Source organism: Oxyura jamaicensis, chromosome 2, assembly GCF_011077185.1.
Source record: "Oxyura jamaicensis isolate SHBP4307 breed ruddy duck chromosome 2, BPBGC_Ojam_1.0, whole genome shotgun sequence".
Lineage (NCBI taxonomy): Eukaryota > Metazoa > Chordata > Aves > Anseriformes > Anatidae > Oxyura > Oxyura jamaicensis.
This window is the reverse complement of record NC_048894.1, coordinates 32,424,556-32,496,644: the sequence shown is the minus strand read 5'-3', so window position 1 is coordinate 32,496,644 and position 72,089 is coordinate 32,424,556. Positions and strand designations below refer to the sequence as shown.

Below are 72,089 nucleotides of genomic sequence, written 5' to 3'. Positions count from 1 at the left end.
CTTTTTTTTTCCCCTGTAAGAAATAATGAAATCTGACCAAAATGTAGACTTGTTTTCTTTATCTGTGTAAAACACTGAGAAAACAAACATAAAAATGAGAAGTTCCCTATAAGTCCAAAATAATTAATAAGAGCATAATGTAGTTAGACAATGAGGAATCTGGAGTAACAGAACCAGATTACTGTTACCCATATGTCTGATTCTATTGCAGGTCTAGATGATGCCGTGGTGTTTAATGCAGAAGAAATATAACAAATTGTTCTACCTAAAGATCTGGTACCGCCTCTCTGTAGCTATTTGTCCCCATCAAGATGGATTGACAAATGGAAGTTGTGATGACAAAGGACAGTAGATTTTGATTTTAGAACATTTTATATTTGCTTTGAATAGGAAGCACCCAAGTTTGCTGGTAATTCAGTGAAGCTGTTCTTAAGATGTCTGTGCCAAGATCAGAAAAGGATGTGGACAATTATTCTTGATTTTCTCGAGATTTTATTTATGACTTTCCTTAGTAAAGGCTGGGGAAATCCATTGGACTAGATTTTCTTTCTGCTTTAGGAGTGAACATGAAAGGATGACTCAACTTTTGCCTTAAAATGATTCTCAGCTCTCCTGAGAAGAAGCCAAAATGATCAGACTCTTTTGAATTGCTTGTCATATTGACTTAATTATCACTTCCTGGGCCACACTGTGGGCTGAATAATGGAGCTACACAGCTTTGATTTTCAGCAGCTCAGCTGGCTCAATGTTTTCGGTGATTTTAGCACTGTGATGAACAAGTTCCCTAGTAAATTGAAGTGTTGTTCTAGCTCTCCTAGGAATGTTCTTCTGCCCAGAACTATTACAGTATGTTGTGCAAAAGCTTTTTCGTTTCTTTTGCCATCTGGGGATTCCCAAATGCTGACTAAATTGGCAGCTGCCTACATACAGCAGGTGTAAAATCTTTCTATACCAATCTAACAGGAAAAAGAAGTTTAAGTAGAACCAAGAATGTTATGGCTTTCCATTTGTTTGTTCTTGTAAATATTGACTGGAGGGTTCAGCTCAGGCTCTGCTTTGGAAAAACAGACCAAATTTTGTGGGTTATACCCAGGCCACATATATGCTTCAGATATTGGTGTTTTCAGGTATTGGTGTTTTTCTGCCCCTTTCATGAGATGATCTGACCACTTTCCAACAAAACAGACAGTTTGGACTGTCCTTGTTAATATGATTTGCTCAGAAGGGGATGTTTTTTTCTTTGTCTCGGTACAACTGGCTAAACTATATTTATGTGTGATAAAGAGGGGAAGCAGAAGGGATCTTTAATACCTTAAGTTACAAGTATGCATTCCACTTCAAGGGCTGAAGAAATAATTTTAAATTAGAGGAGCCTTAGGGCTGCCCTAGGTTATGTTGCTGTGAGCAGCAAACTAAACTACAGCCAGTAGATACAATTATAGATAATTGTATCTAGTAGATACAAGTATAGATACAATTCACTTCAATTCACTTTCAGTGATCATGTACTTCGTCTGCAACAAGTGGATTTAGGTCGAAGATAGAATCTGACTCAGTGTATTGTATATTATAGGGCAGCTGTGGGTAACTGCAGCACTTCCAGCCTTTTTCTGTTGAGTCTTTAATGTCTAACTTTCATACTCTTTCATACTGAATTACCACAGTGTCTGTAGATTAGATTTCCTCACTCTGATGCATCTGATTCTACAGTCAAATAATTTGCCTTCATTTCATTAGTTTTAAAAATTAGAAACTCTATTGCTCTTAATTTCTGGACAATTATTAACCTTTAAACAGACCTACCATACCATAAAAATCTACTAAGGAATTGACTTCTGGGTTGTGTTAATAAAGATGCAGAATTTAGCAGATGAAGACTTTGCCAATGACCATGCTGACCTGTCCCTGACCAGCTTGTTCATCTGATCCTTACCTGTGTTTTTTTATATACTTAGTAAATTCATTATGTTTTCACTTTTGGCGTTATAATTCTCTCTTTGTCTTCTCCTCCCTCCTTTCTTTTAAAGTTGAAAGATCTGTTTTCATGTTTCTTGTCTTTTCAAATTGTCATCTGTAGCTTGAGTGTAATGGCAAACAGGTTACTGCCAAGAGGAAACCCCCCAAACTGGAATTTACACAGCTGTGCACTGCATTTATGAACGAATGACTTTAATGTTTGTAGTTTAGGCTAACTAAAGCTTTATAAATGGTATGTGAATCTTTTATAACTACAGCCTTACATTTCCACTTTGGAAATGAAATATTCATTGAAATGGATTACTTTGCTCCATATTAAATTCTCTGGAGTAACCATTCATGTTTTCAAGTTGTACTTAAATTATACTACTTTGAAATTAGTAATACTTTTATTTCCCGGTGGTAACTATTTCTAGATATTCAATAACCTTTAGAGGAAATGATTATAGGAAAATTACATAAGCACATACCCCTGAGAGCTTAGAACAATTGGGATGATTAAAATGGGAAGAAAGGCTATATAGGAAACATGAAAAGAATAGCTAGTACTGATAAGGGTTTTCCACATAGATTACTTTAATTTAATCTTATCCATAGATTTTTTAACACCTATGATAATTAAGGGACTAAGCCTTTCATCATGAGTTTTGTGATCATTTTTCTTCTGGTGAATTGTATGCAAGTGATGATAAAACAAATAAAAGCTGACTACTACTATATTTGTCTTCATAGTTCCGCCCCTTGTATATATCACAATTTTCTAAGCTAGATGAACAATGAGCTTTGATTCTCCTGCCACTTACATGTGTACATGTTAACAGTAACTGAATAACAGTTAAAATTGTTGAAACTAGAAAATTTCACCTTTAAAATAAAATTAAAGAAACAAACAAACAAACAAACAAAACCTTTAATTTGTAGTGTTTGTCTTATATTTCTGCTAATGTTCTGATAAATGAATCCAGTTTCCATTAAATTTACTGGAACAGTGACTTGTAAGGGATGATTACATAGCATGTACTAAAAGGGAAGTTTATCCTTCATAACTATAAATATTCATTCCTGAACATGGTTAATAAACTCATCCAGGAATGGGGCAGAATCATACCATGTTATCTATGTGCTGAGTCATCTCAGATTTGATTATTCCATGGATCTGAAGGGACCTTTGGTATTTGAGCTTCTTGAATTTTATGTTGGCCTATTCTTCCAGCATGTCTAGGTCCCTTTGGATGGCAACCTTTTCTCCAGCATGTCAGCTGCTCTACGCAACTTGGTGTCATCTGCAAACTTGATCAGCAAGCAGCACTCTGTCACTTCCTTCACATTATTTATAAGGGTGTTGTTAAACAGGGTGATAGAATCATAGAACCACAGAACCATCTACAACTTCTCTGGACAATCCTATGCATTTAAATTAGAAATAAATCTGTTGAAATGTTGAAATGCAGGACCTCATTTGGTGCAAATTGACACATGCAAGCTGAAGCATAAATTTAAAATATTTGTCAGACAATTGTCAGACAAATGTTAGACATTAACAGGATATTGGTTGCATTTTTCTCTCTTTATTAATCTGCTTTAATTAGACACATACAGGTTTAACATATATGCACATTGAGCTCAAGCCCTCAGCTAATTAGACAATGGGTTATATTAATCTCTGCTCTAACTGAATTGAGATACACATCACAGAGCAGCGTGACACTAATGAATTTATATTAACTGGAAATTTGATGCATGTTTTTTCCCTCACCTCATTTTACTATGATTGATATAATTTCTTGTAAGTGTTTTTAAGGATGCTACATATGAAAGACTTACTGTGCACAAAATATGTTTATGTGCAAACATATGTATGTAATGATGTCACTTCAGATTTAAAAGGAACTCCACTCTGGAGTCAAGGTATATTAGAAAGCTCACTTCAGCTGTAGTTCAATTTTATCTCAGATGAAGCTACTATGTATACAAGACTGAACAAAAATGTATGTGATGGTTTGGGTTGTGACCTTTGGAGAGATAATACCATCGATGCTTTCTGAAGTGCACTCTACTGTAACTCAAGATTGATGAATTTAGATAGTATTTTATTAGATGGTATCTTATTCAGAGACTTGTTCCCCTGCTCAGGCTTTTGCATTCATCAATAAATCATGCTACTAGGAATTCTTCTGCTGGAGACTATAACTTCATTCTTTTCTTCTCCCCTCTTAAAGTTATGAGTCTTCCATTGTTTTATTTTCATTCCCTGAAGTGTAAAATTCTGTGTTTTGTAGTTTTGTTGACAGGTTTACTGAGTAGAGGGATGCCCTTGCTGATCAAAGTAATACTGCAAGTTTTTGCACTATAACAATTATTTTGCAGTTTTGGAAAGAATAGCACAACTTCTGCTGTAGGTCCTGCATCAAATGTTTAGGTTACCTATTGATAGTTTTGTGGTACCAAGTAAAATAAAAATGAAGTTGGAGCTGACTTCTGTGGGCTGAATTTATTTATTTATTTATTGGTTCTCTCACCACTTGTGATTTTTTTTCTTCTTGGTTATATTCTTGATTCTCTTTCGGAGACTATATTGCCAACAAATGTTCCTTCCCACTTTTTAACCATGGGTAAAACTTCCCAAGAAAAGGACTCTGAAAACAGGCTGGTGTTGTGTTGCACAACCTGGTCAGTATGGCTTTGTTCACACCATGTACAAAATATTCCTAGCCAGGGTGGTGCTTGAAAAAGAGGATTTGAGGAAAGTCCAGTCAGTCACCATTTTTTCTGTCTTCCTCAGCAACAAAACATATTGTCTTTAAAGATCATTCAAAACCTACTGTTTTGCAAGTCTATTGTGGTGTGGAATTGCCCAGCTAGATTGATGTGGCAAGATATTTGGAAAGCAAGTTCAAACATTTACTTGAGAATTGGATTGTGGGAGGAATTTCAAACTTGTTTTTAGTTTTATTTTTTTTCTGTACTGCAGTACTACTTGAATCTGTAATATATGATCATTATTTGGCCTCCAATTTATTTTGAACCCATTGAGGATTTGTGGGAGACCTCCCAGTAATTTCTTACTGTGTTTTGCATAAGCCGTACCTCTGCTTTACATAGGATAATCAGGATAACAATTAGTGCTCTTACAGTCCACAGAGTGAGAAGGAACTAGTGAGGAAGTTCTAAAAAGTAGCTTTATTTCCCCGGCATTCAAGAGAGCTAACTGCTTCAGAATAAGCAAAGACTTACAGAATATATTTTATTAGCTTGCTGTGAACCATCACAGAGAACTGATTATTTCTCAGGCCAGTCTACAATAACCATTCCTTCTGGCTTGTCTCCAGTATTATCTAGAAAATTTCTTCCTAAGGCAAGATGTCCCAGTGTGATTTACAGCCCAATCTGGCTATCCAGATAGATATTTGGTCTCCTGAGTAATACAGAAAAACACTTCTCTCCTTTATTCAACTAAATTTCTTTTTGCAGAGGGAACTTTTTTAGGAGCACAATCAGACTCTGTCCAAAACTCTTTATGGCTTCCTCAGCTGGGGTTGCCAAAACACTCAGCATTGATCAAGCAGTCCTCCCACTAAGGCCAATGGGATCAAAGTGAGCCCCTGAAAGAGGAGTTTGTAAAAACATACATATCCTATTAGACATCTAAGTGCTCAGGGCTATAAAAGCTGCTATTGTAGGCAGCTATAAATGTTTAGTATTTGCATTCTAACAGCATCCAAAATGTGCCCTGCTGTGTCCACACCTTCATGAAATCAGGGTTAAAGGAATTCTTTCCCATTTTGAAATCATCTGAGTATTATCAGAATTTCCCATTGATTCCTTGATTCAAAGAACTTACTTTTGCTACAACAGTAGAATATTTACTTATGTATAAATAGGCTGTCTTGGGTTGACATTTTGTATTATGAATTTTAATTATCTAATTTGTTGTTGGTCTAGTTTAATTATTTTATATTTTGACAATGCAGTTAAAGCTCTATTGTTTGTGGATTGTAAAGAAGGAAGAACTGGAAATAAATTCCTTCATTATTAGGTTGAAGAGAAACCATCTACCCCCACAATCATGTGGGACTAATATTGTGAATGTTTTTCTTCTTGCATTAAAGTAAACAGATGAAAGGTCTACAAAAGTTTGTGGCCAGACAAACAAAGAAGTGATTTACTATGTTAATTCATTCTAATTTCATTAATTTTTAATGTGCATTTTGTAGAACAATGTTCTATGCAAAATTCCAAACTAAAAACCTGCTGTATGAGAAGGATGTTAATAAATTTGCTTATTTAAGTAAGCTTGTTTTTAAATTAAAAATTGACCATGAAGAAATACTGGTTACTTCTCATTCTGTCACCTGGTAGAAAAATGAATTGTGCCATTAGTATGGCTCTAGAAAAAATAGTATGGTATATCTAGAAAAAATAAGAAGGTATTGGGAGGTAAGTGGTTGGAAATTTCACCAAAATAAACAGTGAGAAGATAGTTAAGATGATTTGAAGGCCAATCAAATATCCAGAGAACAGAGTATGAGCTTGAGTGAAAATGAGAGCATGAAGGTGCTTTTGCCTGAGAACAACACTATGCTATCTCTTTACAATTTGACCAGAACAAGAACAAGCATATTGGACCCTATCAGAAGCAGCAGCAAATATCCCAGCTTCTCTTCCTGTGCACACTTTGATGTGAACCACCATTAAGACACTGAGGAGAAAATAATCGCTGAGTACTCTTTCTTGGTGTGCTTAACTTGTTTTCAGCTTTATAAAGTGTATATAGCTTCTAATTTACTTGGGATTTATTTAAGGGTTTCCAAAAATAACATTGTGAAATATCAGTGTAGGATATTTAATTATATATATATGTATATTATTAAAGGCAAAACACTTTTTCATTATCATTATTAGGTGCCTGAAGCTCATGTATATTGAGACATTAAACTATAGAATGGGAGAACAAGTTACTGACAAAAACAAACAAACAAATAAATAAAAATTTACTCTCTTTCTTCATATACTTTTATCTTTTTAACAAAGGTAACCCGGAATCTATTCTTGCTATCTCTGAACCTCTCTTTTTCTCATGTACTCTGCAGCTTTACTATTATTTTCAGAAGAGATTTTCATAGTGGGATGCATCTTCCCTCTTTCTTTAGATTTGTCACCCAACAGATAATCTGTATGGGTTCTTGCTCATGTGGAGCATTATCTGAAATATATATAGGGCTTTACTTTTTAAGATACTTCTTTGTACTTCAGAAGTATCTGCACAGCAACCTCTCCAGCTGGACAATTGCTCATTAAAGACTCACATTCTAGAGCTCACTCCAAAGAAAAAACAAACCAAACCAAGCCAAACCAAGCCAAGCCAAGCCAAACCAAACTAAACCAAGCCAAACCAAACCAAGCCAAGCCAAACCAAACCAAACCAAACCAAACTGAAACAAAACAAAACAAAACAACGACAAAAAAAAACAACAACAACAACAAAAAACACTAAACTGAAAATTGAAAACTGAAGTACTGAAGTGAGTCTTCTCAAACAAATTGCACTGCACATGAAATTTACAATGTCCAATAGTAAGTTCTAGTATTTTTGCTCAACACTCCTCTGATTAGTCTTTATTTTTAATGAGGTCAGTAACTGTTATATTTGTAATCAGCCAAATGTTATATTCTCTATTGAATAATAAAATATTATCATAATTATCTTCAGATATCACAAACAAGCAATCTTCAGAATAAGCAACGTGCATTTAAAGAGTGAAATAACTGGGAAGTGAAGATTGGTAGAGGTACACTAAAGAGAAGAGAAAAAATATTTCTCATAATTTGAAATGAGTTGAAGAGGTAGATAAATATAAAAAGCTATTCTGGATAATTGTAACAGATGAGCTGTGCCACTTTTGCCTATGTTGAATTTTGTCTGAGCTAAAATGGAAGGAAACTACCTGCATATAAACACACAGAGTGCCGCTGCCGCTACCCCCCCCCCCAATAATAATAATAATAATAAATCTCACAGCTGCTGGTTGGAGGAATTTAACTGTTGTTTTTTGTATAGAGAAAAGGCCAGATGGATACAAATATGGTTTTTTGACCCTGACATTGATAGCTTGCTTCCTGAAAGTACATGTCTAGTAATGCAGTTTCCTTCAAATAATTCATTTCTGTGTACTTTGAATAAACTAACCCCAACAGCTAACTTGAAATTGAAATTATATTTAACCTGTAAAATCTTAAACATATGGAAACAAAAAAGAAACATATGAACATTGCTACTGGGGACTTGTACTTCTGTCAGTAAATCTTATCCAAATGGGTGCAGTTTTGAGTGATTCACAGACTCTACCGATGGGCTCAACTATGTCCTTAAGATGGTCAGTTGCAGAGCTGGCTGGAACCAGCTATGTCCTGCACAGGGCAGGCCCTGACCCCTTCATGCAGAGATCAGTCAGGGAGCTCTCCCTGCCACCACTACCAAAAAACTTTCAATTTATCCTCTAACACACATTAGCAACACTATTACAGAGCATGAATTCAGTTGCTATAAAATTGCACTTTTGGAAACCAATTTAACTGCCTGTATCTTTGGTATCTAACAAGACACTATGCAGAGTACTAATCTTCGGCATTGGCCCTATAGTATGTGAGGACCTCAACTCAAGTAGAAGAATTGGGTCTTAATGAAGCTGGAGACACAAGAAGCTCTGTGGAGCTAAAGGGTTGGCTCAGTAGGTACCTCCAGCGGATGCCTTTTGTCCCCCTCTAGTATTAAGATGTCTAGCAATATTAAATCTGGTACTGATCCAAAGGTTGTAAAGTTCTATGCCTAAGTTATTGGTGGAACCTGAAGAGCGTTACTGACAGGTGAAACTGGTGAAATCAATCTCATTAGAATGTGCATATACATATTTCTGCAAATGATCTGCATTTTTTTGCAACAGTTATGCTGTCAAAGCTACACTGATACTGACTCATGAGCAGGCATTCATTAGTGCCCTCCAGACACAAAACGCTTCCCATTGGCCAAAACAAGTCACAGTGCAAAAAAATGAGTACAAGGCCAAGAAGTGGAGAGACAGTGTCTCTACAGGAATAATTAACAGCTGAAATACTTAGCAGGGTTAGATCTTTTAGACCACAGTGATTCACTCCAAGCCTCGAGGATCCTGAGTCAATGTAGCTAAGTCAAAGCAGACTGAGTAATGAGAAGAACCACACAGGGTGTTGGCTCAGCCACCTCTTACTCCTGAGCTCAAAAGGATGAAGTGATGATGTGGAGTGATAGTAAGCAGCCTTTTGGTATGGGTTCAGACTAGTGTGTGCCACAGAGAGACACCTTTGCTGCTCTGTCCCATGGGTTAATGAAGAAAAGACTAAGACATAGCTCTCTGAACAATTATCTTCAGAGTAGCTAAATATAAGGAATTTAATTAATTTCTTATAAATTATCAAAAGGAAACAGATTGTTTCTCCCTCCCTCTTCCTCTTTTTTTATTATTTTTTATTATTATTATTTTTTAACTTGAGTTTCATTCACAAGTCCCAGCCACTCAGTTCTCTGGAGGAGCTGAGGTCTCATCCTAGCAGCCAGTGCATGGAGCAGCAAAGTGCTGATGAAATGAGGTTTCCATGAGCTGAGGGAGAAGGGACTGACTTGTCTGCATGGCCGTGATGGAGAGCAGAACTGATCTCTGCATGGTCTTCCCTTTTCCCAAAGATGTTTTATATTCTAACAGATAAAAAGAAACTGCAGCCAGATAGAGACCTCCCTTTATCAAGCATTCCTGTGGTAGCACCAACAAAACAATGTTGATGTGAAATTAAAGGATCAGTGTCTCTGAAAGATTATTCCTTACAAACACTTAGTAAAAACAAGGAGTAAAGAGTTGAATTCCAACAAAATTAATTAGCTGATATTGGATCTCTGTTTCAGAGTTTCATTGTTCTTCTGTGAAGCTTTAGATCAAGGAATTATCTATCTTAAAGAACAAAAGCAAAACCAGAAAATCTGCCTATACTTTGAAGAATCAATATATAATGCTAATAAGTAGATAAAGGTGTCCTGGTGATAAATGGGGAGAGGAGGAGGAAGTGCTGATCTCTTCTCTCTGTTGACAGTGACAAGACCCGAGGGAATGGAACAGAATGGAGCTGTGACAAGAGAGATTCAGGCTGGATTTTAGGAAAAGGTTCTTCACCCAGAGGGTGGCCGGGCACTGGGACAGACTTCCCAGGGAAGTGGTCACATCACCAAGCCTGCCAGAATTTGAGAAGTGTTTGGACAATGCTCTCAGACATAGGGTCTGATTTTGGGGTGGTCTTGTGTGGAGGCAGAAGTTGGACTTGATGATCCTCAGGATATTCTAGTCTGGTCTGTATGTAAGTCAAATTCTGCACAGACTTAATCAAAGCTTTTCATTGAAACCAGTTTTCAACATAATGGAAAAAACTTTGGACAAAAATTAATCAGGAAGACCACGGAAGAAAAATTAAGGATATTGGTCTAAACCATTTATAATAGTGAGGGATAATCTGTCTTGAGATTGAACTCTAGGAAGAACCTAATTCCTGCTTTGGAACAGTGTTTTGGTGTCACAAGAATGCTGAAGGGCTCCTCTTACACAGGGTATGGCTGGTGAGGAGCTTTCATGACGTGGATGTTTCCTTGCTTCAGCTACAAAAGAGTGCCTTCTTGTTGTACCTGGTAGTTTGGGATCTAGAGTGGAGAATTACCAGCATAACTGAAGGTATAAAAGCATCTTAAATCAACCTTTGCAGTTTCTTTCCCAGCTATTCAGTACTGAATTATACATAAGGAAAAAAAATATTTCACAATTTTACTGGAATAAATACTAAATTTATTCTGTGTGTTTTTTCCCCTGTTTCAATGACTATTTCTAGTCATTCTGTTAGTAAATGAATCTACAGATAGGAACAGAGGAATTTTTATAAAATCTGTATTTTAAGGAAATGTTTCTACAAGTTAAATTGAACAGAAATGTATCACCAGGAACAAGATTTTAGGAGGCATTCTGATCCCATCTGGGATGGCAAATACAGCACTGGAGTTATGTGACTAGAATTATAAGTACTGAATACTTACCATGAAGAGTTTGCAGATGATTTACATGTGAACAATTAGTTTCAGGAGCCACCCAGGTGATAAACTTGAACAGCAAACAAATCAAAAAAAAACAGTCTGGGCACACCACGTACTATTTATGAAGAGAATATAGTGTCCATTTTGTAAGTTGCTTGCTCTAAGGTATTTGCTGTAATATGATGTTGAATCATTTAATATGTACATGGCAAAAGTAATGGCAGCTTTCAGGGACTGGAGACACAGACATCAAAAAGACACCCGTGAAAACAGATTTTAACCTATACCTTTACTTTGCCACAGAAAAGAACAGATAGAAAATAAAAATAAGAATAAAAATGTGATGCATTAGAAAGCAGAATTTGGTACAGTTTCCCTTCCTGGTAGCTTGTTTTGCCTATGACATGTATTCTTGGGATGAGATGACTATTCCAATTTAGTGATGCTTTATAGTCACTTAATGCTTTTTCTGAGCATGAGCTTGATGGGTGCAAAGGAGTAAAGAATGAGATTCAAGACCTCTTCTCTGCTGCCAGGCATCAGACTTTACAAGAGGCACCAGACTCAGGAATGTCAGATGCCTGTCTAAATAATTGACAACTACAATGTGGTGAGGGCAAAAGTCATTCCCATCTAGACTATATTTTAAAATGCTACCTTGAGCAGACTTCACATTCTAGGAAACTTGTCTGAGATTCACTTTAAAAACCCTGCTATGTATTTCCAAGTTCAGTCATCAGCTCCAGTACATTTCTAAATGAGAAATTTACTGAGCCAGTTACTGCAAAAATCTATCTATAACAAGAGTTGCATTGTACTGATGAAAAAAAAAAAAAATAATAATAATAATAATCCCATGTAATATTACAGCAAAGCTCACTTAGAGACCATCCTCTGTCAGCTGGAAGTTTTAATTAGTTTCTTTCATGATCTGAGGTTGCACTTTGCTCTGAGACATATCAAGACCTAGATTAATTGTGGACCTAATGTTAAATTCCAATCAATGCATAGTCAGAAGGAAGGAGACTACTATCCAAAGGGTCTTATGGTTGCATGCCAAAACACTAAGTGGGCACCAAGCTCAAGAGTGAAATTCTTTGCTGCATGAGTATGCCTTGTTTCTGCCAAAGTCAGTGGGAACTGCATACCGACATTGCAAGGCAGAGAGTTTAACAAAGAAACAAAGATGTATCTCTGCAGTGAAATCTTTGTAGGACTGTGTTCTTTATGAGTATTTTTTGTTTTTATTATAAGCCTGCAAAGCTGCAGGATATTGAGAAAATGATGTGAAACTATATATTGGATGAAGTCCTGGTTCCACTAAAGTCATTGGGAAAATTCCAGTTGACTTCCCCAGGGTCAGCTTCCGTCTACAGAATGGTACCTCATGTATCCTTTCTTGGTGACACCCAAATAAAATGTGCTTTGATAACAAACCAAAACATGTTGTGTTTTTGTTTGTTTGTTTGTTTTTCTTTAAGCTACCAGCTCTTTCAACTCAGTGTGGTAGCTGAAATACAAGCTGTGCTCTTCTCTGCATCTTCTATTATTACCTGTCATAAAGAATCCACAATTAGGGTTTAGCTGGCAATTTCATTGCTAATACACAAGGCAGATGAAAATCCAGATTGTTCTTCCTAAACTGTTTTAGCTGTATGTTGCCAATATAATAGCTTTATTGTGTTGGTGTTGGAATATTAGACAAATAGGTAACTCCATTCACACTGGCAGATTAGGAGACCAATGAAATCAGTGGGATGGGCTCCCACCTTGTAGAAAATTAATATACTCCACAATGTTGCTATCATTTAATTTCTACAATCTTGTAGAAAGTTTTACTGCAGCAGCTATTCTAGTATACATGATCTCTGTGGAGTTTTTCAAGTGACTTCAGTTATAGTAAAACCAAACCTGTAATACTTGAGGCCAGCACCTGCAGACACATACAAGAAGAAGCTGGTATTTTTAAATATTTATTTCAAACAAGTGGTACTTTGAAGAACCCAAAGTAGGAGAAAAATATTTATAGATATTAAAATTTCTACAGTATCACAGTTAGCTGTTGAGAGACTTCTCTTTCATCTGCTGAAGAGTGACAAATTGTTAATGAGAGATGTCGAGTAGGGACAACTAGGGAACAACATTTTGAGCATAAAGAGAAGCTATTTTTCTTTTATAGGTTGACTAGCACAGCAGGAAATGACCTGCACTTCACTTCTGAGGAGTTTAATCTAGGCAATTTCTTTATACAAGGAAAACATTTGTTGTCAAGTTCCACAGAGGGTGGACACTATATGACCTACACCTTCACCCCTGTTGGTGGTGAAGAAGAGTGGTATAACTCATGGAGGGTGTCAGAAATTTGAATGTTCTTGTGAGAAATACTTCCAACTTGATTTCTATCCTGTTGGAAGAAAGTCAAATTCAAATACTTCAATTTGCTACAGATTATCAACATCAAGTTAATAGGTATACATACATATTTAACATCAATCCACAAAAAATAGAAAGCAAAATTAATAAGAGGGAATAATGCAAATATTGCACTTTTAAAATTTAAAATATTTTTAAAATCAAGTCATTTTCATGTGTTCTCTTAGAATTGTTTGACCCAATCTATTTATAGATATTGTTTGTTTGATATTGCTTTTTTATTTTTATTTTTTTTTAATTACTGCTCAAATAATTGCAAATTGTGATTCATGTTTATATGGCAACACAAAGGATTGAAGCCACAGACATCTATTAAAATAGCCTGTGTCAGAGATTATGCTGTTTTTACTTCATCCTGAGGCATTTTCCTGAGATCTCTTTGAATCTGTTTAATTTGAAGACATGTTCTGAAGTTAAAATACACTGAATAATAGTTGGTTGTTTTGGAAACTGAATAACAAGCGATAATGTAAATATTTTTTGTCAAGTTACTAATTGTTTTGTTTATTTACATTAAGAAAACAGTATGCCTACAGACATGTTATGAATTCTAAAGATTATACAGCATTTGCTCTGCCCAGCAGCAAAGATTTAAATAAAATAAAATAAAATAAGTGTAGTTAATATGAGTTTATTTTCACTTACTTTTGTAAGTGAAAAGCAAAAAAGCTGAAACCAAAAAGCATTCATTAATTTCCAAACAAGAAAAGGCTCATTTAGTGGCGTTTTAGTAAATTGGAGCCCTTTATTCTGCTTGAAATGAGAATGGAGGTCAGGGACATAGTCTATCCTCAAGAGCCAGGGTGGTCACCATGATCCATCTCACAAGGAAACCTTGCTTGGATTCAATAAAGAGTTGGGGACATTCATTTTAATTAGGGTACTCTCTTGATGACAGGCTCAGGGCTGAAGCATCATCATGTCTGTTTACCACAGATTATGTCTTGAACTGGCACTACAGAAAATCCTACTGTTTCAGACCTGGAGGTGTATTTACTGCCTTCTATGTGAACAAACTGCAATAGAGTAGGCACAGCAATGACAATTAACAAGAACTAGCCTCTGAGAATGGCATGCTCTAAATTGCGGGGGTGAGGGGGTAGGAAGGAGAAAAGAATTAAAAAAAAAAAAAAAAGTTGGGGGGGGAGGAGGAAAACCTAAGGATTATTTCTACTTTATAAATGGGAAATTGAATACAAAAATAACCATCTTGTGAGCAGGCTCACCTGGTTTCAATGTATATATATACCTGAAGGGAGGGTGCAAAGAAGATGGAGCCAGGCTCTTTGGAGCCAGGCTCTTTTCAGTGGTGCCATGTCAGGACAAGAAGTAATGGGCACAAACTGGAGTAAAAGAGGTTCCATCTAAACGTCAGAAAGCACTTCTGTACTGTGTAGGTAATGGAGCATTGAAACAGATTGTCTAGAGGTGTTGTCGGGAGATGTTGTAAACTTAGTCCTGGGCAACATGCTCTATGTGTCCATGCTTAAGCAGGGACATTGGATGAGGTGACCTCTAGAGGTTGGAAACCTGAACCATTCTGTGATTCTTTCTCATAAGCAAACCTGGAAACCTAACCTGCCACTTCTTTACCTCAATCCAATGACACAGGAAGCCTCTTGATCTGTGCCTCTGAGCTTAAATTATTTGTGGAATAGTTTATTCACTAATTTTAATGCTGTTTTCAGGAAAAAAATAACTTCTTAATAGACTGAGTAACCTAATGAGATGCAAAAATTCCATTTCATATATATACTTAGATGTTTCTATGTTGCTCTGGAAATGCAGGGGTTATACATGAGCATATGGTGTAGAAACAAAAGGTTTTCCTCAAAAAGTGGTCTTTTTCCTTTCTACTGATATCTACTGATGTCAGTCTAATTTCGTTTACATATTCCTGATAAATAGTAATATAAGGGAATACAAACTGCATCTGGATAGGGCTTCATTTAGCTTTAAATGTGATTATGAATTTGGCTTAGTAAATTTGTGGTGTATTTCACTAGACTTACAGTTTTTACTCTGGTGAATGTTTTCTGATTTTTTTTTTCCAAGTTGTTGCCCTGTTTTCTTCTTTATCAATTTTACATAGATGGAGCCATATACAAATAGCTTATCTGACTTTACATTCTAGGAAGATTTTAGAAAAGGCTTTGTTTCAATTCTAAACAATTAAGAATATCTTTTGTTTGACATATATGTGACTAAGTGGGGCAATAACCTTCTTCCCTGTAAGTGGAAATATTTTTCTAAATTATTAACCAGAATGATGAACATTAAATATTTTAAAGCAATGCTAAAGCTGATATAATATAAAAAGACAGTCTCCTGTAAACAACGATGTGTTTTTTCTATATTCTTCAAATTCTGTATCTTGTTTTGTAATCTATATCTACAGTGAAGGCAATCATAAATGTAGTATGAATTGCAAGACCATATGCCAGGGATGATGGTTTTCTGTGAGGTAATACAGCTCTGAGAAACAGATGAGGAATAAAGAGGTGTATGTGATGTGGTAGGCAAAGTTAAAAGTCATAATTATTCTGCAGATAAAATAAGGGTTTGTAAAGCTTTTATTCATATATATTCCCACAGATTAGCTTCTTGGGTGATATTCATTGGTTCAGCTCCACCAGATTTAAAATAGATTAATATACTTAATACTTAAGTCTGTTTAAGTCTGTACATGACAGCAATATATTTGTTTGATTTACATTGAATTAGATTTGAACACATTAGCTAGGAACTAATTAAAATACACTCATTTCAGTGATGTGCTTTCTGTTCTTTGAAATTTCCAAATAGCATAAAAGAATAAACAAAAATCTGTGTGTTTATCTCAAGAGTGTTATTGAAGAGAGATTAGGTACTATGACCATTGTTAAATATTTTTAAGTGACCTCTCTTTTATTCACTTTTTTTTTTTTTTTTTTTGTAAAAGTATCTATTTCTGAAATGTTAGCATTTCTCATGTAGGCATCTGTGAAACCATTTTGTATTATATTTTAATTTCATTTAAAATAAATGTAAAGCATCTTATTTAAAAAAAATGTATACTTTTAGCATTTTCTTTTTAATAAGAAAATACTTATTTGTGGATATTTACTTTAGATTATCAATTCAATTTTCATACTAATATACATTAGCAGTTATTTCTAATACACTTGTGTGTATTACAAAAAGCTCATATTGAATGTACTGAAAGGGAAACTATCTGAAATGAGTGCCATATCATAAAAAGTTTCCATATTTTTTTTAATGATGCTGTTAAAATAGTCAGAAAATGAAAAGCACAGTCAATGACTTCTGGGGTTATTGTTTAAACTGAGACAGTTTGGAACAACAGTGAGGGATTATTTATTTATTTATTTATTTATTTTATTTTTTGAGAAATAATTCAGAGCCAGTGAAACAAGAAACATAAAAAGCAAATGGGAATAAAGTCTTCTGGAGAAGGCTAAGAGTGTTTTGCCCAAGTCAGTGTGCACTTCTTCCCCTACCAAAGGTGTGATGAAAGCATTCTCTCTCCAAGCAGCCTGGTACCAGTTCTGAAATAAAATATTATTTCCATGAAGGGAACCCATCAGAGTTTCCATCAGAGACCGCAGCACTCACAGAAACATTTTAAAGAAGGCAAGGGACATTCTAAGAAGGTTCTTAAATATCTTAATAGTATTTTTAAGATACTTTTATTTTCTCTCTACACAAAAAAAAAGTTCTGTGGTCCCCAGCACAAGAGAAACATGCACCTGTTGGAGTGAGTTTAGAGGAGGACCATGAAGATCATCAGAAGGCTGGAGCGCCTCTCCTATGCAGAGCAGTTGAGAGAGTTAGAGTTGTTCAGCCTGGAGAAGAGAAGGCTCTGGGGAGACCTTATATGGTCCTTCTAGTACCCAAAGGGGGCCTACAGGAAAGATGAGGAAAGACTTTTTCAGGGAGTGTAGGGATAGGACAAGGTGTAATGGTTTTAAACTACAAGAGGATAGATTTAGATTAGATATTAGGGAGAAATTCTTTACTCAACACCCGTTGAGGCACTGGAACAGGTTGCCCACAGAAGCTGTGGATGCCCCATCCTTGGAAGTGTTCAAGGCCAGGTTGGATGGGGCTTTGAGAAACCAGATCAAGTGGGAGGTTTCCCTGCCCATGGCAGAGGGGTTGGAACTAGATGGTCTTTATAGTCCCTTCCAACCCAAACCAATCCATGATTCTGTGGAAAATTAAATACCTCAAAAATACCCATTAACATATGTTTTTTAAAGTAGTTTGGTGTAATTATCACATTTAGATGCAACATACAATGTCAAAAAATGTATCAGGAACACATGTTGGAGAATGAACTCAGAACCAGAAACAAAAACCCAACTCTGTGATTGCCTTTTCAAGACAGAAAGCACTAAACAAAAGTGAAAATAATATTGCAGTATGACTGGTATTACAATGTTAATGTATTACAAAATCAGTCTTTACAATTAGAAAGTAGTCAAGGAAGAAAATACTGCTAACGGGGAAGGTATGTGATTTTTTTTTTTTTTCTCAACTACAGTAATTGGTGCCAGAAGGATGCAATTTTAAGATCATTATTTGTAATCCTTCCTGTGCCCTCAGTATTTTATCTTGAAACAATTGCAATTAAGATGTTTTTCAGCACTTCTTGCTGAGCTGCATTCTTTTCTTGCTCACCCAGGTTAAAATGCTACTAAATTAATCTTTGTACAATTTAGCTAAGGAATATAGCTCTTCCTTTGTTGGTATGTAGCTATTTTTAACGTTAATTAGAAAGAGTCAGAAAGAATACAATATTATTACCCAGATCATTCACACTCACATGGAAACATTGGTGCATCTTTTTCTGCTACATGCAGGTGCCAATTCATCTCTTACCTGTGTAAGTAGAAATCTCTTTCCTCAAAGATCAGTAATACACAGTGATGGGAGATTTTGATGATGCAACCTTGATTCTTTGTCAGATGTGTGTGAGCTGATTTGACTGAAATGCTTGGGAGCCAAATGCATGAAGAACCAACAAGCAGTCCAGAGGACTCAAGTTGTCTCAGATATCATAGAATCATGGAAGATACTGACCAGGAAGGGATCCACACAAGACCACACAAAACCAAAACATATGTCTGAGAGTGTTGTCCAAATGCTTTTTGGATTCCAGCATGCCTCATTTGATCACCATTTCCCTGGGGGTCCTGTTCCACTATCTGACCACCCTCTGGGTGCAGAACCTTTCCCTAACACCCAGCCTGACCCTTCCCTGTCCCAGCTCCATGCCATTCCCTCAGGTCTTGTTGCTGTCCCCAGAGAGCAGAGTTCAGAGCCTGCCCCTCCACTCCCCTCGTGAGGGAGCTGCAGGCCACCATGAGGCCTCCCCTCAGCCTGCTCTGCTCTGGGCTGAACAAACCAAGTGACTTCAGTCACTCCACATATGTCTTGCCCTCTAGACCCTCCATCATATTTGTAACCTTTCTTTGGGATCTCTCTGGTATATTTATGTCCTTATATTGTGGTGCCCCAAACTGTACACAGTACTTGAGGTGAGGCCACACCAGTGCAGAGAAGAGCAGGACAATCTCTTCCCTCAACTGGCTAGCCATGCCATGCCTGATGCAGCCCAGGGTGCGGTTGGCTCTCCTGGCTGCCAGGGCATGCATTTGACTCATATTCAACATGCCATGAAACAAAGCCTACAGATCCCTTTCTGGGGGGATGTTTTAAAGCCTTTCTTTCCCCAGTCTGTACGTAGATCTCGAGTTGTCCTGTCCCAGGTGCAGAATACAGAGCTTGCTCTTGTTAAATTTCATGAGTTTGGTCATTGCCCAGCCATTTAACTTGTCAAAACCTCTCTGCGAGACCTCTCTACCCTCAAGGGAGTCAACAACTCCTTCTAATTAAGTATCATCCACCTTATTATATGCTTGATTTTTATGATCTGGAAGGCCAAAATTCTAATTCAAAATATTACATTTATCACATATATTCTTATAAAGCCCAGATGTAGTCTTAAATAGAAACAATAAAAAAAAAAAAAAAAAAAAAAAGTGAAAGTGTCTTCAGACTCCTTCCACTGCTAACATCAGACATGTTTGCATAAGCTCCCTAATCCTACAACAGTGATGTAACTGAAAAACATTCCAGCCAGACAGCAGATCTAGCTGCTGCTGGTAAAAAATCATCATTGAAAAATTACTGATGAAAAATGTTTTCAGTTTTATAGATGAATGTAGCAAGAGTTTAGTTTAGGAAGATACTCTTTGTTGTTTCATCTGTAAAAGTTATTTGCATATGCTGAACCATTAAGAACCATTATACAGTTATGCCCAATTCAACTTATATGTTGTTCAGTAGAAAGATTTCTTCCAGCTAGACAAGGAATTGGATCAGATCTATAGCTCTTAAATAAAAGCAGATGTTACAGAAACTAACAATATGTTGGGTGTAGTCCAAGAAAAACTATGATTTCCAGGCATGCTTACAAATCACTCTTTCAACTCAGTGACCTTTGAGGTTACCATTTTTGACTCCTCTTTCATTTTCTCCATACAGTGTTTCCTATAAAAATGATTATTACAGTTTGACAGAAAAATGGGGTTGATGTAGGCACGTATGGTTGAAGGAAAACTTCTTTGTTAATTGGTTATTCCTATTTTTGCTTAACATTGAAAGAATGGGAATTATTTTCGTCCCTAAATACTTTCATTTTTAATTTGGATTTTATATTTTTTTCCTATACTCTACCTTAGGCACAAATATTTAATAACAGTTTTGCAAAAACATAATGCAACAAAAGAAAATCCAGTTCCAAATCTCCTCAAGTAACAGCCCTAGATCCCACATGCTGAATGACTTTGTTTGACACAATGTATCTCATCAGTGGGAAAAATTACTCAGTGGGAGATAGATTCTTATATAATTAAGAAAGTAGACAAAGGGGAAATAACCGCTCTCCTTATTCATCTGCAAAACCATCCTAACAGGCTTCAGGTTAAGGTTGTTAGCATGGCTCTTCCCAGCTGCTATCTCCTTCATGACTCATCCAAGAATTTGAGCAGGCAAAGGCTGGAGCCTGGACTTCGACTTTTTCTACAGTACATCAGATGCCAAAAATTGGAGCAGATACCGGGCTTGAGGTCCTCAAGTGCTACTTTCTGTGTTGGCAATAATCCTAGTTACTGCAGCAGCATAAGTCCCTGTTGTGCATTTATTAAGTGCATTTATTAGTCTTTCAGGGCACTTAACATGTGCAGGTTTGTTCTAGCCCTCATTCAGGCCATGCGCCCATTCAAGCAAATATGAGTTTTGTCAATATACATTATGGAGGCTGTTATTCTGATTTTGCAAAGCTTTTGAGTGCATATTTAGTTGTGCATGTATTAGGCTTATCCTCATTCAGGAAAGTGTTATTCATAAGATGAATTTTTAACACAGAGTAGAGCGCAGAATTGTATTAGGGCTGGTATTAGTAAGACATCTTCTAGCCTTTATTAGCTGAATGCACTGTAAGATCCTAAAAAATTATGGCAAATATACTGATATTCTAGTTAGACACTCTATGACACTTTAGCTTTGAGAATGTTTTGTTACTGTAAGAAAATATCTTCACGACATTCAGATTGAAAGAGTTTAATTAAATCTCATTTTAATGGACTTCCATGGGACATGAAACTTACACCACAAAGTGAAGGCTAGAGACTGAAAAATGACAGAATGTCAGATGGGTTATGTAAGTCATGCAATTCAAAGAGCACTTTAATTTACTATCCTGCAGAGACTGTTTATACATTCTGTTTATACAGCAAGCAGTAATGATGTTATCTCACTTCTGCTTTGTTTTGAACATCCAAGGTTAATGTATTAAAACAAAAAAGGTGACTAAGTCAGGATTTTTCCCGGACATTACATGGAATGAATTATTTGGGATAAGGATTTGTGTTCCTTTTTTTCTTTTTTTTTTTCCTTTTCTTTTCTTTTTCAGATCAGCATGCTTGCTGTTCATCCCAACCAGTAGAACAAATTAATGGAGACTTTAACAAGTGGAGAAAACATAAATGTCATTTGGAAGCTGCTCATTCACAGAGGTCAAGTTGAAAATGAGATGCGTTCAGAAAATGTCAGTGAGATTCTTGTGACATAGATGGTGCTAGAAACTGTATCTGGAAACTTTTGTATGCTCACAGCTAGTATGGTAGTGTGTTACATAAGGTGCAATAACTTCAAGAATGTAGGCAGATTTCAGAAATGATCTGAACAAAATGCTCTTTCCATCTGCAGGTTTAATGAATACTGGTTTGAGTATGAGGCACTGCTTGTCAATGGCATCTTCTTTGTGGAGTTGCTATATGCACACTATATACTTCTATAACACCAGTCCATATTTTCACAGCTCCAGCAGTGAAGCAATGAGATGTACTATAGCATTATGGAATAAATTCTCTGATGATTCAAAATGAGATGGAGAAATTCAAAGTTCCTAAGTTAGTGTCTTAGTTCAGATCATTTTCTGGGTGACCTACTAGGCAAGGGTCCTAGATGATAGGACCTAGTTTTCTTCCAGATGTAGATCCAGAGATACTGTATCCTTCTGTCCTGATTTTTTCAGAGCATTAACCTTAAGAGATGTTAAGATGCAGATTGTAATACAAACATTAGAGCATATGAAGAGTTAAACAAGGACTCACTCCTTCAATATAAGACCCTGTTCCTGCCTCATCTTAAACATAATAGTTTAAACCATCAGGTTTCTGGGTGGAAGATTATTTGGTCAGAAGTATGTCAGATGAAACAGATGAATGGATCAACATAGATTTCTGTTCCTGGTGATACACAGATTTGATTGTGCAAGGCAATCTTTGCCCCAAAACTTTTTAACTCACCTTTATATCAAAATGAAAAGTCATCAGCAAAGTTTTTCTCAGTTCTCTGTTCCATACTATTTGTTCTTTTCCCTTCATGTGGAAAGAATGGCATTATGCACACCTTTTCTTTCTCTCACCTATTAGAAACATTCGTGTAGCAAGTTTGTAGCAAGTTTGTAGGGTTTGTAGCAAGTCTGTGCATGCTTTCAAGGATAAGCAAGAGACAAGAAGAACCTGCAGTACTTCCAAACACTCTCACTTCTCTTTCATGCCCTATGGAACTGTCCCATCTTCTCTCTCTCACAGTCCCAGCCAATCAAAATGAACACCGTTTCCTCCAAATCTGCTTCACTCCTATAAGCACTGCTGACACTTCACATCCCTGTCAGTCCCCAGCCTTCTCTCTGGCCTTCTTCTCACCCCTTTTCAACAAGATTTGCTGTCATCATCAGCAAATTGCACTTGCTATCACAAAAATAAGGACAAAAGTGGATGGAAAAATGTAACATTTACCTACACTGTTAAGAAGACTAGTATTGGCTTTGTTTTGCTTCGTTCCTCACCGAAACAAACACAAGAGGTTTCATTAATGTTCTGGCTATTGGCATAAAACAACAGTTCAGCTCAGAATTAGAAGTTGCTGGCCTCCAGCCTCATCAGTCTCCAGGCCTCTCTACTTCTGTACCCCAAAAGAAGATAGGTTCAAACCTTTGTTCTCTCCATGATAGAAATATTTTTTTCTCCATTCTTATTTAATCTGGACTCCCATGATAATCCCACGGCAATATCATTTTTCCTTACATCTAGATCTTACTCAGCAGGGTACTACCCTAGGTGGATACTGTCTGCAGAAAACTTTCCCTTAACAGCTTAAATGACTTCCTCTTAATAAGCAGAGACAGCTCCTTTTCAAAGGAAACTGTGCTGACAGGCCACCACCAGAAAGTGGGTACAGTTGAACTCTCCTAGTAAAAAACCTATCCAACCTTTGACAAAAGGTAAATATATTAATAATAATCTGATAAATACATGATGACTTCATACATACAGTGTTGGACTATACAGTTCAAAACAGTTCCTAAAGCAACCAGTTTTCCATTCTGTCCCAGATTCCCAAGTGGGTCACATCTCCTTTAAGTGAATCAGAAGTGAAGGGTCTATAAAGCTCAGCTTCTGGGTTACCTAATATCATTAAATCTACTTTATGTTCCCCAGATCTCTATGAAAGCCTGTTTATCATGCTGCTATTGCACCAAGAAATGGGTAGGATTTGTTTTACAAGTATTAAATTCATGTTAATAACAGAGGAGTACTTGTTTAATCAGGCATTTCAGTGCTGTATATTATAATCATGAACAGAGCTGCTAGGAGAACATGGCTCTGCTACTCATAGATGCATCAAGAGGTCTTCTTTGGAAGGGAATTATCTGCTGGGGAGCCACGAAATCACAGTTCCTGGGAAAACTATTATTTTGTGATTATCATACTTTCTTGCTCTTTCCACAGAAACTATATTAATGTAACATCTATTTAACAGGACATTGATGTTGGATGAAAGACACCTTCTCAGTTCAGCTACAGACTGTATGTACAATATCCGGCAAATCATTTTAAGATTCTGTGACTCATAGCCTGGTATGTTACACAGGGGTAAATAATTTCACATGCACTCAATTACTCCTTTGAGCAGTAGCAGGAGAGTGAATTTGTGCAAGAAGAATTTGTGCAGAGTTTTGATTTCTCTTACTGAAGGAAGATCCTTCTGCCATCTAATTAAACTCAAAGAGAACAGGCGTTCTCATAGCTGTAGATCACAGGGGGTAGTTAAGACTAAATCCAGGAAAAAGTAACTTATACACAGTTTTAACTTGGGTTATATAAAGGCCATACAATTTTCACTACCAAACCCAGACATGAAAACAGGTGAACTTTTCTAGCCAAATCAAAGACTGACAATTCCTCTAACTTCTCTTGAATGAAAACATGTGAAAAGTAGTTTAAGAATATGCAATCAGACTTCTTTTTGTCTGTGTGTTATAAGCCAATATCTTAATGACTTCATCCAAGGGGGAAAAAAAAAAAAAAAAAAAAAAAAAACAACGATCTAACAGCCTTAACAGCCACATAAGTGCCACAGATGCTAGCTTTCCGGGGATGAGCTACCCATTCAGCAGAAAGATTGTCTGGGTATTGAATTTTAAACAGACAAAATCAATGATGGTCCCTTCTTATCTTCTTCTGATGGGTTTTGTTTCCCATTTTAGATCAACAGTACTTGCTAATTTAAAGTATGAACAAGCTAAGGAGTAAAATGTACTAAGAGTTGATTTTGCACAAAAACAAGAGGAAATGTTCTAAAGGCTGTTTTGTACACATTTCTGTAGATAGGGTAGAACTGATAGAGAAGGTTTTATAATGAAATCAGTGACCATCTCTCTATAGAACCCAAGGCAGTGTATCACCCCCGACAATTGAAAGCCATTAGAGTGCTACTCTCCACTTCTTTCACTTCAGTCAAACTTACTTGAAGGGATGAAGGTGACAAATTAGTGTAAAGAGATGGAGTATGCAAAGTCGGGGGAAAGAAGAAGGTGCCTGTGAAAAGAAGAGGATTTGCAAGCTGTCCTTGAGGCTGACTATTTCCTAAAGGATGTCTTGGTAGCAGTCATTTAGTCAATGTCATTTATTCCAAGATAGATCAACTGATATTCCTTAGGACTAGCTAGAACTGAAAATCCATGAGATAAAAGAATAATCCAGCTTCAAAAGACATTTAGGTGTCTGTTTATCTGCTTAAGACTGCTACCTTATATCTGTATGTTAGTAAAACCAATGTTTAGGGGGTGAGTAACCCCTCCTTTTGGAACTGTACCAACTAAGCAGCCATGGAATGGCTATAGAGTTTCAATTTTATTCACAATATACCTAAGCTGAATTGGATTTAATAGCCTGAATTCTTATGCAATGTTATAGGCCCAGTTCATAATAAAGATATTTATAGTATTGGTTTAGAAAAATAAGAAATAACAGAATAAATAAGCTCAAACACTTTAATAAGGTGTATTCAGCTATGCAGACTATAGCTCCATGTCATGCTCAAACGTGATACATAAAGCTGGTTGTTTGCAATGAATGGAGAGCCTACAACCTTATTAGTGTTTCTCCTTTTGACCGTCAGAGCCATATCAAAAATTAAAAAAATAATAAAATAAAATAAAGAATTTATGTACTCTGATTTCTATTTCTTCATTACTAACACTCTGTCATCCAATTTTCCTTCATCCCACTGTGTGACTATAATTTTTTGTCATGAACCATTTTTAAAGCCTCCTATGATAAAAAGAAGAGGAAAAATATCCTTCAAAGAAGTGAAGAAGAATAAGATTGATGACATTTGCTCATGAATGCAACAGTTTAAATTAAAAGATCCAACGTCCTCATGATTATCGTTAATTGTACTTTGGAGGTGGCATTTCAGTATTTAACTTTCTGCAGTTGTAATGAAAACTTGCCTTCACATTTAATTATTTACTTTATTATATTTTGTTATTTCATCATTATCTTTTTGTTATGGGAAACAAAAATATAGGAAACCTTTCAAAATGAGCCAGTTGAGACAGTAAGCAATTAAATAATCCTGGGAAAGAGTGCCTTAGTGCTGCAAAGATGTAAGCATGTGCTAAAACTTGTGCGTGAATAGTCCCATGTGTAAAGTTAATTGCCTAGATCAGCACATAATGATGATGCAGCACCATAGTACAAATAAACTAAAGGGATTACATGGACAAAGACTGTATCTTTTAATTTTAAAAAATATAATGATTAGAATATTACATTTCCTTCCTGCCTTTATTTGAAAGGGTGCAAAACAGAGATAACTCACACAGCTCCTCCTGGGCAGTCTTATTAACTCTGACTGAGGTCTCTCTTAGCTCTTCACCTCTCTGCAGTCTGCAGATTAGAAAGCAAGCACCCAGAGCACTTCCTCTCCTGTCATTGGACTCTAGTTTTATATCCCAGTTGTAATAACTGTCGCATGAAGTGATCTCCATCTAGGACACACTTTTCACAAGGTCTCTATCCCCCCCATCTTTCTGACAGCGTATTATGACTGAAGTGGAAATGTTACATAAACCAAGCTGTTTATGGAAATCTTACTTCTGTCACATGAGTTCTATCCTAATATGACAGACACTCTATCTGGCTGCATGTATTAAATATATTTATTATACCTGTCATTATGCAATTCCCCTCTTATCACCACTGGTTTTCATAGTCCTGATAAAATATACTCCGAGCAGTAAAACCATTGCACCTTAGCACACTTTAACGTTTATAACAATCTGACATAATAAGGATACTGTCATTGCAGAAACACCTTCCTACACCCATGTGGGTACTTGAAAATTTGTGCTTTCTCCATCCTCCCACATAAATATAGTAGCTTAGGAACTTTTATGCTGTGCCTTGATTTTTAATGATAAGAGATGTCAGGTACCATTTAAAACATAAGAGATAAAAAGGGGACAATACAGCTTTAACTATAAAGCAGGATTGCTTGATAAGCATGGACTACATGTACAGATGTAGTCACCTGTTCTGCTTCTGTGAACTGGGAAAAGTGTGAGAAAGTATGAAATAGTAAAGTTTTAAACTGGAAAACATGAAAATCTTATCTTAGGACCCCTTTCTTTCCCTCTTAGATACCAATAGAACATAGCTGAGGGTGACAGACTGATCACAGCCTAACTGCACTCATGGCAATTAAGTATGCAAGATTTCTATAAATGAGGTCTGAACTCTGGCCTGTATTGGTGAATCTGACCTTCTAAAGCGTGTATAATATACATGTATTGCGTATTCTCCTGCACATTAGTGTTCTGTCTCCTCTCACGATGGTGATTCAATGGATGTCTTTTCAAAACACAAGACACAGGTTTTGGAGTCCAAAGAATAAAGTCCAGCCACAACCCTGATATTTTATGCTCTAGCCTCCAGACTGCACCATCAAAGTAGTGGTTATGTCTAGACTACCCTTCTGGATTCTGATGCTTGGATGTAGGATTTCCATACAAGTTAACAATTTCAGATTTTTGCATACAGGGAATAACTCCCTAGAGAATAAAGAAAAAGTTGGAATGTGAATAGAGAAAAATTGCTAAATCCTGCATGATGTTGATGCTTTGGGGACAGAATTGTTTAAGCAACACTTTTGCCCTATTAAGGCTAACAGTTCGCAGGTTGGTTATAAATATTTAGGAGAGCCAAGGTTCTAGAATCGCTGCTATGTGTTCCCTTGTTGTGCAGCACATCTGGGTTTTAAAACAGCAGAGTGGCAAGGCATTCCCTGGACCTGAGCAGCAGAAATAAAGATTGATACCAAGGAATCCAGGATGGCTCAAGAAGTGGCTCTGGATCTCTTGCTATATTTTGCTTTGCTGGTCTTTTGCATTAGGACCGACACAGTTCTGGCCGTTGTCAGAGTGACGGGACTGGCTACAGACGTTGCCTATTTTGGCAGCAGTCCTTTGGAAGAAAACCGAGTTTTGCAGGGCTGAAACCCGCCAGCCTCCAGCTCTTGTGCTAACACAGAGGGAAGATAGACTTCCTCCTGTATCCTGACAGCAGAGCCTGAGAGGAGGGAGGCCTGTGCACACCACATGTTGGGGGCTCACCTTTTAGGGACACGCTGCCTGGAGGCTCCCAAGTCCCACCGCAGCCCGAGGGGCTCGGGCCGGAGGTGTGGGGGGTGCCGGGGGCAGTACGGGAGGCAGGTGCCATGCCTTGTGGCCCTGGGGCGGGGCTGCCGTAGCGCCTCGCCCGTGCATTGGGTCCAGATTCATACATAAATATCGCCGGGGTGGGCCCCCACACACCCCCAACCCGGGAAAAGAGAGGACGGGGAGGAGGGGAGAGGGGGGTTAAAAAAAAAAAAAAAAAAAAAAAAAAAAAAAAGGGAATAATAATAAAAAAAATCCCAGTGAGGTCATTTCAATGAGAGCGCAGGAGGCGATGAGCCAAGGTCGACTCTTCTGGAGGAGGCGCAGCCCCTGAGCGGCGCGGTGCTGCATACCGCCGCGCTGCCCAGCCGGCCGCCGGCGGCGCCCTGTCCCCGTGCCCGCCGCCGGCCCGGCACCTTGGAGAGCTCCGCGCCGCCGCCGGGCTCTTTCCCGGGCTCGTTGCTGGGCTCGCTGCGCGTTGCTGCGCGGGGCCGGGGCAGCCCCGCCGCCCCTCGGCATCCCCCGGCGGCCGCGGATGCGCCGCTCCGCCCCGGCTGCCGGCGAAGGAAGAAAAGTTTGGGGGGCGACTTTAGGGCCGCCGGAGCGGCGGAGGAGAAGGAGGATGCGCGGTTTCGCCGTCTGATCGCGAAGGAAGGATGACCGAAGGAGGATGTGCACCAGCAGCCAGATCATCGGGAGCCTCCTGGTGCTCTCCGTGCTGGAGATAGGGTTAGGGGTGTCCAGCGTGGCCGTGGGGGCGGTCAGTTTCAGCCTGGTCCTCACAGAGCATAAACCTCAGCTGGGAGACTCTTCTCCGGTATGGAGCGGGGTGTGTGTACGTTAGCCATTTCACTCTCTCTTTAACTCTTTATGGTGATGATCAGACCGTGCGAAGGCACCCTCCCCTCCCTCCCTTCCCCTACCTTCCCCTCCGCGTGTGCATGCTGCGCCGGGAGCCGCGCCGGGTCCATTGCCGATGTGCATGGGGAAGAGTCTGCATGCTCGTGGGGCTGGGGGGAGAGCCGCGTGTGTGTGTCGGGATAGGGGGGACCCCCTTCTTGCTCGCTTTTTACCTTGTTTTGATTCTGCTGTAAAAGATTGAACTTTCCGTGAACCCCTTCTCACACCTGGGGAAGCCCGATGCCTCGAATGCTTCCAGCATTAAAGAGCCTGGGCCATAGCTTGTAATCTTTCAGTCGACTAGGAGCTCTGTTTTTTTAAAAAGAACAGCCCTATCCCTTATGACTAGACTGTCAAAAGATGTTTTAAAATAATGAATGTCAAGGCTTTGTCAGCTGAGCTCTGAGCCTTTGGAGGAAAAAAGCAAAAGAGGAAATGGGCAAGAAAATGAAAGAAATGTTCTCACGATCTGGGCATCCTGAGCTTCTAGTAACATGAATTTAATAATAATGATAATAATAATGGGTTAATAGAAGGAACAGCTTCATAACACAGCAGAAGCATGTTCATATCAGTGAGCATTTCTCTCTTCTCAAAAACCTTTCTTATTTTTTTTCAGTTTGAGATAAACATGTTTCTAGGAAGCATTTTCCTCCAAATGGTTATTTATATTTATGAAACAAAGAGTAGGAAAAATCTAATATTCAACCTAAACATGAGTGGGCATTTTTGAACTCCAAAGCTGTTTTGGCCAGCTTGGATTGAACAGCAATATTTCTAAAAGCATTGCTTGTATTCCTTGAGATAAGATGTTAAATGCAACAAACTCTTGGTTATTCATCAGCGTAACTCCTGTAATTTACAGATTCATTCTGACAAAGTGCTTCATGTAATATTCTCACTGTCAATAATTATTAATTATTGACAACAGTCATAAATATCTGTAGCAGTACATAAACACATGATTCTGCACTGCAGAACAGGTAGGCAAGATAGGAGAATGAAGACACGATAATATAGGACACTGGCCAGCAGATAATGCTATTATCAAAATCAGTTCAAAGAAGGAGGTTTCTGATCATTGCTGATGAAGAAAAAAGATTACTTTAAAACATGTGTCTATCCATGGATTTAATGACAGAGGGTAATATCCTGGGCTTCAGTGAAGTCAGAGAACCCTGACCAGTCAGTGCATTCAGATTTTTATGCAGTGATTGCATTTTGTGACAATGCAATCACAGCTGATCCCATTTCATGACGATGCACATTTCCTGCACAACTGCTTCATTCTTTTTTATGGTTTCTGTTACCCCAAATAGTTTATACTAGTCATAGATTAAGATCCTATTACATTAGATATTGGTTCCAAGGACTTTACAAGCAAAGCAAGAGACAGATGCAGGATTAAAGGAGATAAAGAAACAGCAAACCAAAATTGATTGATATAACAGGTGGTTGCATTAACACACCAGCAGTCTGGCTGATTTCAAGTTGTCTGTAGGTAGAGTTTTAGAGAGAAGTAAGACAGAGGACAATGAAGTGATTTTGCAGATGTTTATAGGAAATTCTCCCCCTATGTGTGTGCAGAGTCATGGAAAGGAAACTGAAGGTACTTGTCTGAATGTGTAACTGGTGGGTGGAGGATGCCCACAACCAGAGCCAGCAGAGTTCTAACAGCCATCAGCTGTTAGAAACTGAGCAAACAAAAGCACACTGGGTAGGCAGAGAGAGGACACAAAAAACTGTACAGTGAAAGCAAGTATCTTATGTTTCATGTAGCAGAGGAAATGAGAAATCACAGCAATACAAAAGACTGGGGTGACACTGTTATAAAGGTTTACTTACTTTGATCAAATTCATCACCATTGTGGCATCCTTTTTGTACCACTCCTGCAGTTCTAACTGTCTGTAAGGTTGTGTTCTTCTGTCTAGAGAATTGGCAGTTGAGACAGGATAAGAAAAAGGCTACAGACCTACCTTTCTCCAGGGATGTTTAGGGCCATGAATAGCTGTGTCCAAATTAAAATGGCTGGAGAAAGATTTGTTTGCACAATCCTCAGAATTGTGATGCTGTGGAAATGGCATAACCCACCTTTCTCCCCACTGGATCCTACACTGAGCTCATGTTGGCTGTATTAAACAATGTGCATGCACTATATAAATATATATGTATGATATATATGATATATCAGATATATATCTGATTCACATTCTTGAATCAAAGTTTCCTCTTGAGAAATAAACAATGAGGAAAAGAACATGAAATTAAAGGAAAAACTGCTTCTTTGACATGTTAGGATGCAAAACACTCAGTTAAGTTGAACAGTGTCATGTCTCCTCTAGTAATTTACTTGGAAATATTCTAAGAACATTTGACCCTATTTTACTCTTTAGTTAAGTGGGTGGAACTCAGCAGAGGCCCAAGTTCATAAGGAAATAGATAAAGATAGCATCACCATGGAAACCCTAACCTGGATTCCTAACATTTGGGAATCTTAAAATCATGCACATTCTATCTGCTATACTTGCCTCCCTATGATGGCTTCTATTTGATATGATAGCTTTCTTTTTAAGAGTTTTCTTTTTTTTTTTTTTTTTTCATTGTCTCCTTCCTTTCATCCAGATAATTTACAAGCATAACTAACTTTAAGGATGTGAATCCTACCCATGGGATTAGAGATACAAGTGAAGTTAAGCATGGGCTGAAGTGCTCTGATCATTGCATGCTCTGCATTATACATGAGCAAGACAGGGAAAGTGGAGTAGACAACAGTGAAGAAATTGAAAGCCTAGAGAATGTCTACATCAAAAATGCATGGAAATGGGAAAACATTTGTTGTTCTTTTTGGATTTGAGCTAGATTGAGATGCTAAGAGTTGTTTAAAAAGTAGCCAAAAGAAAAGAGCTGAAGGTGATAACTTAAATTATCTAGAACACGTGGAGACAACTGTCTAATTTCTTTTACATCATATGCAGTCTTTTAAAAATTGACATGGCTACTAAGTTAAAAAATAATATAGAGCTCAAAAAAAAAATCTTAACATGGATGTGTTGTTGATTTCTGGATTTTCTTTCTGTTTTGTTATGATTGCATTGATATAATCTACTCCACGGGCTATATTCAGTATCTCCCAGATTTCTGTAACCAGAAAATGACATATGTTTCTGAAATCTATTGTTCCAATTCAATTATGTGGTGTACCATAGAAATGATCTACCCAATGAGCATGTTGAACCACTCTCATCAAAACAGCAAGAATGACAGCATCCATTGGAAAGGCTTTTGTACAAAGAAAAAATCAGAACATAATCTTTCAAAACATATTCACTGATATTTTTTCAATGGCCACATAATTTCCCATTTATATTTGGAACATATTAGTTGCATCACTATCACTATGATTAGTATCTATATACTCACACACACATATGTATATGGCTCTAGTTCTCATTTAGTCTGCAGTGGTGAATAAATTATTGCTATAAACAAGACTCTCAGAGAAAGAAAGAAAGAGAAAGAGACAAAAGCCACATCTTAGTCAAATATGCCATCTATTTTCACTTAGAAGAAAAATACCTGATGATTCACTTCTGGCTATACCCCTCTAGAATGATAGTCTCTTCCCTTATACAGACAAATATCTAAATGTGTTTAACTGATGTGCATTCCCTGGATGTTTATCTGTCTGTCTGTCTGTAGGGGCTGAGTTACTATTCCAATGATTTGTGATCGTAGCACTGTGGAATACTTCCTGCCCATGAAAAATCAGCATTTATAATTTGGCTACAGAAATATGCTCCAAGTTGTCACTTGAAATACTTGATTTCAATTACTTTTTTTTTTTTTTTTTCTTTTTTAGTACAGTACTTGAAGGGAAAGCTTAAGGTTCAGTCAGTAGGGAACTCTCCCATAGCAAGAGTATTATTTTGGACTGCTAAATCAATGTTGGTGGCCTAAAATTTTAAAACATTCATTTTTTGCATCTAGTTTTTACTGCTGCCAAGTTTCTTTTGGAAAAGAACAGTCAAACTATTTTTTCAAAGGAACACACACAAAAAAAATCACATTATTGTTTAGCATGCAGACAAAATACAGATGTGATCCTACTTTATTTTAACATGTGCATTGAATTTTCATCAAACTGGCCATATTTCTGGCTGGCTCCTGTTCCTAATGAAATGAATTTCAGAACTGTCAGTGAGCTCGGTAGAAACTGGAGAGCGTTCTGTATGTATACAGGAGGGAGGATGTACCAAGTATGGCAGCTGCTTGCCTTGTGTGGAACCAGGACAATTCACTAGAGCTCAGGAGTCTTTCAGCAGGTTTTCTTTATCATTCAGACCTTCCAGAAGCACATGCCGTTCTTCAAGCTGTCCTGTTCAAGCAGACTTCTAGTGCCTGACTTGTATTCAGCAGAGAATCTGCTGAATATAGATTGACTTAAGCATATATTAAAATGTTTTTTTAAGATTGTAGTTCACCTACTGCAAATTATTCTTATTTTGTTAGTTTTCAAGAAGCAAGCAATCATGGTCTAAGTATTTAATACAAAATAGCATAATTAAACATTATTTACTGCTTGTTATTCTAAAGTAAATCCTAAACTAGTAAATAAATATTCTTCGTTTGTGCTGAGAAGTTGAGTGTTTTTCCAGATAGCCAGGGGTTTTGTGAATCACCAATGGCAGGTAGACATTCAGGTCCAGAGACCCACTTCTAAATTTCCCCAAGTTCTTCTGAAAAACACTTCCCATTTTTAAAGTATATTTGAAGGCCTAGAAACAGATGATAGGAAACACTAATACAACTCAGATTTGGAATAATCTCCCTTCCTCTATTTCATCAGATAAATATGGATGACCTGGAATGCTGTAGGGCTCTCTATACAATGGGTGTATTCTGGGTTTCTTTGTCATGAACAATAACTGGCAATCAAATTGTCCTTATATTCAACAGGTTTTCTTTAACATTTTCTTCAGTCTCTCCAGAGTTTCCATAGACTGGTTTCATTTTCTCAAGGGAATTACACCACTACTTTTGGCCTCCTAAAAGATAAAATAATAATAATTAAAAAAAAAATGTAAAAAAGGTTTCTTAGGTTCAACATACAGCATAAAACCAAAACCAGTTCATTTTCTTCTACATGATGGAAACCAATAAATCTCTGACTCCCTGTAAATACAACTAAAACTGATTTTATTTTATTTTATTTTATTCAGAATACAATTAAGAAAGCCTTCTTTTTTCCAGGAGAAAGTGAATGAAGCCAAGTCTTCTGTTTCAGCAAATATGAAATAGGGATGGATCCAAACCACAAAACTTGAATCTAAATCTAAATTCGGCTTCCTTACCAAAATTTCTGGGTGTTTGGATCTGAGGTTTTGTTTCAATACCATATTTAATACAAAAAATTAAGCAGGCTCAAAATAAACATTCTTCTTTTCTGGGAGGTCTTTGATTCTTTATTCCAAAGTTCAACAGGCCAAAAGAGAGATTTTCAAATGTGCATATTGAACAAAGGCACATATTGAACAAAGGCACAGACACAATGTGAATGGCAAAGGGTCCACAGGAAAATAGACACTAATGCATCATGTGGCAATCACACTCACACTAACAGGAGGACTTTGACTTCCTCTCTATTATCATATGATATATTCAGTTCCTGTCTCACTAGTCTTGACATGAAATAGCATGTATCATAGGAAGTATGACTAAATCTGCAACCAAAAGTTACCCCAGAAAAAAATGGGAATTGCTTGCAAATAATGATCTATGTAGCTTTTTAAGTGATATGTTGATTTTTATCTTCTTATGAATTTTCTGATGAATCATAATCACAAAATAAATAAATAAATAAATAAATAAATAAATAAATAGTAATAAAAGCTAACAGTGAAACATAGCTTCAACAAGTCCCTCTCTAGCTTCCAGGGCATTTTGGAGGGTTTATTCATTTAGTTTATCCTTCATGAAATGTTCTGGCCTTCTTCTCAGCATAAGTTGTGAACACTTGAATGATTGATCTTAACCTTGAATGGTATATTTCTTTTCCACTCCTGATTTACTGTATTTAATGTAAGAGTGTTTGCCTTAATTTACTTCAGGTTTGACATAGAAAATTTTACTATATTTAGAGTCTGAGAGATTGGTAAAAATCAATGGAGTATAACCAATGGTTATCCAAAAAGGAGTGATTTCTCAGCATGGCAGTATTAGTTAGTCAAGGGTAAATGTAGCCAAAAGTAGCTCAACAGCTAAAAGTCACATTTAAATAGTAATGGTATATTGACATGAAGTCTTTCAAGCCAAAAATAGACAGGGTGTGGCAAGACAGCAGAGCCCCTGATTGCTGTATTCCAGTTGGCAGTATTATAAAAGAGAAGAACTCAAAATTAAAAAATAAACCCGAACACAGGAAATTCTTTTCAGTCTGATGTGTACTCACAACATTTTACTGGTATAAAAAGCAAGTGTAGCTTCTCCCATCTACTTTTCACTACTGTTGGCCATAACTTCAGAACCCCAGAAATGATACAGAAAGTTACTATAGCACTACCAATAAATAAATAAATAAATAAATAAATAAATAAATTCATTACAATCCTGGGCCACTAGCTGATTTATCAAAAAGCAATGATCAGAGTCAATCATATAATATCCCACTGACTTCCCAGCCTTTCTAGAGATCTGTTTATTGAGAAGCCTGGATAAGGCAACTCTTCATGAGCAGTGTCTTCATGCCCCAGGTAATGCTGATATTCTCTTTGCAAAGAAGGTTTCCATTGTTTCCAGTGGATCAGAATCTTCTACAGCCTTATGTGGTGGTTTTACCGTGCTAGGCAGCTGAACACCACAACCGCTCTCTCACTCCACCTCCTCAGATGAGGAGGGGAAGAAGTAAAGGAAAGAACAACTCACGGGTTGAGATAAGGATGATTTAATTAAAGAGAAAAAATATTATTAAAGAAATATTATTATTAATTAAACAATTCAACTAAAGGGAAAAAAGAGAAAGGGGAAGAGGGAGTGGGAAAGGGAATAACAAAACAAAACAAGTAAAGGCTATGTGGAAGTGCAGAGGAAAGAAATTACTCTCTACTTCCCACAAATGAGTGATGCTTGACCACATCCTTGAAGCAGGGCCTCAACGCACGTAGCCAGTGTTCGGGAGGAGGACAGATGTTTTTGCTACGAGAGCCCACCCCTCCCCTCTTCTTCCTTTTTCCACCTTTTATTGCTGAGTGTGACATCATAGGGTATGGAATATCCCTTTGGTTGGCTTAGGTCAGCTGCCCTGCTGATGTTTCTTTCTCACTTTTTTGCCCACCCCCTAGGAGGGTTAGAGAAAGTCCTGATGCTGTGCCAGCACTTCTCAGCAGCAGACACAACACCGGTGTGATACCACTGCTGTTCTAGCTACAAGTGCAGAGCGCAGCACAGTATGGACTGCTGCAGGGAAAGTTAACATCCCAGCCAGACCCAGTACACCTTAGAAGAGAGAGATAAGCATTTTCAAAGCATGGCATGAGGTTTAATTTCCTGATACTTGTTCAAAATCATCCATTGGTTTTAATAGCAAAATGCCTGCTGTCATAAATAAATAACCATACAGATTTTTGGACAAGTCTTTTCTGTGTGAGTGTGACACACTGTTATCTCAAACAAAAACAAATAATACTGACCCTTAGTTACTGCCCAAATGTTTTTCTTCCAAGATTTTTAGTACCTTCATGGACAGTAGTGCATTCAATTTTACAACTTTCTTGTCTTGTAGTCATATGAATTATAAAAATTTGGCATAACCTTTGCAAGCTCACAGAGAAGAAGGTGTAAGAACCAAAAAAATTCAATTTCTCTGAGGTCTCTGTTGAGTTCTTTAACTACAGGGCACCTTATTTCTTGTGTGTGGAGAGAGAGAGAGAGAGTAGTTATGCAGAGATGTACAGAAAATACAGACCCTGATGCAATAAAATATTACTCCAGGTAGTCCCTTCTGATACTTTAACATCTATGGAATGACAAGGTCACTCCTTACTTTTTGGAAGCCAGTATCTTAGATCTTGCAGATCAGCTTATTCACTATTCTTTGGATTTCAACAGGTAAATATCCTTGGTAACATAAGCATTTGGCACTGTATACTGGTGATTTGGAAGACTGTATGTCCTGTCTTTGAAAAACAATAAAGAATAGTAGAACTGCCCAAATGGGTGGTTTCTAATGCTAAGGGAACCTGTAATTTCCTTGTTGCTCCTTTGGTCATGTGGAAGACTAATATAAAATGCTCATCACGGACTGCCCTACTTTTACCTTCTGGGTAGAATAGACTGTACAATGGAAATAGAAAGTCTTCTCCAACTGAAATCAATGATAAAAAATCAATTTATTTTAACAGGAGCATAATTAGAGCACTTTTTTTTTTTTTTTTTTTGAAAAAAAATAAAATACAGTGACCTATTCTTTTAGTTCTGAAAGTAATTTATCAGAAACACATCTTTGGAAATGTACAACATTTTATTTTTAATCTAGTTAAGGTACACTTGTCACAAGTTGAAAATGCTTTTGATGGTATCTTGCAGATCCTTTACATAAACTTCCTATAACTCATAAGATTTTCTTTATACATTTTTTTTCCTTTTAATATTATTCAATCACTATAGAGAGAAATGATATTTTTAGTCTGCTTTATCAAGACTGACTGAATAAAACTTAATTACAGTGATGTTCTGAATAGATAATTTTTTAAGGTTTCTGTATGAATGTTGAAAAATGGAAAGCACTGCATATGAAAACTGTGGCTAGACTTGAAGCCAATCCACAAGGACAGAATTGGGAGTGAAATATTAAAACTTCACAGAAAGCTTGAGTAATAACGTACAAAGCAGGTGTGATAGTTATTAGTTGAAATCTTCTCTACCTGTGGGAAAGGGGCAGAGGGAGCCCTTGTTCATTTGATTTTATTATTATTATTCCAACTGGTGAGTTCTAGTAGCAATTACTAGCTGTGCAGTTCATGTCCTGAGCTGTTCAGTGCCATGACCCAGCCCTTTACATGATTAGACTGGTATTAAATTCACATCCCATGCTTAGTATAGAGGTAAATAATGTACAAAATTTAACTATATTAACTGTGGGGAACTGATCCAATGGCCTAACTGAGAGTAAAAATACATCACAAGGCTTATGCCTAGCTACATGCACAAACAACTTTGACTGAAGGGAGATAAACTATGTAGTAAAGCAGCTCCTCAACTGGGATACTGAAGTTGCAAAATTCTGGTAAGCAAATTACGTACATATGTAATATATCATAGGGACTCTGAAGGATACTGAGAAACTGCTTAACTTTTTTTTCTCTTATGTAATAGCCAGGCCTGTTCTGTGACTTAATCCTAAATCAAGGTCAGCTAAAGCTTTTTACTAGAAACACCACCTCAGTGCAAAAATGATGTGAAAAAATCCAGTCTTAAAACTTCAAAATTATTTCCCAGTAGGGGTGTCAGGTTTTCAGCTTTACTGAAAATAAGTAGCATAGCTTTCTTAACAATGGAGTTTATGAGGTATTGAAGGAACTTTTTGACAGTATTGCACACACCTGGAGAGGGCCTTATTGCTTTCATACAACTAGTATTGTTCCTACCATGACTGCTCTCTCGGAGGTAGCTCATTGAACTTGTATGAGAAAATAGAGACGTTAGAGAATATCTTTGTCTTTGACACAGGTCACTACAACACATTAACTTTTATTCATAAGAGCTGGTATGGGGTTGTATGTTTGTTTGTTTGTTTTTTAATCACTTCTTGCCTAATACTTGATGTCATGACAGTCAGATCAGTTTGTGAAAGGGAACTACATGAAAAAGGACAGATCCCTTCACACTGTCTCTTGCAGAGTGGGCTATCCAGGCTCTGAAACAGTTTTTTCCTGCATGTTCATTGTAGCCATATCAACAGATGTACTTGGTATTTACATTTGCACCCACACAGCTGATTGACCTGCATTCTTGCCCTGAGTTCCACTGTCTTGAGGACAATGGTCCATACAATGTTCCTCAGTGGTTCACACTGCAGGATCAGGCCATTAGGTATGCTTGAAAGTAGAAGTAGGATTTGGATCACTGATTCCTACCTTACTAAACTTATTTTCTAAGAAAATAAATTAAAATATAAAATAAAAAAATAAATGTATAAAGACACCTTTATCTGACACCATTTTTTTTTTTAATGTTTTGCTTACTCAAGCAGCTTAAAAGTAGGCGTGTTTTATTTCTCTACTTTTTTTTTTTTTTTCTATTTTTATGGGTAATCATCCTCAGTCTGCCTTCTCAATCCAATTTCTTCTTGGATAAGTTTATGGCTGAGTTATAACTTCCTGAGTCATAAGGTTTGTAATAAAAATGCTGACAATAATTATAACCATTGCCTAGCATACTGTTGTGGTCACCACTAAAGCAACACAGCAGGATTTAAACTTGAGACCTTAACGATGAAATAATTGTTTGTTTCTTTGTTTTTCCTTTTCAGTTTCTGCTTTGTGGCATATGTGGAATATTGTGCGCCAAGAAAAAATCTGGACTTGTTGTAAGTTTTTCCAATACATTTATAACACCTAAGTATTTGAAAGGCATACTTATCTAAGTTGAACGCTTTACTTAGGACATACTGTGTCCAAGTGTTTCTGCTAAAAAATCACTAAATATTGCAAGCCAGCAGTCCAAAGAAAACAAACAGCACTTTGGGTTCATTAAGCAACACAAAGCAGTTCTGAAATGCCCTATTTAGGTCCTGCCAATTTAAGCCATATATCCAAATTTATCCCTGTCTGGTTGGAAAACCTCTTCACATAAATCTACGACAAGTCAAGAAAGAGATCCTCAGCAGTGGATTGTATCTTCTTTCCTTCAGCAAACCATTTCTGTAAAGCGTGGCATGACTGGGCTACCAGCTCAATGAGGTTGCTGACCAAGTTTCATTTTAGATATTTTTCACCGTTCATGGTTCTTTTTGCAATCAGAATAATGAAAAAGACAGTTTTAAAATGATGATGGATATCTTCTGTTTCTTCTAAGAGTAAGAAGTATAGTCATTTTTCTGACTGCAGCAAAATGGTGTGACTGCAACACAAATCACTGCAGAACTTTTGTCTTTATGTTAAAGACTTGATCTTATTGTAAGTTATAACATCTGGATTTAATTCTCAGTCAGCTTGGTTATCCTGCCATGTACAAATGTAAGCCATGTAAAATAAGCGTGTCAAGGGAATCAACATCTCTCTCTTATTATTTTTAAATATCAATGAGTTACCCTAAACCCTGTAACAAATATGGTCTCATTTTTTAAAGGATATAGACCATACTCTTTTTCTAAAAACCGTCTGTTCTGCTGGTCTCATGCAATAGTGACTTCCTAGTGGACTGCAGGATACAAAGTGAAGGCCACTTCGCTGACAAAATTCTCATCTCAGCTGTATACAGAAGTGGTCTGTGAGGCTCCATAAATTGTTTCTACAACAGAAGCATATATACAAAACCATACCGAGTCACATCAAGTGTCCATCTAGATGAATGTCTGACACACCAGCAGCATCTAGGGAAGTGAATAAGGCAATCATTTAGCAATAAAGTCTTTCAGCCTCATGTGATTTATTGCTCAAGGACATCCTGAACCAGAGATTGCATCTTTGTGATTAAAGTGATGAGGTCTTTAAACATGTCTCATTAATTTCAGCCTGTTTCACTTCCTTCTAAAGTTTCCAGAAATATTTTAACCACATTAATAATAATAATAATAATAATAATAAAAGTAAGAAAAAAAAAAAAAAAAAAGGAGTCTGCATTGATCTGTAAAGCTGCATCAGATTTCTGGTTGTTTCTGTTGCTTCTTTGTCCTGCATACTCACCTTCAATGTGTTTGAAGACCCACAAAAGCTGTAGGAAGCCTCCAATTTGCTATCAGACTGAACAAATTAGAACTGAACAAGAGGCACCGTCCGTTGTTACACAAAGCAAGAGAAACTCACTGCAAATACATGAGACATTCACTCCTGAGAATTAGTGAGAAACTGCCCAATAGAAAATTATGACACACTGTCATGTTGCTGTTTTGAATTAAATGCTGGAAATCAGATTAGTGTTCTAGTAGTCCTTACATTGTCTAGTTTTTAACATAGGCAACTAATTCTATGTAACTTTATCTTACATGTAACATCAATCTTAACTCTTGGACACCAGGGGTATTGTATTCCCTTGGAGTTCTGTAGGACCTGTGGGAGTTAAAAATGAATGTCAGTAAAGTTCTTTGCAATCTGTGATGTTATCAAAGTACAGAGTTATGGTTAGTCTCATTTTTTATATGAATGAATCTGTCTCTGAGAAATGTTACTGTGACATAACCTCTCTTGTCTTTCCTGACAGATGATACTTTTTTCTGCCTGTTGCATCTGTGGACTAATCGGAGGAATTTTAAATTTTCAATTTCTTCGTGCTCTGACAAAGAAGTCATCTGCTCTCTATTCTTTGCATCTTGCCTCCATGTCTCTTGCATGCATTGGAATTGGTGGTTGCACCCTTTCTTCATGGCTCACTTGTCGGCTAGCCAGCTATGAACAAAGGCGAATGTTCTCAGAAAGAGAACATTCATTGCATCACTCCCATGAAATGGCAGAAAAAGTGAGTTGTGTGTCTTTCTTATTTGTTCTGCTTCCCTTTAAAAAAGCTATTGTATGTGTTAATGTATACAACTGGCAATGGGTGTATTCAATTTTTAGTTAAATATGGGAAAGAATTTCTCGGAAATGAAACGCTGCCATTCTGTGTGAGCTTTATTGTATTGCATTATATGGGGCTATTTTTAGGTACTGTATATTTGCAGTACATCCATTTCAATGATGTACATCCATTTTCAACATAATTCCATTGTATAGCTATCAAGGGGCTTAGTTGCTAAATATAGCACTTCATAAATAATTGGAAGCCTTATTAATATGGATTATCATGTACTGTACTGTGAAAAAGCACAGAATGCTTTCTGTAACAGCATCATTGCATGCTTCCAGGATTTAATCAATTTCTTCCTCTCCCAAGTACTCAGCTTATAAAGTAGGCTATTTAAACACAAAAGCCACAGCTCGAAAACCTAGAAGACTAAACCTAAGCACCTAAGGCATATTTAGACATGTAAATGAAACTGGTCTGATCTACAGCAGCACTGAGCATTTATTTCCTTTCTCTGTTAAAACGAAGCTTACCATGGTGCCTCAGTCCATGCTTAGGTGCTGAAACTTAAAATCTCAAAGTTAAGGACATAAGGACAATAAATAAATAAATAAATAAATAAAATGATTGAAATCAGCTTCTTGGGAGCTAGGGATGTGATTAATTTTCAAAGAGTAAAATATTTACTGACACCCTCTTCTTTACATTTTGGTTTAGTATCCAGTGTTTTTCATTTGAGGGATGACTACAGAAATGAACAAAAGTCATGCAGACTGCCCATCTAAACTGCCATGTGCCAGTTTACATTACAGTTCAGTTCAATTACTGAGACCTCTGAAAAGCAGAGAAAGGATTAATTTATTCAGATTGTAGAATGTTTTCAGATTCCCCAATAAAACACAGTAGAGCAGCTAATTGTCTATTATGTAAAAATTACTTGTCACTATTCTGTTTTATTTTTTAAAATGAAATGAGACAAGCAGAAACATGGAATGAATTCACTTTAGAAAATGTTTGAAATACATTTTTAAAACTTATTTAGTGTAGGTTACAAAAGTAACATAAAATCTTGTGAAAAAATAAATTTCTCCCTCTCATTTTAAAATGAAGCATAATTCTGATGAGTTACGTAGGCCTTGCAGACAATCTTGCAGATGGTAGGCTAGATCCTGCCTTTCAAAGAGGCTCTTGCCTCAACAAGATGAAGCCCCTCTGAGAGAAAAAGAGAAAGGTACAGACAAAAGAAATGGCTTGGCAAGAAAAATCCTTCAAAATGCAAGCAACCGCCAACCCTGTCAATTTGAGCAGGAGATAACCATACATAGCAGTAGATCACTGTCCAATTTCTTTGCCTGTTAAAGTTTTGCACACTTAGCTGTGAGGACTGCCAGTTGCCCACCTATCTTGGATGAAGGGCCATGATGCATGTGCAGAGCAATGTTATTGCACATGCTTAGCGAATGCGGGATGAGCACCACTAGTGGACTCACTGCATGTGTTGTAGGATCAAGTATGCATGCATAGATGATCTGATCTGGGAATTCTCAGACCTACAGCCTGTGGGACCGCCTGCTGCTGGCGGGTCTTGAGCATGTGCTCAAGACATGCCCTTAAAAACTAATGAAGGCAACTTAACAACTTAAAAAGTTATGTTAAATTAGGCCCTAACTTATAAAAATAGTTGTAAAGTGTTTTTTATATAAGACTATTTTGTATATTTATACTGATATACAGTAATATAGACATGTACTGCATGTGCATTTATTTGTGCTATATTTATTGTATAATTGTTATATTTATATTAGAGATTGAGGGGTATTGAAATAACCGACCTGCCCAGCTGCCCGGTGGTTCCCCCGACACCAGAGTTACCTCCAAGGTACGCTGAACACTAGGGAGATACCATGTTGTTATGTCACTTCAGGAAGTGCCACCTCTAAGAGGAAGTCATAGCTTCAGCTAATCAAAGTTGGCTGATGCTGTGACATCTCTCTGAGTCAGGAACAGTGCTTCCAGGTGGTGACATAATTCTACGTGGTGAATGCTGCAATTTGGAAGTAAGTTGAGTATTTAAAATATTCACCCTAGTTACAGACATCCAAATGCTCCAGTTTGGATGTTGCCACCGTTAATTCACTCTGCTTCTTACCTGTATGCTCCTTCATTTCTTAAATTCAGGAACATTTTTTTTTTTTAATTTATTAATACTTTTTTTTTGAGGATAGAAATATTGGGGAAAATAAATGGTTTTCAATATTTTCTGGTATTAAGATGGTATTCTAACAGTTAATGTCTGCGGAGGATTCAAGTGATAAAAGTGACAAAAGGAAACATGCACTTTGTCACTCACTCGTGGCTTGCCTTCTGATAGAGCAGTATTTTTTCCTTGTGGCTAATTGAGAGTTAATATTACATGGTTTTGGTATTCTTGTTCCCTTTCCCAGATGACCAGTACCTTCAGCTTAGAACCCACAAAGAATTTAGGCATCTACAAACTGGCAGCTGCAGTGCCTTGTTTCAGAGCAGGCAGCCTCCAGACAGGAATCCCAAGCCCAGTATTAGGCATGCATTAGTTTCCTCTTCAGTTCATGAGGAGAATAAAACACCATGTGAAAGCATCCAGCACTATCACCTGCCAAATAAAGAGGTGGGTGATAGAAAATGCTCAGAAAGTTTACAAGCCTTCTTTTCTTTGAAGCTTGTGCTTGATTACAGATTATTAATTGGCAAGTCTCTTTGGTTTGATGGCCCTAAGCTTACTTTCAGAAAAAGTGCAGGGAACAATTAAGTCCTGTGATCTATTTTAAAATGTAGGTAGTAAGACCTGAGAGAGGAGGTGCCAGTGCTTCCACTTAATATGAAACTCAGAGTTTTGGTCTCTGTGTCCCTAGCTATATATAAATGAAATATTGTGGATTAAAAGGGGGAAGTGAGAAAGGGGAAGATTGGAAATAAAGACCAGGCTCTATAATTTCCTTCCCTTTACCAAGTATCTTAGCCATGATGCTATAGAGTTAGGGTTTTTGTTTCTGTCCTTCCATGTCTTTTTAACCCAGTGAATCTTGCTTTACTTTCTTCATAGAAACTTCCACAAGAATGTTGAAAACCACATCCCTTTTCTTCAACATTTCCTCCAACTGTACCTATGAGGTAGAAGAGGTTAATTTTAATCTTCCCATGCAGAAAAGAGCTATTGGTTCTCAAGCAAAAATTTTAGAACTAGCATAACAGTGGCAACTCTACCTCATCTATCTGAATTTTAAAAAGAAAATTCAAGACTTGGCATAGTCAGATGTTCTCTGGGATCTGTCTTTGGACATAGGCAGCAGATCATTTTATTTTTGCATCTTGATTCAATTTGGTGAGGAAAAAAAGAAAAAAGAAAGAAAAAAAAAAACTTAGGACTGCTTAAAATTAGGCAGTTCTAAGCATAAACTCCACATCGCTTTGCAGCCTTGAAGGTCAGAGAAGTGCTTAATAAATGTAGTCATCTGCAGGCTTAGACAGCTTCTAAATAGGCATTGTTTGGACTGCAATCTGAGATTTAGAAAATCTAACTCCAAACAAATCTTGTTTTAGGTGCCTTAGGATTCTGACTCATGAGCAGGTCAGCTTACTTTGGAATGACTCATCTGCCACTTGAGCAGCAACTGCTGAACTGCTAAAATTGTAGTCTGGCATATTAAGGGAAAACCAAAATCTGTCCCATCCCAAGGCAAGTAGTCTCCACTGAGGCATCAAAGCCCTTAGATCCTATTTGGATCTAGACCTTAATGCCAAAATGTCTGTCCCAGCCAGCATCAAATGGCATCTGTTTGTAGTATGTCAGCATGGGAAAAAGGTTTGAACAGAAATTAAGACTTAATTACCATCTTTTTCCTTTGTAGATTACTACACAAGTTTGAGTTGAGGCACTTTAAGAGACAACATCACAAAACTTACACGGATGCCATCAATGCTGTATATGTGGTCTGAGAGTAATATCCAACTCAATCAGTGTCAAGCAGCTTTCAAATGTACTTAATTTATGTAGGAAGAAATGTGATTACTTTCTTTTACAGTGACATTTATCAAGCCAAATAAAAACTGTAAAGTTTTTCTGAACGTAAAACATTCAGAGTTTGTTAGGTATTACGACCTTAGCTAACTAAATTTCAAACATCATAAATTAATTGTAGTTTTAATCAATGTTTTCTATTCTTGTTGCAGGAAATGACAGACAACCTAAGCAATGGTGGCCCACATCTGATTTATAATGGAAGCGTATACTAAAGGATTTTTTAAAGTTCCCTGGAATTAAGTGGTTTTAGAATTTTCTTCAGGAAAAAGAAAATTGACTCCAAGAAATTGTGAAAATCGAAGTATCTTAGCTTTTATGGCTCCAGTCACAACTTCAGAACAGCACAGTTGCATTTCCCTCTTAGAAATGTTCAAAATTTGTCTTCTAAACATTTTGCGGATATACAATATTTATTCACTTCTTCCTGGCTACTCTTTTTTTTTTTTTTTTTTTTTTGTCTGAATAAATTTTCAGAGTTGTGATAGTATTTGAAATGGACTTCTCGAGACTCTTGTCATGAAGACTCAAAAACCAGAAAAAAAAAATAATGAAATAATTCAACTGGACAACTGGACCACATTTAGCCCCGTCACAGGATTCCTGAAGAGAATGGAAGAGGGCAGAGGCAGGATGGCTCAGGGCAATCTTCTTGTCCTCCCCAGTTAGCAGCATCTGATGTAATATGATGGTTTCAGATCACGTGGCATGGTACCAGCAATGCATCTGCACAGCCCTCAGCCCTCCTCCCTACATTGCAAATGCATCCAGCCTCAGTTTGCCCAGTAGATTGTATTAAAAAAAAAAAAAAAAAAAAAAAAAAAAAAGTGCAAATTACTCCTCCAAAATGCTCCCATTTCACATGCAGAGTGTAAATGAACAGTGTGCTGAAAACAACACCAATGTCTTTGTTTTGAAAGACAGAATGCTCTAAGAACGCCATAAATCAAAACCTCAACAATGCCTTGTTGTAAAGAAATTGTAAATATTTCCAATTTGTGAATGAAGTATATTTCGTAATTTGTTCATAAAAGATGACAAATAAAATGAAATCCCAAACAATAATTTTATTTTTTTTTTTCTCTTTAGAAACACCTGTAAGGCTGAACCACAATGCTTGCAGTTTTGCATAACACATTAAAAGGTTCCTAAAGGGCTGAAACAAGATCAGAAAGGAAGTAAAAAAGTTTGAACAGAAGTATTACCAAGGTCAGGACATTCTGGCAGTTTTGAACACCCACAATGTTGGGGGTTTATTAATGTTCAGACAGCAACTTTAACCAATTCCAGAATATGTTGTGGGATCTATTGGCTCATATAGTCACAAAAAAATGGAAGATGCTATCTGTAACAGAACAAACAGAGCATAATGTACATATAAGATATTCCTATAAAAACACTTATATGTTATACAGTGATTTTATGACAGTACTGTAAAGCCTACAACTTCAGCATCAGTTTTAGATTCAGGCATTGATGATGACTGGCAACATCTGGTGATGTATACCCACATGCCCAGAAAGGTGTGAATAGAACCTTTCCTCCTTCTGGTCCATGTGTTGAATGGACAGCATGTTGTACAGACACAGTCAATAAGGAATATTCAAAGTTGTATTTTTAGTTGTAAAATAAGCTCCTTTATTATTCTATACAGGCTGTGTACAGTAGAGTTCAAGTCTTGCCATAAAAACCTGCAGGAATTATGTTAAATTTTTTTGTGAATTTACAAAATAGAAAATAATATTTAATTCAATTATCTTATGATTTTCTAAGTCTTTAAGGGAGTTTCGCATTCCATTACAACATAAGAATCCACTGTTATTTAAGGCTCTCACTTATACTTCATGCACATTATTTGAATAGCTAAGCTTAGGAGCCAAAAACTTGTCTGCCTCATGAGTCTTTCCCTTATATAACTATCATCTCATCGGGCTTTTGAATTATCTCTATGCCCCTGATATATTAATACGTATTTTAGCTATTGCTAATGAGACTGTGCACCAAGAACATGAAGTTTTGTTCTATAATTGCATATTGAGTTCAAGTGTAATGGAAGCATTTTCTGAAGGTTTTCATTTCTCGTGCAGTTGAAAGAATACCATTCCACTTGTCCAACTGTATGAACAACAGAGCTTTTAATTTTCAGAATGTGACCAGCAAACACATTTACACCAATAGCTTGAAAGTTGGGCACACAAATCCATTTTAATCTAAATAAGATGAAGCATGTATTGGCTTTGATACAATTATTTCTGATTTCTGTGGCTGTGAAAGCATATACTGGCTCAGATTCCATCAGAGATATTCAGCTGTTATTTAATAGGCAAAATGATCTAACACTCTTCCTGAAGGGGGTTACTTATTGAACTTTGTGTATAGGACTTAGCTGGTATGTCCTTAATGTGCATCTTTGCCTATATTTTAGGCTATGCTTGGCATTTCATAGAACTTCAGCCGATGAGAGCGCACACGTTTTGAATTTAAAACAGTCAGCAGTTCTTATTCCAAACTGTAGAAAAAATAAACAGATCAGCACATATGTTAAAAATAATTTTCTTGCACAGTATTTAACATATATTAATTCCATTAGGACATATGAACTTCCCTTCAGATGGTCTGGGAATTTATAAACAAGAGTGGGGAAAGACAAATTCAACGTAAAATTTATATGCAGTAAGCCATAATCACTAATAGTCACATTTATATTGAAATTTTCCTTGAGATTGTGATTTTGTAGATTAAAAAAAAAAAAAAAAAAAAAAAAAAAAAAAAGATTAAAATGGCTTAAGCAATCTTTACTCATTTCAGACCCCACAGAGACTAAGAGGTTAAAAGAGGATTTTTATAATTTTATAATTTAAAAGCTCAAAGATATCTAAAAGCAGATTGGTATCAGAGTACTGTATTGTAGACTTAACTTTTCTTCCTAAAATTGTTCTAGCTAGCTTTTACTTCCTGTATCAGAGGGACTTCTTCAGCTCTACTATAAACTTCCAAGTTTCATGAGGTTGTTGTACTTGCATCCAGAGATAGATTTTGAATATTTTTAGAACTTGTACAAGGGTTATTCAAGTGGACTCACAATCTCCAGAAATTAAATAAATAATAATAAATTATTATTAATACTACTACCAATAATAAAAAATATTATTACTACTATTACTACTACTAATAAAAACAGAATGTTTATTTGTAAAACAAAATTTGGATTGGAGATGTGAAACCGACCTAGTTTAATATTATCAGCCAGAGGAACTCTGAGTGAACTCTGAGTGATGAGCAGGAAGACCTTTTTTCCTCCTAATTATAACATTGTGGAAATACAATTCAAGTGTTCTGATGGAAAAGAGTGAACTGGGTGGGATGAATCAGTAGCTGGAATTTCAGCAGAAAATTATGTGTCTGGAGAGACTTGTCTGGCTACAGAAGTGTGGTTCTGCTTCAGAAAGGAGAGGCTTTGATTTGGAGCAAAAAGTCCAATGAGCTGCACCAAGGTCTCTCTTGTCATAGCTCATAGTCAAAGTCATAGCTCATAACTTATAGTCAAAGAAATGACTAAGACACAGGATAGACATGCTTATTTCTGCCAAGGAACTAATGATAAACTGTGCAGAGCAGCCTCCCAGTCGCTCTGTGATTCCCTCAAATGAGACCTAATCATATATAAAATTAGCAATTTTGTTTTGTTTTGTTTTGTTTTGTTTCCTTTGTGTTACTTCTGTTTTGCTGTAAGCTTTCTTTTATGTCCTTTAACTGCTGAGTCACAGCAGGTTGCTTTAATGATTTTCACATCTTTGTAATTTTGGAAGGATTTTTTTTGTTCCTTTTTTTTTTTTTTTTTTTTTTTTTAATATCCTCCTTTAAAAATTTTTTTTTTTTTCATTTTTAACAAATTTTTTTTTTTTTGGGAGTTTTTTTTTTTTTTTTTTTTTTTTTTTTTTTTTTTTTCAGAGATCCCTTCTGAAATCTAGTTTTAATCCTGCCATAATCTGCAACATGAGTCCCTCTAAATATATGTGCAGTTATGATATGTTGAACAGGTCAACCATGTACATGAATTCAAAGTGACCCTGCATCCTCAGAAAAATAACTGTCTTGACAAAGCAGCATAATGTGCAATGGGAACATGGTAGGAAGGCATGGAGGAAGAAGGATCACAAGCACAACTGAAAAAGCCTTGAACTACAAAGTGTCACTACACTTCTGCATATAGTTCCACTGATAAGAAACAGGCATATGAGTCAACACAACTTCTCTTTGCATGCCTAAGAAAGCAGGCATGGATCTAAAATGAGCTAAGAGGCATTAGGATTTCCTGTTCACATCCAATTACTAGTAGCTAGTGTGAGACACATCAAATAATGTAACTGAGACCAAAAACTTGTGCAGCTTCTCCCACACACCATTAGGCAAACCCTTGATTCTCTCCCTCCCATTTAATTCCAGTAAAAGCTAAGAGGTCATGTTTCGTATCTTCCTTTATCTCTCCCCTTCTGTTAAAATACAACTGTATCTTTTAAAGTGTTTAGTATTGAATAAATTCTTACCTCCCCCATCCCAAAAAGGCAAACATAGATCATTGTCTTCATTTAACAGAGTACAAACTAGTCAAATCTAAACCTAAACCATGAAGTTCAACCAACCAGACTAAGAACATTTAATTCCTGTGGTTTGCTGCTCTTACTGATACCATAGATGTCTTCCTCTGCCAAATCCAGGTATAAACTCCAGGAATGCTAATAGGTAATATTTTTCTGAGGTCTATCTATTAGCTGCGTACCTTGGCACGGTATGTGTGTCAGAGCTCCTTTGGTAAGCCCTACACTTAAAGGATTGCAAGCTAAGACTGGTACCAATACTGTGGTAGCAGCAACAGAGATCTTGATATGGCCCAAGTGTTCTGGATCTAAACCCCACAAAGAGCAGGGAATTCTGTATGATGATATTCATGAAAGGGATTATTTGTTTTTATTGTATAACTGCTAAAAATAGCTTATAAAAAAGATGAATAACAATGTTAATGTTGTAATATAAAACATTCAAACATGAACAAATACCAGAACAGATTTTAAGAGTAGAAGGCACCAGTTAACCAACCATGTTTTCCTTTTGTATAGGTCAAGACACAATACTTCATCTCATAATTCTTATATCAATTACATAACATCTTTGTGACCAACATATATTTTTAGAATGAAATCTGCTCTTTATTTAAAGACTTCAAAAGATTGAATCTATCACCTCCTTTATTCCAATGAGTAGAAATTTTCCCACTTTAAAGTGATCTGTTTCTATGCAGAATTATTTGGCTTTATTTCCCAGGCACTGGCTCTCATTATACTATTGTCTGCTGAATTAAGAAGCCTTGCAGAAACTGGGGTCAAGTCATGTCTTAACCTTCTCTTGGGTGAGCTTCTTAAATTCCCTCACTGTGGGGCAGATTTCCAGATATCACTTTTTTTTTTTTTTTTTTTCTATTTCTTTCCTAAACCCTTTCCAGTTTTTCCATGTAAACTTATTCTTCCTTTTCTGTGCATATGAATTATGACAGTATGTTTAACTAGTTATCCCATTTATCCCTGTCTTACCAAAGTTATATTGAACCAACAACCATCAGGCTAAGAGCTTTAATCTCATGTCTTTCCCTGATTAGTTTTAATTAACCTTTGTACTCCAAGAACTTTAAAATTGAGTAAAAATTCATACTCCCTCAGCTCTTTTCCTCCCAGTTTCTTCTCAGAAAATTGGCTTATATTATCTCTAGGAGTAATGAGAAAAATAAGAAATACTTTATGGTTTAGAATCTATCTCCTCCTCTGACTTCTGTATATGGATAGGCAGATCTTTTATCTGAGTTTGTTGCAGTTTACTTTACGACTGAAGCCTACAGGGTCTCAAAAGGTTTACACCACCCAGTAAAGAATTTTGCAGAATCCCCATAACCCTCAGAAACAGAACCAGTGACGGGGTAGCTGTGGTAATGTGGCACTCCCTACCTGAGCTCATTATCCAGCTGATACACCTGAACACAGAACCACACATATATGAACGTGTCCCTTCTGCACATGGCAGATCTCCAGTGCATTGCATGGCACTAGTGCTTCAAGTTCTTGCTTAGCTCTGCACACACAGACAGCTTTCTCTAGCTTTCAAAGCAAGCTGTCAAACAATGCTGAAAGCCTACATGGAGATTACATTTCCATCTGTGAAAAGAAAGATGTTTGCCTGATGTTAAATGGCTTGCTCAAGAGGGGATGCCCTTTCTTCCCCCTCTTACGATATACTTTAGCTCTTTCAGAGTCTATGCTAGGGACTTGGGTTGTAACAGCCTCCTGGCAAGTATTTCAGCCAGAATGAACATCCAACAGAACGGCTCCAAGGATATATAAATACTAATGTGTAGCAACTCAATTCAAGTCAGTGTTGCAACACTCTTAACTCTGGTGATTCTGTTGTTGTGATGATGAGATTGTGTGGGCACAAATGAACCAATGATATCCCAGTTGCAAGCCTGGAAAAATTAACAAAAATAAAATAAAATAATAATTCTGAGGGGAAAAAAACAAAGTCTAGCAAAGTATTGGAGGTCATACATTTAATGTCAAAAAATAAGAAAAAAAGCAAAAAAAAAAAGCGCAAAAACAAACAAAAAATGTTGCTGTATATAATTATATTCAGTCTTTTATTTGAAAATCTCACATAATGAAAAAGATGTAATTTTTTTTGTGCTTTATGAACAGAGGACATACCTTGGGGCCCAACTTTTAAAACCCTAAATTAATGTCCATTTTGAGGATTAAATATAAGATGTGCATAAGGAAATGCCTAATTAGTCACTGTGAGCAATGAGACTAAGACTTACGTTTAAAGTTAAACCTAGACAGCTTTCTCAAACAAGAACTTTCCTGAACAGCAGCCTAACACTCAGATGAGTCCAATAACTTTAATGTTTACTCGTTTTGTAGTGATATAAATGCAAGAATCAGGCCTTTAATCTGTATCACCCTGAACACTGCAAAAATACTGGAAGTGCAGTTCCCTGAGGTAGATGGCACCTTGCTTCACCCCTCATGGCACCTACACTTATAGTTTGTAACTCTTTCAGATGACTCCTTTTAATGGTTCCGCCAAGTGCACTGCTCTTAACCCCAAAGAAAAGGTTCATGACTGAACTATGAAGGTTTGTTTGGATGAATTTACTTTTGATTTCAAATAAATGTACATTCTGGGGACTTCCAGACTATTATCGGGCCTGTCACAGAATGGAAGCATAACAGATGCCTACCAGCCTACTGGCAAAGAGAAGACAGTCTGTCAAAACAGCATATTTATTTGTAACTAAGAGTCTAATTTTAAATCTCCTTCTTTGGTGACACTCATATCTTTGGCATTTACATTTCCAATGTTTATACTAGTGTCTTAAGTACACTTAAGCAGAAATATTATTTCCAAATAAAGTTTCATAACTTGGCAGTCTCATCTCACTTTATAAATATAAGAACTTTAAATCCTTTTCCATATAAACATGTGTAATATTTCCTACCAAAACTGTGTGACAGCCAAGAAGTTCAGTTCTTCTCAATCTATAAATTAATGCTAGACAGCTCATCCAAAATAAAGGTTCAGTCCAGACATAATTACAAATATACATGTCTAGTAAAAGTAAATAGATAAATATAATCTAAGTATGAAGTGACAGCAACTTTCCAGAAAAATAATACTGTCTGTTAGAATATTATGAGGGTTATTGTACTGCAGTTGCAGTGAGAAATGACAGGAGGCCTTTACCTCCTAAGACTGTGTGCTGTTCTCCACTGAGTTTGAAATTAGCAAAAGAAGAAAGAGATACCCCAAGCCATACTCTGCCGGTGTGGGAGGAGGGCTGGCAGGGAGAGCTTCTCAGTTCCTCCTGCCAGCAATTATTTGTGGAAATTGCCCAAAGATGCACAACACTGACACAGGCACCTTGCCTTCTGCTCCAAGATACTGTCTGAAAATGCTTGTATTTCTCAGGCTAAAACCCTCGGTACTTGGTGAGCAGCACTCTGTCACGAGGACAGCACAGGGGGGATTGCAGAAACCGCCACTACTCACCCAGAGTGACAGGGCTCTATGTTTTGAATTACATCCTGACAGCCAGAGCCTGTTTTGCTCAGCCCAAACGCGTTCAAGCTCCTATCCCCATTTCTCAGGAGCCAACTGTCTTGTTAAAGGTTAAGCTGGGAGGCCCTCTTCTGTCGAAATGAAGCATGCATGATTTACTGCACAGGAGAGCACAGAAATTCAGCACAGCTCTGCAAACTACTGCTGAGAACCACCAGCTATGAGCCCTGGCTTCTGACGTCAGCTTGCCGCAGTATTTCTTTCAGGGTTGGGTGTTGGGGGTGGTGGTTGAATCAGTTCTTTTCTCGATGATTGCTTAAGCAAACCTGAAAGCAGAAGCAGATTACTGACAAAACCAGCATGAACCCAGAACCACCTCCCTCTCCTGCAGCTTTAGTACAGCTCAGTTTCAACCCTGCTCTTTTCTCCCATCCTCTCCCAAGCAAACAGCTGGGTTCTTGCAGCACTCCCTTATGCTGCAGGTTTGCATCTTCTCTTGCTGGGAAGGGAGTCAAACCAGTGGTCCCCAATTTCTGGCTCACTCACTCTGCAAAATACTATCTATATATGTGTTGGGGTGGAGGGCAGGAAGGTAGACAGCTGATGGATTTAACATGTATTTAACAGGTATTCTCATCACCTGTCACAGGGCTCTCAAGACCTGTTCTGCCAAAGTCCATCTCAGTCCTGTTTTAAGCCATTGTAGTCTTTCATGGGGTATGATTCTTTCTGTATGAAACAGTTCAGACCTTTGTTTCATCAATGCAATGCAGCCTAGCAACTGTTCCTGCAGAAGTATGTCCAGGAATGAACCTGTAGAACATCACTGATCCTTTGTCCTTGCTACAGGCAATCCAGTGGGAATCCAATAGTGAGACCCTTTCAAAACCGTCCAAACCTACAGTACATGGGTGAAATTAACTAGCAAGGTTTACAAGATGCAACTGAAAGCAGCATAAATAACATCTGCAAGTCAGGCTGTCTTTTTCTACTATTTTCTAGGATGATCATAGGAATAATAATAGTAAATAAATGATGATTATCTATTACAGCTTTTTGCTATGGCACTATCTGATCCTTTGCATACTGACAACAGCCTGAATCCTCCCATTGACTTCCGTCAGCAGTTTTTTCAAGTCTCAGGTTCTTCTTACCCTCTTGTGATTGCGTCCCAGCATTTGGACTACTGGAAAGAAAAGACCTCATTGTGTAGCCTTACAAGCAGTAACTCTGTGACATGGAAAAGTATGACCATTTTGATTACTGAGATGGTCCATTCATAGTGAGGTAAAGTAGCTTTCTGTAATAATAATGCAGCTGTAGTTCATTCTCTATTACCAATAAGTGCACATATAATCCCCTGCTCCAAAGGGAACCATGACTACACAAAATCATTGCTTTTATGCAAGGAACACTGAAAGATGGGGTACCTTTTCTATTTAAAGAATCAAATATGCCTGCTATAGTTCTGGCTCAGTGGCTGAAATAGCACTATGTAAAAATAATACTTCCAAATAAGTAAAACAGCATACTCCATCTAGCAAGCTCAGAGTACTTAATGAACATTAATTAAGCTTTATGCTATCTGTGTGAGGTTGATTGTACTGTACCAAAATGTAAGTAATACATAAGTAATGTGAAATAAAGAAAAATAGTCAAGTAGATGGGCCCAAAATCTTGAATCCCATCACTGCTAGGGCCCTGAGTTCAGTCCTTCCCTCCTGGGGGTTTGGCTGCTTGGGTTATGACCCAGGCTTGATAAACAGCTGTCAGGCCTTAGCACTGTTGTGAAGAAAGCTCTCTGGAAAAAGCTGAAGCTCTCCCCTTTCCTTGGAAGATGCATTTAGGTGGAAGATCTCATCCTTGTAGAACACATGTTGTAAGTATACATGTGCCTGGTCTCATATCTCTCTGATTCTGAACCTAATCCTGACCTCACAACTTGACTTTTAGGCTTGACCTGCCTCATTAATGTGGACCTCATGGGTTCATAGTGGACCCCGGCAGACATGGTTAACATCAGAGACATGCTCTGATCTTCAGCAAATCTCTTGTGGCAGTGTGCCCATGCGGCACCCTGGTAGTCATCAGCAGGGCCAAGTGCAAAAACCAAATGTCTAATTTCAACTTTAACAGCTCACATGCCTTACATGTACATGCATGTCAACATAAACACAAAGTTAAATTTACAAAAGTGGTATTTTAAATAACCAATTACATGTTCATAATTTTTAAATAAAAATGTACTTCCAGACTGCTAGATATTAGAGAAACTCTTTTACGGTATGAGCAGAAAGAACATGTTTTAATAGCAGTAATATATAGCTTCTTATCACTACCAGTAAGAACCTGCAGTATGCTTTGCCACACCAGTTCAACAGGGCTATTATAACCTTTAGCTATTTGTTAAGCTAACTAGTAGCGATAAAAAAAAATAAATAATCGCACACCATGAGCCTCTTACTGATCTCAGATAATGCCATAATAATAGTAGCCAGCCACATGAGGAATGCTTTTTACTTGATTTTACAGATAGAATACCCAGGAAATCAAATCATTTGTTTCAGCATATTTGAGTTCCTTTATTGAGGGGAGGACTTGCAGTCATCACAAATGGCTGAAGATGTTTACAAGAAATTCATTTGATTAAACAAAACAAAATCAAATATTTTAAAAGCCATGTAAAACATGCTAATATAGATATTTACAATTCATAATTCATGAGTAGTCTATTTGCAAATTATTCTAATTGCACAATTCAATCAAGCTGTCTGTAGATTCAAATTTCTTCTCAAAATATATGTATTCTTTAAATTCTTTCAGTATTAGCTCAAGTTTCAAATATAAACTTTATAAACAAATATAAACAAAAAGAAATACATTTAGCATTTACGTTTCCCACCCATGTCTTTCAGCTTTCACATATATCTGATATACACAGTCCTTATCCTTGCAAAAATGCATGCAGTGAAGAAACACTGCAGTAAGTTATAACGCTTTCAGTAAAAGTTTTCATTTATATATCTTACAAGACTTACAAGAATTTATTAGGGGAATTTAGGCCTGTATATGCATAGATATATGCAGATATATGTGTATATATATATATGCATATATGTATATTCAAGATCAACAAGTCATTAAAATGATTGCTTTGTGCTCTGCTGTTCTGGTCTATGCTCCTCTCCTCATGCTCCCCAGTATCAGTGTTGTGGGGAGGCTGCAGGGTGTTGGAGGAGCACCTTGAATGCTGCATGTGGAAACAAGTAAGGCCCTGGAGTAAAACTATGGGTGCGCCTACATGTTAAAGAGCTGGGATTTAAAATGTTTTGCAACCAGAGTCTGGCAGTGTGACATTTCTAAATTTCCTTCAGCAACATCATATCTTGATCGTTCGCAAGTATCAGCAATGCCACAAAAGCGCTGCAATTAGGGAGCTGTGCTATTTTTGGAGCACAGAGTGATTTGAAAATGTCTATTTCAAAGTATGGTGACACAATACACTGCTGCTGTGCTGAGTAAACGTGTTAGTTATGTTTTGCCTCATCCACCACGTGCTACGCAATCTGAAATACCAGCTGAACAGCAGTTACAACAAACATTAAAATATCAATGCTACAACGGAAACTACACAATTGCGTCTAGAACTTTTTTTTTTTTTTTTTTTTTTTTTTTTCTGATTCAGATTGAGATGAATGCTTCAGAACTGAGCAAATGCTGTGTTGTAACTTTTGGTGAGAGGAAGTTGATATTTTGAGAACTGAAGGATGGCATTACCGTGAGTCTAAAAATTGCCTTTACATGGATTACAGAACCATGGAATGGCCGAGGTTGGAAGGGACCTCTGAAGATCATTTAGATTAACCTCCTTGCCAAGCAGGATCACCTAGACCATATTAAATTGAAGACTGTAAATTATTACACTTCAGCCCAGCTCATGGCTAAGTGAGGTACATAGAAGAGGTTGGAGGTACAAGAAGTTAACAGCTGTGCAGAAGGCATAGCTGTGAAGAGCGCAGCTAGTGTATATCTCTACTCCTAGTACACAGAAAATGGGGACACCTAACAACTATGGGATCTCTCAACCATTCATCCAGGACAAATTGACGCAATGGAGCTACCGCCTGTATTTGTCCCTGTATTTGCCGGAGGAGTATAGTGCTGTGCATGTTATACTATCTTGTCTTGCAACTAATGAGAACATTCTGAGCACGCCTTGAGGCATCTAGAATGCTTCTGCAGATGGCTGCTATGTAGATAGAGAAATAGTCGCTCAAACCATGAGACAGATTGAGGGCTGCTCTGGAGCACAGTCACATCGGCTTTGCTTTCTTCAGCTTCTACTGGTATGAACATGGATTTAAGAGACTACCAAGGCCCTGTTTGCAAAACTGCCAAATATTGGCTTTTGTGTAACAAAACTGTCACTTAATCTAGAATCACAGAAGCATTGAAAATAGATGGGACCTTTGGAGGCCATCTGGTCCAAAGCATTTTTTTAGTATTTCCAAGATCAGGGATCCCACAGCCACTCCGGGCAACCTGTTCTAGCATTTAATCACTCTAACTGTAAAGAATTCTTTCCTTATACCTAGTTAGAATTTCTGTTGCTGCAACTTGTGTCTGTTGCCTCTCATCCTTTCACTGTGCCAAGACCATCTTCTCCATAGCTAATCATTAGGTTGTCAGAGACAGCCAGTTGGCCTTCTTTTTCTATCTCTCTCAGCCTCTGCACTATATAGCCATCATAACGTTTATTTCTTTGTGTTAAATATGGCACAGCAGTGTATTTCCACAGGATTGGAAATGCAGAGCACTGAATTGTCTGGATGGCAACCAAAGCCCACACTTACATCAAGCAGACACTTTTGCCTTGAAAAGTGGGTGTAATGTTGAGGGCCACACTGATGTACCTCTCTGATGGAGCAAGCATGCCAGGATGGTCTTTACTGAGACAAATTCAGTCAGCTTCAGTTGAAGTCTGCTTAAGTGAAAGCTAGCAAATATCTTGGGATTTAACTATTACATTTTATTTTCTTCCAGGGGCTGGTAATGGTAAAAATAACAATGAGAACCTTGTGATTAATATCACATTTAAATTTACATAAAGAACAATGCTGCACTTCAGAAATTTCTCATGCTCTTAAGGGATTTAGGTAAGTGAAAAGAGAATCTGGAAAGAGAGCAGGATTTTGCCCACACTGAATTTATTTTTTCAATACTTTCACCAGTCCAGGGAAAATGAAAACTATACTTTTGTCATGATTCTCACAGAATAGTCCCTGAATCTCATGTGTTGCTTTGTTTGGTCTGCTGGCTTGCTGTTGTTGTTGCATTTGTGTGTGTGTGTTGTTGCTATTGTTTGGTTGGTTTTGTTTTTACTATAACTTTTCTTATCTTGGGATTTTTTCATGTGGGTGGATGGATGTGATGGTAAACAATGAGAACCCTGTGTGCTGCCAAACTAAACCATGAGCTCTGCAGGAAGCTAAGGGAAAACAGAATCTTTTGTCTTCAAACTAGGCCAACCTGGCAATTGACTTAAAATTACGCTGTGTTTGTTCTTATATCTTGTCATTCAGAGATATCATTCAGGCTTCAATTGATACCTAGCACTGAACCATTCAGAGGTGATTGACACTCAAATACTTTACAAGATAAGAGCTACTATAGGCACAGTACTTTGGAGTTTACCTAAACTACAAAGGTACACTTGCTTCAGTGCCTAGAGATGCTGGACTCAAATGCAAATGGCTATATGAAGCTCCACAGTATCTAGTCATAATAATGACCACATTACCCTTTTTTTAATCTGAAGATAGATAATGCTGTTATTAATAGTCAAATATGGAACAAGGTTCAGCAAATCTAATGACATTAAAGGGTTTCCGAAGTAGTATATACTGCAAAAGAAGGGCAGTGGAAAAAAAAAAAAAAAAAAAAAAAAAAGTAAATCTGGAATTTTTCTATGCTGATGTCATTATATTATGCTTGTCTTCAAACAGAGACTGAGGACGAATTTATCCATCATTTAGGCAGATTCTGATTTTAAATAACTAAAAGCATATCTTCTAGTTAACAAAGGATATTCCTGGAAAAGGAATGCCAGCATTTTTGGAGATTTTGTTCAGAATAAACAGCTACATGGGATGATACTTACTCAGCCTCCTTGGTTTAAAAATGAGAATGGAAATCCATCAGATCTGAGGTATTTTTTTCATTCCTCTAGGTTGTAAGTATAAAATGAACAACTTTTTTCATGACACCCAAACAAGTCTGTATCTGATCCAAAGCAAAATCACATAGTCACGATATGAAGACTAATAAAGCTTTTGAACATTAGAAAAGAACTGGCTCTCATTTTCCATTACATTTTAGGTAAAGGCTTCATTTTTTTTCAATCTTTCAATAGAAAAAAAAATATATATATATACACCTTTGACTGCAGAAAAAAGTATAGATAAAACACAATAATATCTTACCATACATACAGGTGACAATCTACCTGTTATAGTTTGCAGACAATAAGAAAAAAAATATCCACATAGCTGAATTCCACATCCTCCTTTTTAATACTTGTCAAGTGTAACCCATGGTTACTTTGGATAGCTCCTAAATAGCAAAGTCCTCAGACTAGGGACCTGATATCAAGGCCAGAAACATTAACACTTTTCTATATATATAGAAAAATAGAGATGCAAAATTAGGAATAGTACTATAGAGTTAAAAAAAAATAAAAATCTGAAAGTTTTTTATTTCATTGTATTTTCACGATTGATAGTGCAATTCTTCATGCAATTTGACAAGACATTAACACTAAAAAGATACAGAACTAGCAGACTCAGAAGATTATTTAGTCTTCTTCGGTATCTTGAAGTACCGGAGTCATAAAGCAGGATGGCAGGACATTTTCTGCTCTCAAAATTAACAACACTTGGATTTTCTGGAGGTGATCCCCTGAGGACCCTTAATTCCTATCTTTCCTGACAATTTTAAAAAAGCTGAAGTAAATGTTTGGTTGAAGTTTCTCAGAGTACAAACCACAAAATAACAGACAGATTGTTCCGTCACCTCATTTACCTCATTTACAACCTGTGCATCCATCCACTTTGTTAGCAGAATTTGCCAGAAGCATTTCCAATGTGGAAAAGCCTTGCTGTTCTTTATGTTGGAATAGGCTGCTTCCCTCCCACGTTTCTGTGGCAACGCACCACATGTATACATGGAAAATACATGCTTTCACTTTATTTGCTGTACTTTCAGCCAGTGTCTCAACACACTTCACTCACTGGATGGAAACATGGAAAGGAGAGTCATCATTATATCAATACCTCCACAGGTCACATTGAAACTGTGACTTGAAAAGCATTCAGACTTCAAATACTAACAAAGCTGGAGAGGGGCACCAAAGCCACCAGTCATCCCGATGCAGATTTCCTCATTTCCACAGATAAAAGGACAGGCAGGTACTTGGATACAGCTCCTTCAGCAAGATATTTATAGACAAGATGTTTTATCTCCAGAAGAGTGATTCACAGTTTAGGCAATACTGATCGCCAGCCACATCAGCCATTTCCTGGCATACAACAACCTGCTTGGACAATCAAGGACCAAAGGCAAATCTAGCCAGTCCCCAGCTGTTAGGAAATGTTCATCCCAGACATCATAAATGCCACTACAAATCAAGATAAATTATTAACTGAAATAAATTATCATAATTGCTGTCTTATCCCATTTCTTTCCCTTAATGTTTCTCTAAGTCATTTCCTACCTATTAAAGATTGACCTAGTAATCACTGACAAAACAAAGCACAGTCTGCAATTGTATTACAGATTAAATTTGTAGCCTGCCATGCAGCTACTATTGTTCTCTTGGATGGCTGCATTTTTCAGTATCAAGGCTTTAGTGTGCCATCTGGTGGATTTTTAGCATTTGATACATTTTTTACAAAACCAGTGATACAGGGATGACTGACAGGGAAATCTGCCTTTTTGAAGGGAAATGTTATTAAAGAAAAAAAGAGTGTTGCTCCTCTCATCATTCCATATTTGCTCAAATTATGTTTTTGCACGAGAATAATAACTTAATTCTTTCCACATTTCCAGACAAGGTAGTTTTTAGTACTGCAACTAATGGATGTTTAGATAATCCTTACATAAATTAATTGTGTCTCTCTTGAAAATGATTTCAGGAAGTAAGCCTAAGAGAATGCCTGTTTATGGCCACAAGTTGACCTCCTCAATGACATCTGAATGCCTAATTCTCACAGATCACACGGGGAATCATAGAATAGAATCATAGAACCATCTAGGTTGGAAAAAAAAACTTCAAGATCATCAAGCCCACCCATTAATCTCACCTATTGAGTCCCATCACTAAACCATGTCCCTTAGTGCCAACCTTACTCAATTAGTCTCTATTAGGGATGACAATTAAATACATTGAAACAAATCTATTGCCACACAACTTCAAAAAAAACTTGAGAATTTGAGTATAGATTCTTCAGCATATTATGTACCACAGCAACAACTCACATTAAAAATGGTGTAGCTTTTTTATGATACCACATAAAAATGCAAAAACGGCTAAAATATTTGAAAATAAGTCATGAGCATGAGTTTTCTATTGTATCTTTTATGCCCTTTCTTTGTAACTGTGAAACATTTCTTCATTTCTCTTTTTATAGAGCATGAGTTGTGTGATGAGAAGCCTGGGATGGATTCAGTTTCAAAACAAAAAGAGACCTTTGAGTGCATGGTACTAAGAGGGAATATATCTTCCACTCCAGCATAGTGCCACAGGCACCCTTTCACAAGATGCAGCATATTCAATTACAACTAAGATTTATAGAATTTTAATGCTGGATGGAGACTGCCCTCTGAATGAATGCGCTGTAGCTGCCACAAATGAGCACGAAAGGGCAGTAGCATGAGGCTCCTCCCCAATATGATGCTAATCCATAAACCTGGACTGAAGATGGCAATGACTGCTTTGGAATAAAAGTCCTAGCTGAGAGGTGCTCAATATGTGGCTGTTAATGAATGTCCTTGCTGGAGTCTGGCCTCGTTTCCATAAAAACAAGACTAACACAGATAAAATACAAAGGAAAAGAACAGCAGTGATTGAAAACACAGCTTTTGGTTTTGGTCCTGGTTGTTACTGGCAACCTCACTGCTAGAAAAAAAAAAAAAAAAAAAAAAAAAAAAAAAAAAACAGGTTCATCACAGTTTTATCAGCCATTGTGAGACTTGGCAAATGTACCAATGCTGTGCTGTTTAAGACATTGATTTTAGCTGCATTTTTGGACATAGGCTCACTGCAGTGCTGCAAAAAGTTCAGCTAAGACAGACTGTTTTTAAACTGAAAGCTAACATCAAGGAGTGAAAAGAGGATAAACAACTATAGAAAATAAAGAATAATAATAAATAAATAAATAAATGAGGACAATAAATAAATGAGGTAAGTATTATGGTTCCGATGGTTTCCAGAACTGAACTGTGACTGGAGGAAGTGGCAGTAGCACTGAAATTCCTCTCTTTGGTCAGGACATCTATTACAATTCAGGTAATGAAAGCCCAAGTCATATGATGTGTGTGAAGTCCCTATAAGACAACACAACAACCCTGCTTTTGGTCTAGATAGGCTATGTTGCATCAGCAAGCAGTGTGACTTGACAGGTATGGATTCACTGAGTAAAATAGCTGTGCTGGGACCAGGTATTGACACTCTAAGAGTTTAAAGGAGGTTATTCTGAATTACAGTCCTGTAAATTTATTGACTATTAGTATTTAGAGATCATGCTCCAGATTACTTTAGCCTGTAGGAAGTTCTGAAAGTCCTAAGGGCACTTGGCATCAAAAAGCACAGCACAGTTGCAGGGATAAATGGAGATTCATTTAGCAAGTACAGATCTGAATTAAAATACCTCTATATGGCCACACTGCCACTGCTCCATGCATCTGCTTTCGGAAGCAGGCCAAGTGGCAGAGGGGCTACGCTGCTATAAGTGATCTCCCTTTAAAGGCTACTGGCCACATCAATAGTGTTTAGGTTTAGCCCAGGCCTCTGTAGGCCCCCAAAACTATCTGTAGGCCAGAGACATTACTATTTTGTTGTAGGATTTAAGTTTAGAGAGTCTGAAAGACAGCAAAGGAAATTTTGTAGCCTGACAGAAGGAGTGTGTGCTCTGGGGCACAGCACCTGAGAGTAAGGAGTTTTCTGAGGACAGGCAGCCTGCAGGGATAGCACTGGATTCTTGCAGAAGGTGGACATGGAGACCTCCTGGCACCGTCTTGTCCGACCAGTATACAGGGAGTTACAAGTCCACATTTTTGGTTATATTGTCTTTCTATCATATTCGGAGCTTTTAGTTAATGAACAGAGCTAGGCTTTTATTATCCTAGATAAAGTTGAGTATAGACCTTAGCGGGTTGTATGTTCTCATTGCAAACTAGATCTACTCATAAATAAGAGTTATAAAACGTATATTTCATTTAGGAATAAAAATGCATGCAGTTATTGTACAAGGTCTTTAACTGAGATTGAAAACACATTGCAAGTATTAAATATGACCTGAATACAGGAAACAAAAAATATAGATATTTCTCCAGAAAGCTCAGAGTGCATAGCATACAATTGATTTCAATAGACATTAAACACTCGGGAGGATTAAAGCCACAAGAGAATACAGTTAACAGTAGTTCAAGATATTTTCAATTCTGCAAGTTCAGTTATCTGAAAACCATTTTTTAATGTCAGTTCTTTCATACTAATCCAACTTTACTTGCAGTAAAGTACCACTTGTTTCAGCTATGAAAACTAACAATGCTTTATCTGCGCTGTATATACAGTTGAAGAAAATCTGATATTGTAGTTGTGAGTAGTTTCAAAAGGCTTTTGCATCACTTAATATTTTATAGGGAGTTCAAGGATTTCTGATATATGAAGTAAGGTTTGTCTTTATAGAACAACAGTGTTTCTTAGGCCTCTATAATATAAAGAAAATTTAACACCTTTAATAAAATTGGTATATCAAAATCCCCATGTGGAGTTAATCAGTATAAAAGTGTACTTTTACTAATACAAGTTAAATTGACATAGATTGAAATCAAAGAAAGAATAGCTTTTCAAGATTTTGCAGCAGTTCAGTTAAATCAGTTTAAAATCTTAAGCCAATACTGTGCAACGTGGTGTTTTTTATAAAGTCTTGCTGACTTTTCTGGACAAAACTTTTTTTCCAACTAGCCGCAAGTTCCATTGGTTAGAATAAGACAACAAGCTTTTTTTTGTAATTACTGCAGCTTATTTGGTAGGTCATTTGCAGTGTACTGTGCACCTGCATCCCTTTTTATGACTTTTATAACCTTTATCTTTCTTCTCCTTCCACCTTTTAATATGTGTTTAATAAAGTGTTACAAAGTTTCTCATTATATGCACAAATCAGACTCAGGCCCTGGCAACAGAAAACAAATTCTGTTTTTCTTAACAGTGCCACGTACGAAGAAAACCACTCGCAGCAATTTAAACTTACGACAATGGTTAATCCCTATGCAATCTTCGCAGCAGTATTTTGATTGAACTGCTGCATGTTAAATTTTGGATTGTGGAATAATTTTGTGTGTGGTAAAGGTCACTACAGGTAAAACCTTTCAGTTGAATGGAGAAAATAAGTTATGCTGATCACTGAGGCATAATCTAAAGAGGAACTAAACAGTATGGCTAAGAGCATAGATATGGTTTATGGATATAAACCTCTGCTTCTAGCTGTTCGCACAGATAACTGTGTTTGGGCTACGAAGCTGGTGAAGGGCCTGGAGCACAAGTCCTGTAAGGAGTGGCTGAGGGAACTGGAGTTGTTTAGTCTGGAGAAGAGGAGGCTCAGGGGAGACCTTATTGCTCTCTACAGCTACCTGAAAGAAAGGCGTGGGGAGCTGGGGGTCGGCCTCTTCTCACAGGTACCTAGTGATAGGACTAGAGGGAATGGCCTCAAATTGTGCCAGGGGAGGTTTAGGTTGTACATGAGGAGACATTTCTTCTCAGAGTGGTCAGGCACTCAAACAGGCTGCCCAGGGAGGTGGTGGCATCACCATCCCTGGGGTGTTCAAGGAAAGGTTGGACGTGGTGCTTCGGGACATGGTTTAGTGGGTGACAGTGGTGATAGGGGGATGGTTGGACCAGGTGATATTGGAGGTCTTTTCCAACCATAATGGTTCTATGACTCTTCTGAGGCGCAGAAACGTGGGATGCAACTCAGCAGCAGGATGTCAGGGTTCTGAACACGTGTGCAAGTCTCTGTAACCGAATACACGTGGAAGCTCTGTAACTCCGAATACACGTGCACGGCACTTTACCGCTCAGACAAGGCACCCCAGCCCTCCCCCACCTCACGCCCCCCTCACGGCGCACCCTCCCCAAGCCCCCCGGGCCGTTCCGCATCGCGCCCTCGGAACTGCGTCACTGCCCGTGGCGGCGGCGCGGCCGGGTCACGCCGCGGCGGGCCCCTGACGCCATCTCTCCGCGCCGCGGCCGGGCTCCGCAGCATGGCCGTGCCCGGGGAGCCGCCGCCGCCGCCCGCCGCCGAGCTGCCGTCCTTCGCCGCGGCCCGCGGCCTGGTGGGGCGGCGCTACTCGTGCCTGGTGGTGGCGCCGCACCGCCGGCACATCGCGCTGCCTCCCCGCTACCTCGGCCGCAAGCGCACGGGCATCCGCGCCCAGCTGGACGCCGAGCTGCTGCGCTACTCGGAGAGGTGCGGCCGGGCACGGGGCGACCCCCGCGGGCTCTCCTGCGGTGGGGAAAGCCCTCGGCCCGCCTGGGGGGTGGGGGGGGGGAGGCCCCGGGGGGTGGGCGCCCCGCTCACGGCTCGCTCTGCTTCCTCCGCAGCCTCCAGGGCGTGCCGGTGGCCTACGACAACGTGCGGGTGGTGGGGGAGCTCGGCGACATCCGCGACGACCAGGGCTTCGTGCACTTGAACATAGAGGCCGACTTCGTCATCTTCAGCCCCAAGAAGGGGAAAAAAATGGTGGTACGTAAACACACCGGTACCTCTCGGGGCATTTTTTGTGTAAGTTACCAAGGCTTGACTTATCTCCATCAAAAGCAGTGGGCTGGGACTTATGTAGTCTAGTAATTTCTGTGGGTAGTTTCTTAGCATGTGAGTAGTTTATATAGTTCAGTAGTAGTTTATAGTAGTAGTCAATATTGTCATGTGTCTGTGCTGTCTAGCCCTAAATGTGATAGGCTCACCTCAAGCATGCAGTTTGGGGCACCGCAGTATAAGGACACAAAACTATTAAAGGGCCTCCAGAGGAGGGTGACAAAGATGGTGAAGGGTATAAAGGGAAACACACATGAGGAGCAGCTGAAGTCCCTTGGTTTGTCCAGCCCCGAGCAGAGCAGGCTGAGGGGAGGCCTCATGGTGGCCTGCAGCTCCTTCATGAGGGGAGCGGAGGGGCAGGCGCTGAGCTCTGCTCTCTGGGGACAGCGACGGGACCTGAGGGAACGGCATGGGGCTGGGACAGGGGAGGGTCAGGCTGGGTGTTAGGGAAAGGTTCTGCACCCAGAGGGTGGTCGGGCACTGGGACAGGCTGCCCAGGGTAGTGGTCACAAAGCATTTGAACAGTGCTCGCAGACACCAGACATGATCTGTTTTTTTTGTTGTTGTTGTTGTTGTTTTCTTGTTTGTTTGTTTTTTAATGGATGGTCCTTTGGGGACCCAGGAGTTGAACTCAGTGATCTTCATCCGAGTTGGAAGGGACCCACATTCTGTGATTCTATTATTCTGTGAAATTTATTAAATAGCAGTTTCTTTCTAAAGAGCAGGTAATTCTTAAATGAATGAGTTTACTCTTATTTAATAGTGGCAGTAACGTTTAGGGTGTGCTGATGAATTTATTTCTTTTAAGTACTAGAGCAGCACTTAAACCTGCTTTTCAGTAAAAGGAAATAACATGGCTCAGGGAGCAGCTTTAAGCTTAACTCACCGGTGTCAGAACATGTATTGAAACTCTCAACTTGGTTTTCTTACATGTGTTGTTATGCCATGTTTTTTGTGGCATAGCACATGCCTTTCTGTAAATGTCATTAAGAAATAAATAGGTCATTTGGTAGAAAGTGGATGAACACACCTCTCAAATTCATCTCTGAGGAGACACCCTCTCGGTGTCCTTCATTCATCTTTGAGGAGAGCAAAGGTGAATAAGGTTAGATGTGCAAATGTGTCAGAAACCCACTGAGCAGAGTACATAAAGGCTTCTTATGTGTCATCTGTATCTTTAGCTGCTAAGTAGTGCTGTACCAGCATGAAAGTAATTTCAGACAAGTAAATAGGACTTAAAATGGCTTTAAAGCCATTGCTTTAGTTGCCAGGATGACTGATGGATGTACTCAATATAGGTAAATTCCGTGCTTTGACTTTCATTTTTACAGATACAGGTTCACTGAACAGGACTGTGTGAAGAGAATCATAGAATCATTAAGGTTGAAAAAGGCCTCCAAGATCATCTAGTCCAACCATCCCCCTACCACCAATGTCACCCACTAAACCATGTCCCGAAGCACCACGTCCAACTTTTCCTTGAACACCCCCAGGGACGGTGATGCCACCACCTCCCTGGGCAACTCATTCCAATGCCTGACTGCTCTTTCTGAGAAGTTTCTCAAAAACAGTTTTTATTTTAGTGTAGAACATTTTACTTACTTGCTAGATAAACAGAGTTCTAACTTGTGTGTAGAAAGCTTTGTCCAAAAGTTTCTACGTAGGAAACTGAACATGCATCACCTATAAGTTCAAAGGGATAATCTGTAATAGAGCTTTATATGACATTCTTTTTCTTTTTTAGGGTGTAATTAATAAAGTGGCTCCCAGTCATATTGGTTGTCTGATACATGGATGCTTCAATGCTTCTATCCCTAAACCTGAACAAATGTCAGCTGCAGAGTGGCAAGAGTTAGGGTTAAAAGTAGGGGATGAACTGAAATTTCGAGTATCACACTTAGATTCTGATGCAGCTGGAGTTTTCTTCATTCGAGGAGGACTGACTAAAACAAGGTAATGTGCCATAAAAGTTAATATTTTTTAACTGTTTTAATGGATTTGTTATAAGTTAAATAATTTGATTTAACTCCTTAGGCTTTAAGCTTCCCTGTTTTTACACTAACCCTCATCTATAGTTAGTTTGTGTTAGTCAAATTAAACTTAGTGCATGGACTTAGGACTTGCATGGAAATTTTCTCCGGAAAAATAAAAATAGGTTTTCTGAGCTTTAAAAATCCTACTGCTGTCCTGTGAACTGTTGATTGTGTGTATATGTATATAGTACATGTTCAAAATAACACCTGAAAACTAGAGTTACTTTCTAGGCTTTTCAAGTAAAAATGTTCCAGTTTCTGAACACAATGTTTATGTTGGTATTTCTGCACACATGCACACATACTAACAGTTACATAAGCACAAGTAGTTACATGCAGGTGACTTATATGCTTGCAGAAACATCTTTGAACTCAAAGATGATATGAGAAAATGCATGACCTTCATCTGTTCACTTATGCCTCTATGTTTTCAGAGCAACTAGCTAAAAATCTTAATAGTGATATCTTTGAAAGAGTTTTATTTAATTTTTTTTTTAATGGTCATTTGCTGAGCATTTTTCTTTACCACTGGGATTAACTTTTTTTTTAATGTACAATATAAATATTACTGATGAAATCATAACATTTTTTGGAGATCCATAGAGTTGTGTTTAATCTGAAAGGATGTTCTGGATTGTTTTCATGAATTCAGAATGAAGCTTAACCATTTTGTCCCCAGTGACACTGGGGGCATCTGTGTCTTCGTAGTTTTAACTGCATTCTTTCCTTATGAGTCCTAGGTGTTTTCTCCGGTGCTATTACTTGCTGGATGCCTGCTGGGTTTTTGTTTTTATTTTTTTTGGGGGGGAAGGGGCGTTGGTTTGTTGTTGCTTTTATTGCTTGGTTTTGTATTTTTGTTTTTGTTTTTTCTGGTGTCTTCTTTGTTTTATCTGTACAGACTTCAGCAAGGCAATTGCTTGGTAAAACCAGCAGCGTGTCTCAGGTATGATTGAGCAGGTTGTTGTGTGTTTGTGAATAACTGATGAACCAACAAAAAAGGTGTACTGCACTGTGTGTAATTATAAATTACTGGATGAGTGAATAAAAGAAAAAATGAAATAACAAAATGGTGTCTACAGGATGTTAGAGAAGAAATTTAGACTAAGGTTTGGGAAAGAATATTGATTCATTGGTAAAATAAAAGAAGGTGGTCAGGTAGTAGAAATTAAGTTGAAAGTGTTAACACGCATTATATTTTTCTCTAACTAGAGTTTCATATTTTCCATTTGTATATTTTATTTACTTGATGTAAATACTGTGCTTCAGAAAAATTTGACATTTCACTGTGTGACATACCCCAAGATTTTCTATCTCACCTTACTTTGTATATTTCCTTACAGCATGCAGCCCAAAATATCTGAGAGCATCACTGACTGTGCAAATGGAGAGGAAATTCAAAATCCTGAACATGAGAAAAACAGCTTGAATGACTCTAGGGGAGATAATGTCATGGAGGAGCCTCCAGATGAGACAGATAACACTGGGGGGAACAATGCAGAAGAGCAAAGTGTTGATCCTGTGAATGGAACATGTGATGATAAAAACAAGAAGAAGAAAAAGAAAAAACATAAGCAAGAAGAACAGCAACATGTATTGCCTGCCAGTGACTCTAGTGGTTACCAAAGTGACCACAAAAAGTCAAAGAAAAAGAAAAGAAAGCATTGTGAAGTTGAAGAAAGTGAATTGTCTCAACTGCCACAAGAACCCAAAGCTAAAAAAAAAAAGGACTGAAGTCTGAAGTGCCTTTCTTAAAAAAGATATCAGACATTTTTGATAAACTTCCAATAAAACCCTATTTTCAAAATACATATGTATATTTCTTTACTAAGCAATCTGTTTTGCTATGTGGGACTGTTTCTATGCATATGTGCATCAACAGCTTTAAAGGCAGCAGCTTTTGAAGAAGTGTTGCAAGAAAAAGGGTGGAGGCAGTAGGTGCATGTCTTTTTGGCTGGAAAATAACAGATAAAATATGAGTATAATATAATTGTAGGATCACATGTTATCACCTTTGTGCTTTCCAGCTCCATGCATTAACTAGTAGCTAGTTAAGTGCTACGACAATCTAATTTCATCATTGTTGCTGAGTGTCTTGAATTTTGTAGGAGGAGTCTTAATGTTCTGGGGCATTTTCCTGAATTTCCAACTGCTGAGAAAAGTTTTTTTTTTTTTTTAAATTGTTGGAGGGGAGAGAGAAGTAATGGTCTGTGAATGCCTGTGAATGAATCTGTGCAGCTTGACTTAAAGGTTAACCAAACAGTGAGTGCATCGGTTCATTCAAAACAAAGCTTTGTAGGGACTCTCTATAAAACAAACAAAGAAAAAGAGATGGGCAACGCAACTCAGCATTGAAGCAGGGAAGAGAGAAGATTAATGTAATCCGATGTGATGAAATACCATTTGCACACTGGTTAGAATAACACTGGTTAAGCTGCTAGTCATGTGACATAATTTGAGAAAGTTCTTATTTTTTATGTATCAAACTCAGACGTAGCAGTTCTCATTAAAAAAAAAAAAAAAAAAAAAAAAAAAAAAAGCAACAACAACAACAAAAAGTGCAACTCCAGCCATTTATACCTGCTATAACTTTAAAATGTTGGTCTCTACAATAACAGGTGAGTACAGTCAGTATTTCCCAGGCTGCTGGAATTAACGTTACTGGAAAATTAAGATAATGGAAAAATTAAATTTTAACTAATGTACCTTTATAAGAACTAATTTTCTTGCTGTAGATGCAATACAATTTTGTGAATATCAGTATTTTGGTTGCAGCTCTTTTCTGTTATGAAGAGTTTTGGAGAGCTGCAGTGTGACTTGGTCTATGCTAATTTAACCGAGGTAGGAAACAATGCTTGCTTTGTTGCTATTGACTTTAATACAAGACATCACCAGCTCTTCTGAAACCTTGTAAGTAATCAGTGTGTATGTGGGAAGTTGCTGTTCATCTATCTGTACTCTAGGTGTTCTCAGACTAAACACTGTTGTAACAGTTATGCTGATGCTATTAGCTGACTGTAATAGAAACATGCAGTTTCTAATCAAATAACCACAGAGCATGTTCTGGATTTGAAGTGTGGTAGTTAGTACTTGTTTTAG

The 72,089-nt window shown here is 37.6% G+C and overlaps 2 protein-coding genes and 2 long non-coding RNA genes across 8 annotated transcripts; all 4 read left to right on the top strand.

Annotated features, from left to right (window-relative positions):
* Window positions 1-4,544: 4,544 nt before the first annotated feature.
* Window positions 4,545-6,299, top strand: LOC118162425. The gene is made up of 2 exons (XR_004748445.1): window positions 4,545-4,647; window positions 4,760-6,299. It is a non-coding gene; the product is annotated as an uncharacterized LOC118162425 (long non-coding RNA).
* Window positions 6,300-27,991: 21,692 nt separating this feature from the next.
* TMEM196 (transmembrane protein 196) lies at window positions 27,992-46,831 on the top strand. 5 transcript variants are annotated; one of them, XM_035318793.1, is made up of 5 exons: window positions 27,992-28,920; window positions 39,518-39,574; window positions 41,407-41,661; window positions 43,512-43,585; window positions 45,916-46,831. In XM_035318793.1, exons 1-5 carry the CDS (start codon window positions 28,762-28,764, stop codon window positions 45,920-45,922), a joined length of 552 nt encoding a protein of 183 aa, XP_035174684.1. In that variant the 5' UTR covers window positions 27,992-28,761; the 3' UTR covers window positions 45,923-46,831. The 5 variants fall into 5 exon arrangements, with proteins under 5 accessions (XP_035174684.1, XP_035174682.1, XP_035174686.1 ...); XM_035318791.1 differs by having other exon boundaries at window positions 27,994-28,926; XM_035318794.1 differs by having other exon boundaries at window positions 28,268-28,908.
* LOC118162568 lies at window positions 34,883-36,657 on the top strand. The gene is made up of 2 exons (XR_004748512.1): window positions 34,883-35,813; window positions 36,489-36,657. It is a non-coding gene; the product is annotated as an uncharacterized LOC118162568 (long non-coding RNA).
* Window positions 46,832-66,365: 19,534 nt separating the features above from the next.
* Window positions 66,366-70,799, top strand: POLR1F (RNA polymerase I subunit F). Its single transcript, XM_035319118.1, has 4 exons — window positions 66,366-66,612; window positions 66,747-66,888; window positions 68,705-68,913; window positions 70,334-70,799. The coding sequence occupies exons 1-4, from the start codon at window positions 66,407-66,409 to the stop codon at window positions 70,722-70,724; spliced, it is 948 nt and encodes a 315-aa protein (XP_035175009.1). The 5' UTR covers window positions 66,366-66,406; the 3' UTR covers window positions 70,725-70,799.
* Window positions 70,800-72,089: the final 1,290 nt, after the last annotated feature.

Coding starts and splice junctions, on each gene's coding strand:
- TMEM196 (XM_035318791.1), top strand. CDS start 28,762: ATGTGCACCAGCAGCCAGATCATCGGGAGCCTCCTGGTGCTCTCCGTG. Junction 28,927..39,517: donor CGGTATGGAGCGGGGTGTGT/GTACGTTAGCCA, acceptor TTTCCTTTTCAG/TTTCTGCTTTGTGGCATATG. Junction 41,662..43,511: donor CCCATGAAATGGCAGAAAAA/GTGAGTTGTGTG, acceptor TATTTATATTAG/AGATTGAGGGGTATTGAAAT.
- POLR1F (XM_035319118.1), top strand. CDS start 66,407: ATGGCCGTGCCCGGGGAGCCGCCGCCGCCGCCCGCCGCCGAGCTGCCG. Junction 66,889..68,704: donor AGAAGGGGAAAAAAATGGTG/GTACGTAAACAC, acceptor TTTCTTTTTTAG/GGTGTAATTAATAAAGTGGC. Junction 68,914..70,333: donor GGAGGACTGACTAAAACAAG/GTAATGTGCCAT, acceptor ATTTCCTTACAG/CATGCAGCCCAAAATATCTG.